We start from the raw sequence: 70,981 nt of genomic DNA on the forward strand, positions 1-70,981 counted from the left end.
CTTGTAATGGAGTAATTCAGCCATATATGTTGGAAAACACATTTTCTTTGTCCATTACTCTGTTGATTGTTTTCTCCATTAACTCATTTCTTGTTTTGGTTTATAAAATGTCAAGCCCAAATATATTCAGTTTACTGTCATAAAAAACAAAAAGATTTACATTCATGATGCAGAAATCAGGCAGTTTTTCACTTCTTATCTCAGTTTAGTCAGAAAGATAGTTGATAATGTGTGAATTGTTGCAGCTTGTGAGCCGTAAAAGGTTTTAACCTTTGGGGCCGAGCGTCAAAAAACATTTATAAACCAACATCAACAAAACACTCAACAAAGATTTGAACATCATTAAAGGGAAATCCAACTTTTGCATGACAATGTCTAATTAAAGGACATTTATTTCCAATGTAAATGTGTGATATTCATCCTCTGGAGCTTTCTCTTCACATCGTCTTCCTCCTGGACTGCTTTGGTCGGGAGCATGTGCAACAAACATTTGAAAAACTGCACTTTAACATCAATGAATGATACTGAAGTTTAATCTCTACATAAATGAGACTGAGTCTGGATGTGCTGCTCTGTCATTAACTCCTAAGTTTAGAGAAAGTTCAAACAAAAGAGGACAGTTTAGATAAGACTTGAGAATGAGCTAATTTTGAACAAACATCTCAGACTTTCTGAGCTTCAGCACCTCTAGCAATATATTTTAACAACAAGCAACTCAAGAGATCCAGAAGTTGCAGAGAGTTAGCTTTAGCTGAGCCAAAGAACATGTGGGACGCTAATCTAGCAAACGTTTCAGACTTTTCTCTGTGAATTCTGAGAAATAACTTCCTATTTAATGACAGAGCTACACATCTTAACTCAGTCTCATTAAAACAGACTCTAATTCAGTGTCATCCATCCATATTAAAGTGCACTTACACAAAATGTTTGTTGCATGAGCTCCAACAAAACCTGTCCAGGTAGAAGGTCACTTTGACAAACAGGAAGTGGATGATTCCAAGCAGATTTATAAAAGGGGGAACCGGACTGTACTAAGTGTGGTCGAGTATAGAGGGCTGATAATGATTATTAGTGAGACATTTGGAGTAGATTATCCTTTTGCAGTAAATGAAATTATTTAAAATCTTGGAGTTAAACTTAGAAGAACACAAACTCAAACTGAAAACTTTGTTGATGCATTTTTGTTTTGTTTACTGATGTTAAGTTAAAGGAGTTTTATTTGTGACGTATAGCCAATCAAATCACTCGAGAAGACAGAGCGACCACAGGTAGATAAAGGTTCAGAGCCAAAGTAGCGCCACTTTAAAATGTATTTATTACCATAAATCAGTACAAAATAAAATACTGATAATCAGTACATCAGTCAGCCCACAATTACTACAATTCTAAAATGTATGTCTCTTTCCTTTGACTTGTTATTTGTACAATCTACGATGTATATGATTGTGTTTTTTCATACCAAAGGCTATACTATGATATTTTCTAAGAGACATACGATGCTACTCTGGTTGTTCTGGCCCTGCACTCCTCCTCTGTTGTTTTCTGGATTGTACTCAGCTTCATGCCTTCGTCCACCAGGCCTCCGTTGACTCGTCCCGCCTGCCGTCTCTGGAGCTGAAGCTGGATTGGAACAGACCAAAGTACAGTCCAATCACGATGCCAGCTGCCTCTCAAAAGGCTCCTTCATCTGGCAGGTGGCACCACTTCTTCTGAGGGGAAGCTGAGCTGGCCCGGCAGAACTTTGGAGATGTGTTCCAGTGGTTGGTGGATGTGTAGGGAGATAGAGAGGGACCTTTGAATTGTTCAGAAAGGAAAACAGGGAACCCATTGGTAGCTTTAGTTTAGGGTGCTACTGCGGTGTGTTTTTGGGTTTTAAGAGGTGAACGGGAAGAGTTTTTTTTCGTATTGATGATCTTTTACTTTGTTCCTGGTTGGAATGCCCATCAATGTCAACAGGAAGTTCACTTTTAGTTCTGTTTATTTATTTTTATTTTACTAACACCCACTTGCTTTCAACCCCCTCACATGTTGTGTTGTTGTAAACTTACTCTTTCAAATAAATACTCGTCTAACACTCTGGAAACCAGCGTTTGCACTTCTGTGTTGCTCCTTTTTTTTTTCTTTTTTTTTAAATGACGTTTTTAGAGCGACATGCTAAACTATGACTTTTAAATAAATAAAAGCTGCTTTTCCTTCATAGACTTTTCAGGAAATTATTGTCTCAGGTTTTCTCTGCTATTTATATGTTTTCTTATCTGTGATTATTTCATTATTGTACAACAAAGTTGGGGCATAAAGACTCATTTAGCTATTTTATTCCTGAAATCTTTGACACAGCAGAACTAAACTTCCATTTTCCTTGTTGTACTTCTGATACTAGAACTAAACGTGTCTTCAACACGGATCATCTGGTTTTAATCAATCAGCAGCAACATCACAACAACAGAGGAGATAATTTTCAACAAATTAATGAAACTGATGTCATTTAAAACTATCAGTCTGTTTTAGTGTCAAATTAAAGCTGATTAATGACAACTAGAACATTAACGTTACTGTTTCAATCACATTTAAGTTTCCTGAATGTTACATTAACATCAACCAGCCACAGTTTCATGAACTTAATGAACCACATTACAGGAACACAACACACTTCAGCTGTTGACAGGAAACAACACACACATCATTAGCTTGATGCTACATTTAGCTGCTAATCAGGACTGGCCAGCTAGCTCGGGTAGCATCGCTAATTCACATTAAAGCTAATATTCACTGGATGCTAACTCTCTAGGCAACACACACAAATAAACTCCACCAACTCCTGGGGTTCACTGCTCACATTATATCTGACTCTGAAGTTGAACATAAAGTTCATAAAAACCAACACCGATCAGTAAATTATCATTTATTACCAACCAGCTGTCGGAGTCCTTCAGTGTCTGTTGGTCCAATCAGGTGAAGGACTGAATTACTGAACTGAAAACTGATTAAAACACGACAACGGACAGTAAAACTGTCTGTGGAAAATGTGGAAACGTTGCTTATCCATAGTTTCACTAACTTAAATTTAGCTGCACTTTAACCATTTTCTGATAGATTTTTATATTTTTTTTAATATTAAAAAAGCTGCACTTCCTTTGTATATTTGGTCGTTTCTTATGTTGCTGCTGTTTCATTGCAATTACATTTTAATAATATCACTTTAAATACCGATAATTGAAACTTAAATTAATTAAATTAAACTGAGTAAGAATTCTTAATAATATAAAATGTAACTGACTGAGCTGTATTAATTAAATCGAGATATTTCAAACTGAAAGAAACACAACATTGAAAGATTTCAGTCAATTACACCTTAAATTCATTTACCTAAGAAAACCATCCTTTAATGTCTTACCTTAAAACGACCTACTTTAAAAAAAAAATATATAGGTGCAAAGTAAAAGTTTCACACTAAAGATGCATCACTGATAAACATTTCATTGCTCAGCAGATATAACACAGAACCTCAACCTTAACGTTTTAATCCCATTTAGGTTTTCTAAACGTTACAAAAATGTGAACCAGCGTCTCCATAAACAGATCTATTAACTAAATGCACTACATTACAGTAACACAACACACTTCAGCTGTTTACATGAAACTCAACACAAACATCGTTGGCTTAATGCTACGTTAGCTTTAATCAGACTACGACGGAGCAGCTAGCTCGATTAGTATCGCTAACATTAAAACTAATATTTACCAGATGCTAACTCTCTTCTCTGGTCAACACACACTGAAATAAACTCCACCAACATCTGGATTACATTATATCTGACACTAAAGCTGCATATAAAGTGCATTAAAAGCGGCACCGATACGAAAATAAACATTGACTTACCAAACAATCAGAGTCCTTTCAGTGTCTGCTGGTAGAATCAGCCGAAGCCAGAAAACTGGTTAACACAAGCCAACGGGCAGGAAAACTGTCTGTGGAAAAGGTTCTGTTGCTGCACCGATAAATAAACCAACAGTTATATCAGAATTAAGTCTTTGTTGAACTCAGATACTTTGTAGGAAGCCATAAAACACTAAACGTCTGTTCCCATATCTCACAATCTAAGGACTGAATTATACTCAAATAGCATATAATATCCTCTTTATTCTCCATCTACAGATCAAATGCCTACATATCCTCTATATTGTCCCTCAGCGGAAATGAGTGATATACAGCCTGAACTGGTAATTAATCAGTGTAATTGGCCCATTTGTTCCAAAATAACTACTAATAAATACTTTTTGAGTGTTTTTCAATTTCTAGATTATTCATTAGACCACGGCTTTCTCTCTGATAAATAGGCTATTGGATAAATGGGTTGGTGGATGAATTAATGAATTAGAGTAGCAATAAATGCCTCATTAAAGAAATTATTAGAAATGTGTTTTTTATGAGGAGTAGAGATGGAGGAAGCACAATTAAGTTACAAAGTAAACACAGACAGAATTAATGTAAAGATACTTGGTTTACATCCACAGCAATCAGAATCAGTTCCATTGCCAAGCAGGTTTTTAGAAATGAGGAATTTGACTTGGTGTGGTGCATAATAGTAAACACTGACAAGAATAAAAAAGAAGGATGAAAGCACAAACAAAAAAAACATATGCTGCAAGTCAAACAAACAGTGAGCTAAGTCTTACAAGGCAATTAAGGAGGAAGAATAGTAAGTCAAAGCTATAATAAAAGTAATATAAATATTTACAATGTTATATAAGTGAGACAGCTGTATATTGTGCAGAAATGTGGAATTATTCGCCCAGGAATGTGCAAAACATCAGAGTATGCATTGTAAACAACGTGAAATATGCCAAAGGACAATGTTAATCACATTTAGAAGCTGTGCTTAATGTAACACATTGAGTCAGTGTCTATGGTGGGGGGTTGGGGAAAGAGGCAGTGTCACTGGGGGTCTCTGGCTTTGTTGATGAGACCAGCTGCTGCTGGGAAAAAGCCAAAAAAAATCCCTTTAATATCAGCAGATTAATTTTAAATCACAACGTAACCCATTTTCCGTATTAACAGAAACGATATTGGATATTGACTTCGATTTTCTAAGCAGAATAAAATAATAAAGCCACGCTAAACGTCAACACACGGCGATGTGGTGTGTGACGTCATCACCCGGCGACATGTTTTTCATTTTGTAAATATTTCAAAGCTGGAGAGAAATCAATGGATAATCTTGTGAAGGTAAATTACACGTGTTAAAGTCAAAAAGTGTTTCCATGCAAATAAGTCTGGGAGGATATTTAGCAGTTGATATCTTCGTTATTCGCCAGTGAGCAGCTAAATTAGCCGCAGTTACTTCTACCAGTAATACTTGCTAACGTTACTGCCTTGGTTCCTAACTGCTTTAGTAGTTACAGCTGCGTTTCAAAGAAAAAAGAAATACTGGAGTGGATAATACTTAGCTGCAAGTTTAGCTGTACACTTTAGCTATGAGTTTCTAACATTAGCAATAGCGAAATAAAATTATCATTCACTGACCCTTACGCCTCTTTTCAAAGTACTTACCACATATACAGCTATGTAAAGTATCAACAAGTGGTATCATCCACATGTTCCGGTTCCTGAAAGCTAACAGTGCGGGGTTTTAAGTTGAGAGTGTGTGTGGTTCTGTTCCGGTTTTCACAGTGGTTGACCTATTCTGTTGTATTTTATGTGCAACAAATGATAACGTCATTAAAAAAAAACTTGCTATGTCAAACGTTTTATACATATTCACTGTATTTCCAGTCTGTTTGCAGAGAAGAAAAATCTGAGACTGCTGAGAATACTGTGCGAACAGGTTACAACGCGTGTCTGTCTCTGATGTATGCGTGCAGATGCAGAAAAGCTTTTCTGAATGTGAATCATTCTGCAAGCTGATGTTTTTGTTGTGTGGATAAGTCCTGGGGCTGAACAATTAATCGATTTCAAATTAAAATTAGAGTTTAAAAATGCAATTAGCAAACTGCAAAGGCTGCACTATAGAATGTGCATTATGCACTGTCTGACCCAGGGTTTATTCTTTAGTTTTATGACTTTACTCAACTTTATTGCAGATTGTGCAATACTGAGATGCTGCTCCTGACTTATGACTTAATTTCCTGTTTCAGTGTCAGAGATTGTTCTCATTGTTGTCTTTTAAAAATGATTCAGTTTTTATTATTATTACTTTATTTATTTCCCGCAGTGTTTATTACATTAAAAATGTAATAAATACACGTTTGAATCTTCAAGCTTCAATCCTTGCAATAGAACATAAAGCAGTTACTGTTTTGATTGTGTCTCGTGGTAATGATCCACGCCGTGTTTTAAATCTACTACAAAATACATATTGAACCAAAGCTGAAAGGAATATATTACAAATCACAATATCCGTTGACAAATTTGCAATTAGGTATTATCCCCACATCGTTCAGCTCTAGTAAGTAAATCATATGGAATTAAATGTGATTCTACAAACACAAATAATTTCCTGTGTTTCTGCAGGTACATGGAGCTGGCGGCTATGACTCTGACTTCAGTGACGATGATGGACAGGGAGAATCCTCAGAGAGAGGACTTAAAAGGTAAATTTTGTGGAAATTCTACAGAAAGTAAGTTCACAAAGAGGTAGTGTCCATCAGAGTTTCTTATTACAACAAACCATGTGTATGAATACAGGACTCATGCCTTTCTCAGACAAAAGCCAAAGGTATAGATTCACACACCATTTTAAGGGGAAGCTTGACTCTCATACTCCTCCTATCTTAGGTAAAAAATGCTTCAACTGTCTAGTTATATTAATCTTTTAAACAATCTTGTAACATTTGTAGACACAAGTGGTTTTCAACAGCCTTTACTTTTATCTGGTTGCTGCGATCAGTAACACAAACTTCCGTATTTATTTGTACCTCTGACAGGAAACGCGAGGAGGACATTTTACAGAAACCATTCCACAAAGGTCGCCACTCCAAAGTGGCGCACAGCAGTTTCCACTCTAATGAACTGGACAGGTACGTTACAGTTGCAGTGAAATATTTAAATCACTTTGTATTTTAATAGCTCATTTAAATAAAGTTTCAATTTTTTTCTGGTCACATTGCAATTAATGTCAGTCCTGATAATAAGTAACACTTGCAGATAGAAAAATGAAGTAATTCAGTCAAACTGAAATTTAACTTGCAGTTTGTGTGCATGTGATGTATGACAAGATTACAATGAGAGACATCACATTTTAATTTTCAAAGAAAATTGATGTATATGCACCCAAACATTGTTCTTACAAATAAACTGTCTGCATCATCTAATCTTTTATAATCTTTTATATAAATATTCCGCCTTTTTGTGTATTTTTCAGAGAGGAAGCCAGGAACAGAAGAGCCCACCTGATATCAATGAATGCTGTATCCATCTTTAGCTTAACTTGTCCTTGAATTGATAAAACTATATGTATTACATTAATGTATGAATACTTAAAGACATAACAATCCCAGATGGTATATTAATTTCATGTTGGTGTTAGTGCTTTGTTGCTTTTATTTGAAGAAACTTAAACCTTAAGCACACGTCTCTAGTTTGAGCGGCATAAGAAGTTTGTCGGTGACTACATACTGTATTATGGAGGGCAGATGGCTGACTTCAAACGATCTGCGTAAGTGTTCTGTGTCACAGTCACTCTACAGTTGCTCTAAGCTAAATTTAATGAGGTAATATATATCCATATCAGGCCATCAGACCACTGGATACACATTGTTTTGATCCAGTTAAATATTCAATTACAGTTTATTGCAGCAGAAGTGTATCCATTTAAATTGATTTGTGAATGTTCTCATTTCACTTTTTGTTTCGTGCAGCGCTAAAGACAAAAGAGATCTGGACGTGCTGCGTGAAAATCATCGCTTCCTCTGGAGGGACGAGGACGAGGAAGACATGACATGGTGATGATCCGAAGTCATCTGTTCCTACAGTCGGCTTTAACATTCCATTTGTTTTTGATTATTGTGTTCTCTTCTGAAAATATGTATGTTGACACTCTGTGTCTCAAGTAGCTTGTGTCTGTTGAGAAAAATCAGGTAGTTTAAGATGTATTTGCTACTCTCTGTCTGCTTATTTGTGGATGTATTCTGTTCCAGGGAAAAAGAACTTGCCAAGAAGTACTATGACAAGCTCTTTAAAGAATACTGCATAGCTGACCTCAGCAGATACAAGGAAAACAAGGTGAGATAGATGGAGGAAAGGATTAGGATTGATTTATTTTCCATTTTAAACAACAGTAAAGCAGAAGGTGATTAATTTTAATATAGGTACAATAAACATTTTGAAGTTGTCACATCAGCATAAATGCTGATTCTAGAAGCAAGCTTCAGACAAGAAAGCATAGGGTGCTGTAGTTTATCTGTCGTGTTTTGGTTTGTGGTTGAGCCAATGTTGGAATATTCAGACACACTAATAACATTAAAGTACAATGCAAATATTCATGTATGTATGTATGCTCTGTTCTTCATTTGGGAGTTAAGATAGACATTTGATGTTTCAGGGGAGAAGACCTCTTGATAATAACAGCAGATAGTATTTATGTTCATGTATTTGTTAAGGACATTAAAGGAAGTTTTATTGATGTCCCTGATAAAATTTGGTTGTTGAGAAAAAAGCACAAGTGAAACACAAGTTCTCTAAAGTTAACCTTCAGAGCCCCAAAACCTGCTAGTGTGTTTTATAGGGATGTTGTTTTGAAAATAAATTGCCATAATTACACTAATTACCAGAGACACCAACTGTAAAAACTGTTAAAATCATCAGATTTTCAGCTTAAAAGTGGTCCCTGAACTCATCAGACCATCTGCAAAAATAACAAATTGTAAGACTAACTTTATTCTGCAAGTCTCAATTAAAAAATGCCAAAAATAATGCCTTTGTATCAGGTCTAGAAAAAACAATGATTCAACAGTTGTGTGACAAACATTTAAAGGTTTCATTTTAACTGCAGGCTGTGCTTCCACGGAATAGAGAAGGGACAAGTATGGAAACGAATTGGAGTGACTGAGAGGAAAATGAAACATACTCGATCAATAAAATCAAAAACAGCACAGAGGGGAACAAGGAAGGTGTCAGGAAGTTGTTGGAGGATACATCAAGGATGCTGAAAAGTCTTTCAAGAATTGATAGATGAGTTTGTAGGGGGTTGTAAAAATGTAAATTAAATACATGTTTAACTGTTTACAGGTATTTCAAGTGTTGATAACAGCTGTGGGAAAGATGTTATATTTCTGTAAAATAATCAAAAGAAATGTAGCTGTTGTTTTTTTCTTTTTTATAATTTGTAGTATTTTATCTGTCATACTACACAAGATACATTTTGAGTTGTCTCCACTTCTATCCACAATTGTGCTGTTTCTGTAGAGGTGCAGGACTTTCTATGACAGTGAAAAATGAACCTACAGTTCACAGCAAAAGCCCAGAAACCGCCAGGGTTAAGCATGAGTTACAACACATACAGAATGTAGACACCTCAGCCATCTCAGACACCACTGCCAGGACATGGCAGAATGAGCCCTTATTACACTGTGGTCCAATAATTACACTAATTGTTCCGGTGGTGTTGCCATGTGTAAAGGTTAATATTTTCTAACTTGTACCAATCTCCATCCTAACTGGCCCATTGTAGACCAGAGTTAGGGGTATAATGTACTTTGGCACTGTGCTCTGTCTCTGGTGGCCACTGGATTATTCTGGACAGTGGCCAAGCTTTAAAAGTGACAATATGTTAAACTGAAAGGCAGCGTGCATGTGGCCCTGCTCAGTGGCTCTGATGGTTGGGCTCATTCCTTTTCTATATTCAATTTCCTTGTGTGCGATATCTCAAAATTTGCACTGACATCTTAAGAACATGAAACAGAATATACCCTTACTGACCTACAGTTTGTCAGAGGCACTGTTAAAGTTCAAATATTCAAAATTGAATGCCTCGGGATTATAAATATAATGGTGATCAGTAGGATGTGACACCATTTACCGTACATGTGTGTAAACTGTGTATATTTGTACACAAAGTATCTACTGACAAGAAAACACGACTGAAGTAAAATCAATACAGTATATATACATACAATATTCACATAGATATGGGTTTTCACTGTTTATATTGTTAGAAAGGCTTATTTTTTGAGGTTGATTTTTATTTCTGCAACTTCTATTTTTAATTTAGTAAATAGGCATTTGCAACAGCGCACAGGCCCAGAAATACCGAATACTTCCACTGAGCCAAATGCAGTTGAAAACAATAAGTAATTACAGACCAGCTAAACACAGAGCTACGGTAGGATTCCTTAAATTAAGGTTTACAGGTTTTTTTTTCCTTTAAGGGGAAAACTGCAATTCATTCTGCATGTCTGAATTTTAATTATGAATGCTTTTGCTAAATTACATGGATCTTTTTCAATCTACCCAACAGTTTGGATTTCGTTGGCGGACTGAGAATGAAGTTGTATCTGGCAAAGGTAAGGCATACCTCTGTGTTATCCTATTTTAAGTTGTTATACAGTTTTATATGTTTCTGTGATTCTGCTTTTACATTTTATTGTGATTTTAGGTACAGAAACACTCAAAACATTCCTGTTAAGTAAACATTTTCTGTTGAAGGTATTTATATGTGGCTTCTTCCATATCCTTCAAAACGGAAAGGTGAAATAATGAAATCAAACCAAACAGTAGGCTTACTAAATTGTAACTGGCATATACTTATCTTTAAATGGAAGAGCTGCTAACAGGTGGAAACAGTGAAAATAATCTGCATTCAAAACATCTTCCAGAAAGATATTGGAAACAGAAAGATGTGAAAACGACATTTTGGTTCTATTTCTAAAGTTGTCTTGCAGGAACATTGCAAAGTCACATTTTGGTGGATGCCTGCCAGCTATAACTGTGCACTCTGTACAGTTTTTCATGACTCACAAATGCCTTTTTTGGGGGAGACTACGTACATCGAAAGCAATGAGCCTGTTTTACCTCAACTGAGAGAAATCTCTGCATTTGCATTTTAATTCTGACCAGTTAATAGACAAAATTACTTGAGTAAATGAAACTCCAACTTAAAAAAGCAGCTTAAATTGTAATCTTACCTCTAATTGCTTTGTCACTGGCTACATTTTTTTTTTTATGCTGCAAGCTGCATAGATTTACTGTGTAGTTGGGAACAGTTAAGGTTTCTCGCTCAGAGTTCCCAACATTCTCCACTAGATGGTGACAGAGATAAGACAATTTACACAGCAGTACATACCATGGTTCCCCCTATAAGATACAAAATCCCCAAACAAAATATGCTTATTTCAATTTAATCTCACTTATTGGTTTTCCAGAAGAGCAACCAAAACTATTCAAGTATTTGATATTTCATCTGAGTTTTTAGCCTATGACCTTTTGGACTGTTCATGCCAAGTATCAATTGATCTGTTGATTCATAAGTACAGTTTTGGTTTTCTATTACTGTCTTACATTCTCAGTTTACTTCTGTACAACTTTCATGATCACTGACTGTAAATTGTTCAGGATTAACACCACTTCTTTGTCTGCTGCTCCTTTGTGTGACCTAATTATATATTTACCATATTTACCACATTAACATGTTTAATAATTTGTTTTCGAAGGACAGTATCAGCAGCTCAGTGAGAGTACACCTGACTTGACAGCACATTGATATGCATTGCCCCTCACACACAGACGCACACAAACACATTTTACATTATGTTTACACCACCGTGACCTCACAAACATACACAGTGTCTGAGAAAGCTGACTAAGCCAATATATTGTTCCAGATTAAGACGGTGTAATCCTGGTCTCTGACAGTTCGCCCCCTGTAGCAATACTCGACAGGAAGTGGGATTAGATTAGGTCAGAGGCACTTCAGTTAAAGTGTCACGTCTGTGATTTGTGAGCATTAATAATTCCCTGAGAAAATACTTCTTAAGTACTGTGGGACGCTAAACTCTGTCCAGTGAAATCAATACGAATCTAATTCCGTTAGATGGACCCACTGTCCACGCTCAGAGCCAGAAAAAAATAAACACTGGAGTGCAGATTGAATCTTAATAATGTTGCAAATTAAAGGTGGAATAAGTTTTTCTCAAGGATTCGATGCAGCAGGAGATTCAGTTGATTTGCAGTCCTCGTATAGGATGTCAATAAAAACATCAGCTTGAATGCAGAATCGTGCAGACAATCCCGTAGGTGAGTTATCAACAAGAAGTATGGTACATTTAACAGGGCTTCCACCTGGTATAAATGTTGCTAGCCCAGGTGGTTGAATGCAGTGCCTGCCAAATAGCCAGACTGAACTTTCCCCAATTAAAATGATCTTACATCTCCATATAAGGGGCACTGCGCTTCCGCTCTGCCACAAATGCCCTGCTCAGGACGGCTGGTATTAGGTAATGCTAACTAGTCTCCACCCAATAAGGTGGATGACAAAGAAAACTGACCTTTCCTTTTGTGGTCACGGTGCTGCATGGGACCAAGAAATGAGCAGAAGTAAAAAGGTTTCCATCGTTCTCCCACAAGAGTCCCAATTTTTGCTACAATTGAAAGAACTCTTCAAGAATGACATGTTCTTCTACTTACTTCTGACGCCTTCCTTTTTCTAGCCTGGTATCATTCATACTTGTGAAATATTTCACATGAATTCCTCCAGTTGAATAAAAGGGAAAGCTATAGATGTCTCCTATTAACAGATCTTAGAAGGTACCTTTTGTACAGTGTTTTTCAAATGGTATCTTCTTCCATTTTTTGCGTGCATTCTTTGGGCATCACTGCCTCAAGTGGAATAGTACAAAACCAATGTCAAGAATGGGTGTAACATCATCTGCAGTCAGTATCGGTATACTTCTATGTGCAATACAAACAAACTGGGCAAATTGGGTTCATAAAAAAGTTGCTCAATAATGTTACTAGTGGTAAAAGAACCTCCACATTGACCCCTTTAAGTCATATAACTATATTTCTTGCACGCTACTCACATTAAATATCAGTCCCACATGGAATGAGCATTTAAAATTTTAAAAATATGTCCTGAAATTCTTTTACGGTGGAGCCAACTGAGACGGTAAAGCATGCAGGGTTTCATTCCGTGTCATGTTTTTTCTGGTGGTTTCCCCTTCTGGTATAAATTGAGCTTTAGTCTTGCTGTCAGGAGGAGGCCAAAGGACAAAGGTAGCTGAGGCTAGTCTAGTTTTAGGTGGGCCTCCTGGAGTCTGGTGTTGGCTTATATAACTTCTCTAGCTTTAAAAAATATATAATTTTAACATGCTCCATGCCACAGCCTTATTTACAGTGGAGGAATCAGGTTTGACCCATCTCTGCTGCCTCTGAGTAACTCACACTATAAGCATGAGTGTGAGATGACTTCCAGCCTGCACTGTGACATTATAGTTCTGATAGGTTGTTGATTTGCTCATCTTTGGGTTTTTATTTCATTTTTCGGTGTCACTTTTTGACATATTGAACACTTTTACCTATTTAAACTTCCTGAATTCCCTTTTGTCCGCCTCTCTACGTGTCTGATCCTATCTCTACTCCATCCTCAGATTTATTTATCAGGTTCCTATGAAGTCATTATCCAACAGTGAATAAAAGGTGACTGCATGCTGGCTCAGGTCTCTGACATTTGACTTTATCCAGTGAATGGTAATCATGCTGCCATCTGTCCTGTGGGATATATCCGTCTTGATCTCAGGCTGCTGGCTGGTGGCATTATCAACCATTGACGTAGGAGGACAGGAATTCCCTCTTCTAACAGATTTACTCACCCGCCCTGGTGTCAGCTTTTTTCACGGAGCACGTGTGGCTCACGTGAATACCCTCAACAAAATACAGAAGATAGCTTTTTATGTCCTTCAACACACACATGATCATTTCTATAAACTTATTTTGTGAAGCAGGGATGATCTTCAGGACCCTATTTTAACAATCTGGATTTAGAAAACAGCACCAGCGACCAAAGTTTTTCTTATTAGCTTTCATGTAGGAAATAGTTTTTGCCTCTGGGCGGAAAACTATCAGAAATAAGTGCAGAATTGTTTCCTGGCCTTGCTTATGTTCTGTTTTTGACATTCATTTTGTCAAAGAAATTGCCTAGAAACGGTTGCGGCTGTGCTTATCTGGAGAGTCGGATGCCTTCTCACTCTCCATGTTGTAACCTTCAAATATATCACATTCTGTTACATTTGACACTGAGCTGCTTCTCTGCAGGACCAAAGGGATTCAGTACCATGTTGAAGGCCGCTCTGCTTTGTATATGCAAAGCAATGGCTGTTACAATATTATTTTACACACAAAAGCTGTTGTGTGTGTGTATACATACTATAAGTGAAATAAAACAGATTTTTGTGCGTGTGTATACACAACACTGTTAGAAGTCATGGCAGATTTCCAATGTGATTGTAGTTGGCATCACTGATAAGGTGGGGAGACAGGATAGGATTCTCTCAGGTCTTTGCGTATCAGTCACCAATCATGGCGTCAAGTTGGCACTGAGAGGAGAAGCTGGGCCTTGACCCAAGTCACACCAAGTCACACCCATGGACAGTTAGAAAGGAACAGGATTTGCAGGTATTTTCATCTCCTTCGTATATAAACAAAAGCTTCTTCTTAAAATCCCATGTATGCATTGTAAAAAAAAAATCTGACAGTTGTTACACTTTTGCCGTGATAAAGAACTGATTCTAATAATGAGGCTGAAAGTGTGGTAGGGTTAGCTGGCTGATCTGTCTGATGCACTGGTATACAGACTGCATCTATTTTATTTCACCACATCTTTCTTTCTGCTGTCTTTCACTTATTTCAGTATAGATTCATGCCCTCAAATAAACGCCAAGTCAAGGCCATCACAACCCAAGACTGAAGCTTTTTTGCTTGCGTCATAGGGTCTTAATCTAGTACAGCACGTGAAGAGAAAGTGTGCCTTATGGCTTAAATGGAGTGAAGCCACGACGCCCAACGTCACCCCGCTTCAATGTTGACAAAGTCTCAGACCAAGGCAGGTGAGAGCAGGCATCACTTTCCTCTCTCAGAGTAAGGCCCTTTCTTGTTCCTCTGCCAAGAATGGACCGCTCTGACGCATTCGCTCCCTCTGCTACAATCTGGAGGAACCCCAGAGACCAGATCAATGCCTGCTTAAGCTCCTCTAGGGATAATAGGCAGGCTGTGCAGAGGCTAGAGGGTGGCCTGAGGGGATGAGGTGAGGTGAAGAAAGGGGGATGAGATGAAGAACTGGGGGATGTGGAGGAAGGGGAGTGGAGGTAGATGGAGGCAGTGAAACACGCGAGCAGCAGGGTTTGGAGGTTTCCTGACAGAATATGAAATTACCAGAGATTTTCAGTCTGAATTTCTCAATCCTAAAATAAACATGTCTTTTTTCCCCCAACTGCCATTCTGTTCTACATGCATCTTTTCTGCTGTGCTTTTTGAATTCTTTGTTTTTACACGATAAATCTTTTCACACAAGAATATTGGGGTCTTACTTGGTAATTGTCAACAAAATAATGCTGATGCAAGACAAACTATGAAAATATCATGTGAATGTAATCATCAGTGAAATATATGTGCACATTATATGGGCTCTCACATCTTCCAGGTCAGTTCCAATGTGGAAACAAACGTTGTGAGAAGGAGGAAGGCCTAAAAAGCTGGGAGGTCAATTTTGCATACGTTGAACAAGGGGAGAAGAGGAATGCATTGGTCAAACTCAGTAAGAAAAAACTAATTATCTCGTCATTTTTTTCTGGCTATTCTTTCTAAAAAGGTGTGGGGTGTCTATATGTATGTGACCGTGGCGTGGCTGATGCTCTCGTCTAGGACCCGGCTCATAATAATCCTCCTTCAGGTATCATATTGCAGAAAATCTTGTTGAAATAATTACACTAATTGGAGGACGTCAAGCAGGGAATGACAGGCTCCTTTAACAAGCTACTGCTGGGTCACTTTCAGACACATTGTTTCTCCTCAACTAACAGTGTCTTCCAATTTGTGCTAATTCAAAGTACAACGTTTTGACAGTCCCTTTCAGCAGTAATGAAAAATGACCTGGCAAACCTGGTGCTTGAACTTGGTCTTCTTTACTGGAGAAATGTAATAGATAAGGATGATGCTGAAGTAATTTTAACAGTTTAATGAATAAGTTTCTGAAAACACATTTACATTTTAGGAATTAAATCTTACTTCTGCCTACATGAGCAGTTTGTAAAACAGGAGTTCCACAGGGTACTTTCTTTGGTCCCCTTCTCTTAAGGTTGTACACAAATAATGTATTTATATCCTAGAGCAGGTTTGCAATTGTTTGCGGACAATACTGTTATATATGAATCGGGTTGAACGGTTACATTTCGGTCATGCTACTTTTAGATTCTATCGCAGGCAGCATGAGCTGAAAGCTAAACTTAAACTCTTGTAAAAGTCAATTTGTTTCCTTTTACTATGTTTACATGTCCATGTGGAGATTTTTTTTAATATACTGGAAGTCATTTCCCTCTGGGGATTAATAAAGTCTAAGTCTAAATCATATCATGAGTGAAATAAGCAGTCAACACCATAGAGGAGCATTTCCACATTGAAGCTGCAGCACACCAATAACAGTAAAAAAAAAACAAAAAAAACATGGATTCAGACTTTTGTAGTTTCACATTTAACACACCTAAGGAACCAATCCTGTACACATGATGGTTTGGGCTTTCCATAGAATTCGTTTTTAGATTTTTAGAAACAATTGTTTGGTTGAACGTGTATGGCAAAATAACTCCAATATTAAAACTTGCCATCATTTAGTGTAAAGTAGTTTTACAGTGTTTGAGCTGAGTTGTAGGTGAGCTGGTGTGCTCGAGGTGTAGCAAATAGCAAAGGAGTAGATGGAGAGGGAGGACAGACTACATAGATCTGCACATTCTAGAGGAAGCAACAATACAGAGTTACATCTAAGACATTTTAAGGCAGGAAGGAACTATTTCTGTGTAAAAAAAAAAAAAAACTACAAAATGTTTTACTTGGATACACGGAGATGAGGTTTTAGGGGCTTAATTTAGTGGCTGGAGAAAGACTTTAACATGGGACAGAAATAAATTGTGTTTTTCATTTGCAATAATTTAACAAAAGTTAACAAAACAGAACAGACAGGTTCTAAAGAGAACTGTCGATATCTGTTCATCTGTTCATACAGAAATACATACTAATAAAATAAATGGAAATAATACTGCTTTTGCAGGCTTGGCAAAGGCTTCATGATTAAAGAAATGCATTCGGCATGTTGTTTTTTTTTTTAAGAACTTAGATATTTATTAACCACTTGATACTGTACATTTAATGGTTGGTATACAGTGACTTACTTCATGTACCTGTTCAATGTCACAATGAAACTCTTAGAAGAAGTGCTAAAATTACCACTACAACACCCTCATAAGTACAGCTACTACTGTAGAATAGCTGTTACTGATAATGCTGTGTTGTTTCTGTTCTAGGACTATGCCCTGAATGCTCTTTCAAACTCAACTACCATCACAAGTAAGCCCACTTTCATTTTTATCTTTAACATTAAAAATGTAGATGTATTTACTCATGACGGCTTATTCTAAGATAGTGGAGAGTGTGCGCTTGTCTGCTAAAAGTAGGGCAGGTCACCATGGACAGTCAGCACGCATTGTTTTAAGTCTGGATGCATCCGTATGCAGTATTATACTTCAACTGGTAAGGATGAGAAAATGAACTGAGGGTATCACAGTTTGTGAGCAAAGTCGAGTGTTAGATGTATGATGCCACATTTTTTGATCGCTGTTTTGTGAGTCCAAGCACACTCCCAAATCATAATGTATAGAAACTGTTTGAAAGATGTGGTGCTCAAGCACATGTGAAAGTGCAGTGGGACATGACAGGTTGCATATTGTATTTGAAGTTGTGGCTGTTTATGTTGTGAATACAGTTTGGTCAACTTGTTATTCTTTTCAGGAGGAAGGAGGTGAAAGCAAAGACAAAGACTCGAAGGCTATCAGAGGAGAATCGGGAGCCACCAGAGAAGAAGAAAAAGAAGAGGAAGAGATCATCGTCACATTCTAAGAAACACAAACGCAAGAGGCGCAGAGGTACAATGTCTCCGAGCCAAATAAAATGTCCTTTGAGGCAGTAGTCTCAACAAAAGGGAAGGCCTTGTGGGAGGAACCCTGTGTACATTTTGTTCTGGGGAACGATATGATTACGTTTTTTTCTTTTGAGCTTGACATTAATATGTTGTAATGACTCCAGTTTGATCACAATTCATTGTTCCATCTGTGTCTCTACAGATCGCTCCACCTCTTCCAGCAGCTCAGAAGAGTCGCAAAACTCAGACAAAGGTAGCATTCAGAACTACCACACAAGCACTGTCTCCACTTAAACACACACACACACACACACACACACCCACACTGGACAGTTTACAGCCTCCTCCCCCGGACCTCCAGGCCCTAACACTCCTCCAAACTTCTGGATTGAAAACACCCTGACACTGCTTTTTGGACACATCCATTAGCTCTGTAATGGTAATAGACTGACAGCAGGTCTACTTTTTCTCAGCTGTCTTTTTGCCTCCTTTCCAGTAGTTTTTTTTTCCTTTTTCCTTTCACCATTAAGTGAAATATGTCTTTGCCCCTCGTGTCCCTGTTGTGTCGATTCCACGGTCTGGTCGGATAAATGGGTGGGTAGGTAGAGGTGCATTAATAAAAAAAAAAAAAAAAACAGTTTTTTTTTTTTTGTTCAGATATTATGTCATTGAGTTCATCACACAATGAGAACCCCAGTGACACATTTGAAGCCGTTTTTGAAGGCTGGAGTTTTTTATTGTTCGTCTATAGTGTAATTTGTGAGCGATGCATTCAGAGAGAGCAACGGAGTTTAAGATTATGAAAGCACTTTGTCTGCTAAAACATTATGAAATGCTACATCCTGGCAAGCTAGTGAGGCTAACCCATAATTTTTATTTACAGTCTGATCTCATTTGGCTATAGCTATTAAGAGGAAAAATATACTGCTCAACCCCCAATATAGCGCCATATGATTAGTGTTTTTGCTTGAATAGCATATTGGCCTTCATTCACCTTTCCTCACAAATTGCAAATTGAACGTTATTCTCTCCTTCAACAAACATCAAACAGACCCTTCCCCAATAAACTCAGTAAATGCACCACTCCCCAGGCTATCATTGGTGTTTGTCTACAACTCTTAAAAAATACATGACCGCTGCAAATTTGTCCTCTCCAAACAATCTACTGAAACTTGTCTCTGAATAAATCTGCAGAGAGAAATACCCAGGCTCTTGCAGAAGTTTCCTTTTTACAAAGTGTAAAGTTTGCTTCCTAAACATTAACTGATGGATCAGATGCATAACTGATGAAGGGGATTCAACCATCAGTTTGTGTTATCTAGGCAGATGAATTCCTGCCGTGCAAGGCTAACTGTTACCACCCTGAAGTTTAAACTGATCAACTGAGGGTTGTTCGTCGACCTACTTTTTCCTTCCTAGAAGCACAACTTACAGCTCTCTAACACTTTCTTACTAGGCTCTGAAGCCAAGGATGAGCCGGAGGACCAATCAGAAGCCGACCACTGGCGAGGACCCGCTCCCGCAGTGGAGGAAAAGTCAAGGTAAGGCTAACAGCTAACGTTCACATTAACCGTCACCCATTAAGCTCCGGTAAAACCATAATGGAGAGTCTTGGCTACTTAGTGTAGGTGGGTTACTGTCCTTGTATAGCCCTTTATGTAGACCCTCCACAAAGCTGTTCTTAACTGTCAGGACAGAAAGGTCACTAAGCCTGTTACTGTCATGCTACACCAGTATTTGACTTTCCGTTCTCGAAGAAGTATATCATTACTGGAACAAGAGCAAGTATTTATCCAAGCACATGCACTGGATGAGCAAAACTCAAGACAAAACACCTTTGTCTGGAAGAAAATGGCAGTGTTTCTGATGCATTGCACTACAAATTACAGGTTCTATGAATTGTGCTTCCATAATATATGTAATTGCAATATCATGTTCTGTATAAATGTAAAAATAGAGCCATCATGGAGAACACTAAGAAATGCTTTCTACAAACAATGCATTCATACATGCTCCTTTGTTCATGTTTTGCTTTCTTTTTTTCCTTCCTGCCCACCACTGTTTATTTGTTTGTGTTCCATATCAGTGTTCGTAGTCAGCATCATTTCATACTGTTTGAAGCACTGACAGACTTATTCAGGGTCCCCCATATGAAGCATTCGACTGTTTGTGTCAGCGCTCGCTGTGCATGACAGGAACTAACATTTCTGTGTTCTGTTTGTTTTATCTGCTTAGGGAGGAGGAGTTCGATGAGTACTTTGAAGACATGTTTCTTTGAATCTGCTGGTATCAACGGGAACCCTGCTGTGACTACACTTCTCTCTGTGTCCCGCTGACATTAAGCATGGTCTGTGTGTGTGCATGTAGGTTTATTTCACTGTATGTTCCATTACTACTGCAGAAATAAACACAATGTTTATCCTCCCCGTACCTGTCAGGACTCTCTTTGCACATCTGGCATTATCCCTGCTTCACTCCCACCATCATGGCAAGAATACTGTAATTGAGAATAGTTTTTGGCAGCATGGCTCTAGAGAGGGCCAAGTCCAGCTTACAGCACAGCTTTGATCCAGACTAAAGTGTCGCCATGAATTTTGGATGGATTGCTGTGAAATTTGTTCCATCCCTTTGGGACGTGAAACTTTTCATCTATTGCCAGCATCAAGCTTTTGATTAATGGCAAATATAGTATAACCAGTGACAATCCCATCAGCCTCAGCTACACTTTGTCTTTAATATGAATTACCAAGTGCTAGATAGTACAGATGTTTAACATGTTAAGGATTTTACTTGTTAAAATGTCAGCACATTAGCATGCTAATGTTGTCACTTGCACTGGCGTCTTTCAGAATTATCTAAACCTTAAGTTATCTATTATTAAGGGAGCAAAAATTCTATGAAAATGTAAAGTAATTAAATGATAAGTGACAGAAGAGAGTCAAACACTCAGCTCTCACAAAAAGACAACAAGGATTAGTTTGAGATGCCCCTCGGGCCAAGGGCAGATTGAAGCACTGCCTTGACTTCAACTTTCAGAAAAGGAAACTGCGTGAGGTTTCTAGGAGATTACAGGCTTTGACTTAAATAAAGACAGTTCCTTCACCTGTTACTGCACTGTGTCTCACTCTAACTTTCCACGCTGCTTTCAGCAGAAAAGCAGGAGAGCTTTTACAGTATGATTCATGACAATGAAAAGCTAACAGGTGGTTAAAGACAGTACACTGAGGACTAACTGCGTGTTGTTTTTGAGTGGAGATAAGATGTTCTGCCTTGAGCTGTACTTGTACATCTGGATGCATTTACAGGTTGATCAATTGTTTTATCAACATCTGTTGTTTTGCTTTGCTTTATTAGGGATAAAAATTCTACACAGGCTTTTACAAATATCCTTGCAGGAATTTATAAATCCCACATAGCAACAAGATTTTCAAATTAAGAGTTCAAATATAAAGATAAGAGAGATACAGATGTGGTTTTTCACCAAAAAACTAGACTTGTACGAAATTAAAAAAAGGTAAAAATTACATTCACTTTCTCTCCTTCACTGAAGAATCCAGAATCAGTAAGTATTCGTTTGTAAATAAGGTTAACTAGTAGTTTTTTCGTCACACTTCTGTAAGGTGCATTTTCGAACCAGCTCATACTTGCATGTCTTCAACTTAGACACTTAAAATTTTTGGAAACAACCTACATTCTTCACACTGAAGTTCAAACATCCAAGTGAAGCAATAATGAGAAAAACATTTTTGAGTAGAGGGGGTCTTCAACAGCAGAATTATGGGTCTTGTGAAGAGAACCGACTGAGGAGGGAGCCAGCTCTGCACTCACTGACCCCAAAATAGTTTGGGGAATGAACAGTCATGTCGATGCAGGGGTCGACAGCCTGAAGTGTCCCACTAAATGATAGATTATAGGGCTTGTTTTCTTCTTGTCAAGTATTCCTTCTTGTCAGGGGAGGTCTTAGCAACACCCTGAACTCTATACGCATATGTTGGATTGCACCATTGCAGCATTGTTATTCTTAATTTTTTCCTATTATTATGCTTGTTTGGATGATGAAACAGCGGCACACATCCTCCAGTCTTCTGCATGCAGAATCTGCAGACAACGGGCCATAGGAGCAGCATTGTATCGGGCAGGGATCAGAACCAATCCAATGATCCTCTTTCCCCAGAGGCTCATCCAGCTTTGGAGCCTCTAAGATCCCGCACGATATATGACTAAGAGCGAGCGCTGTTGCAGCTAAGCTCACGGATTCTTACGTTCATTCTCTGTTTAACCTTCATGGGCTTGAGTCAAGTGCAAACAAGAGATAAAGTTTCACCTTTGTGTGCTATTCCATTTTCCTATTTAGAAACTGTAATTGTCTTTGTTCTTACACCTCCATAAATTCCTTTATTTGCTTATACGATACATCTCATGACACATACATACAGTAGAGGTCATTTCATACATCACAGTTTAGATTTCTAATGTCTGAATGATGGTTTATGGGATAAGTAGAAAGTATACAGTGCATTATTTTGCATCTCACAAAGGATTCAGAGGAAAAAGAGAGGCCATTTTTATCACTGGAGACAGAACTGGTGGTGAAGACATTCATACAAAATGTGTGCAGAGAGAACAATGAGGTAAATCCCTGGTAAAATCCTGGAAACATATCACTCAGGGTTGGATTCAGTGGATTTTTTTTGTTTGTTTGTTTGTTTTGTTTTGTTTTGTTTTGTTTTTTTGGGGGGGGGCAGTTTTGGCTCTAGCGATTATAACAGGTCCTCACTTTGCCTCTCAAGCAGCAGACAAGGAGTTTCCAGGAAGTCCCAAAGCCATTCTGATAGGATTAAGTGCCTTTGATTGATGCCCCATTGATTAGAGGAGATACATTGCATAACAGGAAGCCGAGAGCCACAGCCTGCTTTTGCCCCAGAGGGACATTGCTAAAAGTGTTTCAGAAGGTGCACTGGGGGTTGCACTGTGAACTCAGATTCCTGACAAGATAAGTTCAATGTAGGTTTTACACGGAGAGGTTTAAAATGTTCAGATCAGTGAAGGGCGAAGCAAACAACTTTGGCCCGTACCATGACACAATCAAGGATGCTATAGTTGCATCTTTTCAAACACAAGTCATCTGTATGTACATATGATAAGGCTTTGGTAGCCTCATTTGTCTCCTTTGTAAGAAGGGTATTTAAAGTCTAAAGCTGTGTGGATCTCAAACACTGGCTGGCGATCAAATCCTATCAAATCTTCTTACAGGAGAGGTAGATCTACTGTACTGTTTGACTGTGACTCTTGGCTGCTTAGAAGAAGCAAACATTGCTTTTACAACCTTCAAATATTTTTTTTTTTTACACCTCAGTTATTAAGTTTATACAATTTACATTTTATCACTTCTATGTCATAAACTATATACAAGTGAAATCATGCATATTTAAAAGACATTTGGGAGATTTTTGCGTTTCTCCACGTCAAAAACACAGCTTAAAGGTGGTGATAAAAGCTGACAATAAATGTTTCCCACATTCAGTTCATCTTCACAATGCCTGAGTATGATTTCAGCGCAAGTTTGTCAACAGATTCTGAATGCCCTCTTTAAAAGCTCCTCTCAAACTCTCCATCAACTTCAAGTACAAAATACTCAAAGATGAATCAAAAATATACTTGTATAGTGATAAATTGCATATTAAAATAGATATATCCCTCACACATTTTGAGGTAAGAGAACATGAGCCCTTGTTGATTTTATCGCTGTGGTGTCTCTGTTACAGCATTAAAAGATCCTTCAAATTGCAGTTCTTGTGCTGAAGGAATTCATTTCACATTTCATTATATGTTACTTTAACTGTTAACATCCTAGGTTTTAACCCCTTCCTCTGGTTCCTGTAGTTATTATATAAAGTCAGGTAGTTATTTTTCCTGCCTGCTCTCCCTCCCTGTGTTCAGGCCTGCCACTGCTTAAACAGCAGCAGCTAAGTGCATTGTGCAACCTACAGTACTGTGTGTTAACAGACTGCCAATAGGAACACTGTCAGATTGCTACAGCTTTGGCATGTATACACCCCACATGAAGCTCATGCAGTAACCTACTTCAACTACAAACAGGAAGGACTTTCATCACACAACTTCCATGACTAGCTTATGAGTTTTTCCAATCATGGTTCCAAACCATGTCAGAAATCTTTGGATTCTCACTACGATAAATGTTTCGCTTTTCAAATGTTCATGGCTGTACGTTGTAGAAAGCAGAGGAAGCAGGAAGAATCAAACACATCTTCAGTCAAACATCTTCTCTTGCAGTCAGAGTCCAAACATTCCAATGAAGTTTCCGACTTTTTCTTCCCTCCTTGAAGAATAGTTAGGCTGGTCTGATCCAGACCAGCACTGCAGACCAGACCTGACTACACTTCACTAGTGGGCTATACTGAACCATTCCAGGCCAAATAGGGCTGGACTGGTCAGCACCGAAGTGGAAAGCAAGTAACCAAAGAACTACAATGGCGCAGATGAGACAAGACCAAGGATAAAATCCAACAAGAAGAATTGTCAGACCAGAACAGACTAGAGTTGTCTAGATTAGTCCTAAACAGACCACGTGAGTCCAGATCCAAACACCAGGTGAACTTAACAGATGGTGCAGGTTTTTGACTTCCCTCCTTCACCGCCACCAGCTAAATTAAAAAAAAAAAAAAAAAACGAAAACAAGATGTATTGATACAGGATCAACACTTGCTTGTCTCATACACAGATCAATGTGTTTTGTTTTGGTTTTTTTACCTTTCTTGGCTTCTTCTTCTTCTAGCTTCTTCTTCTCGTCCTCAATGGCCTTCATCTTTGCATTGTACACCTCGGCCAGCTCATTCCAGTGCGCCCTGTTGTTGTTCAGACCGTCAAACATGGGCTGGATCTCTTTGTGGAACCTCGAGAATTCCTGACAAATGAAGAAAAAAAAACACACTGAAGGTGAGTATGTGTTATTCATACGGTGGGATGCTTAGGAGAACAGCTGAGAAGAAGGATGTCTTCGCCTTACAATGATATGGTATGCCTCTTTCACCCCTAGTCCACTGGGACACAGACTCATGGTCATTGTTATGGATGGTACCTATATGTGTGTGTGTTTCTCCAAATACCATCCTGACTGACAAACAGTCAGCTGACATTCCTGCTGGGGCCAACAAGGTTCAACAGGTTCAAGTCTATACATTCTGTTATACAACCCAAGACAGTTGAAGCCAAGTCAACACCTCAGTAAAGCTCAGGATATGTGGGAAATGATTTGACTCTGTGGACTGTTTGTAGTCTGGAGGAATGTTTTTCAGAGCGGCATTATAGATAAGGTGTACACGCTGCTCTATACACATAGTAGTTATTTAGCTCCATCACCACCTTTCTGACATGGTCTTTTTATATTAAAAATTGAACACATACGCCAGGCTTCACAAGCTTCATGAGTTGAAAACAAATGTTATTGTCTTGAAAATAGAAGTCACACACACACTATAGGGCCTTGGAGTATAGTTAATGGCTCAGTTTAGTGATTTGCAGGGCTAATACAAAATCAAATCAAAGTAGCTCATGGGAAGAATATGTTTGCTTTTTAATGGAGCTTGGCTTTGCTTTTCTGAAAATAAAATCGCAGCTGGATTAAATCGTTACACTCCTGTTTGACTGCGAGTGTGTTTAAAGTCCAGCAAAGATGAACTGTTGCAACACAGAGCTAAACTCCCTGCTTTCTTTGGAACTTCAAGCTTTATCTCGCCTCTATCAACTCCTTTTCAGTGTATATAATAATCAGCTTTATTTGTTTATTTATTTTTTTTTAGTGCTCTTTGGAATAAGTAAGAGGCAGTGTATTACCTTGTATACAAATGAGCACACGAAGTCGATGAAACCACACTGCATCTTGGGTAGCTGCTCGGCACAGTTTCTGTCCATCATGGGCTGAGAGAGACAGAGGAGACGTTTTCAGGTGGAAAGTTTTTTTTTTGCTGTTTTTTTTCCCAACAATTCAGTCCAACTTCACAAAAAAAATGTGAATGGAAGTAAGAGAAGAGCACAGAGGAAGCTCTTACAATTGGTTGTTGATCCAAAACTGTTCTCTCCAAATCACCCTGTTCCCAGAATTCAGCTGCTACCATCAGAGCCACCTGGAGAGAAACAGACGGACAAAGAAAACATGGAGGGAGGACAGGATTGTGAATAAGTAGCGGAAAAATGAACATATTTCACATCAAAAGTCTTGTGAGGGTTATTGTCAGTCCTCAAAATAGGGTATTTACGTGCAGATATAACTTCACCTCTCCTTCTACCAGCTATATATACAGAACTTATTATCACTGACCTCCTGTAAAACACTACATCACAAGTGGCCTATTCAAAATTAGACTATTTTAGCTTTTGTTCTGGCTTGATACTTTTTATTTCTTTGCAACTGCTAGCCTGTATTATTTTGGGAAACCATGTGTATTTTTAGATGAGTATTAAAACCGCCTTGAACATTATTTGCTTTGTTTGCTCCTGTGCTTGCTGAGGGTTTTTTAGTTTCTTCTGAACTTCACTTCACTTCATATTTTTTTAAAAAATCAGCCCATGTGAAGGCTGTAAAGGCCACCCACCTTGCTCTGTACCTCCCAGGGCTTGGTGATGGCTGACAAGTCACAACCTGTCATCATCATGGCCCTGTAGGGGGAGAGGAGAGACAGGCTGTCAGTCAGGGAATGCGGGATGACACTCCGCTAGTGATGCTGATGATTTGCAAGGGCCTGCTGTTTCAGAAATCTGCTCACAAATAACACCTTCAAGTAAACTCGACAGATTTTTTTTTTTTTTTTTACTGAAAAGCAGCCTTGTCTTTTGTCTAAATCGGTTACGTACATGATAATTTCCTTCCTGATGGGGTTGTTGGAGATGTAAGAAATGGCCTCCTTTTCTTCTGGCATTGGCTCTGTGGCATTCACAATGTTTTGGAACATGGTTCTCTTTCTGCATGAGAAAAAACAGATGAGATAGCGAAAGGTTAGTCAGAACGATCGAGCTAAACAAGTAAGTGGACTGAGTCTAGGAAACTGAGAACACAGACGAGCACTGATTGGCTGCATCTAAACTCAGCTACAGTGAGCGATTCTTTTACTGGCATGATCTCATGTCTGTCACTTAGTGTTGCCGTTTTTCAGAACACCTACTTGAAGTAAAGAGCCAGATCCGTGGCAATGATGCAGACGTCAAACAAGTGCTGGACGGTCTCAAACTGGCGCTTCTGGAGGTTGCAGAAGATGTTCAAGCTCTGCAAGAGACAATGACGTGGTCAAAATGTTTGCGCCTTCTGTTCTTCTACCATTTGAATCTGACGTTTCGGTCAGATTTAATAATGGCTCATACCTCCTCTGCCATGAGCGTCTTGCTGTACTCCAAATGGTGCCTCTCCATGATGGAGGAGCCATGAAGTTTGGCCAACGGATGTGCACTCCTGCAGTAAAAAGACAGGTTTCAGTTTCTGTACGGGTTATACACATTCCCCTCCACACATTCAGAAAAGTATTCTTTTGACTTGCTTTGTCTGGTAGAGGTTGTTGGTCCCTCTGTGGTCGATATCGTGGCAGAAAGCAGCAGCCACCATGGCGAAGGCATCTAGATCGGAGTAGTACTTCCTCAGCCTCCCTGTCTGTAGGGGAAGAGTCAAACCATGGCTTAGTACAATACATGGCAGTATATTTGCATGCACATGGTGTCAATACGCTACCGGTTAAAAAAATTGTTACACAGGCATTACCTGAAGTAGGCAGAACATGGTGTGGCCTACATTGAAACCATGCCTCCAGTTGTGGTAGGTAATGGCACGGTAACCCTTCCTCACAGTGTACATCCACTTGGTCAGTGTCTGAGAAGGACAAAGGTGGTTATTACTTAAAGAAAAAGTCAGAGAAAAGAAGAGGCAAAGTGCTAAGGATGGAAAATGATATACTTTCACAGGACCAGTAGGAAATGATATAGTGATTTAAAAGTGCCCCAGGAAACCCACTCTGCCAGCTGCACTACAGAGTGTCACTCAGATGTGTCAGCAAAAGCATGACATGCTTCGGTAGTTTAATCACATCTCCTTCTCTGGGAGGTAATTAAATCAGTTCCATATGATTTCACATGATGATCACATGTATGTATGCAATTAAAAGTTAACTTCAAGGTCAGTTAATAGCTGTAACGGCATGTGGGGAAACTATTAAAGAACTGCACATCAGCAATTCAAAAATGGGGTTTTCATTGGGGTTTATTTTAACCGTTTTGATAAAATCCTAGATTTGTTAGGGACAAAGCATGAGACACAGTTCCATCCCAGATAACGGCACCATTAAGAACATCCTGTTAGATTCATAGAAATCTGACCTCTCTGACTGCATGACTCACCTCTGCAGGAACTTTAAACTTCTCGACAACTCCGAGCTCAAAGAACATGCGGATACCAGCTTTGATAAGGTCGAACTCTGAAACGGGGAAGTCACTGAAGGAGAACAGGTACAGATTCTCTCCGTTGACGTTGTCAGCTGGCGGGCAGGTTGCTCTCTGAACAAAACACAAAGCAGTTGAAGCAGAGGGCAGCCATGACTCATACTTTATTTACTGGATGCAGATGATTTTTAACTTTTTTTAAAAAAAATTAGATTTCGATTCAAAAGTGTGAAAAGTAAAGTAGAATAACTGAATGTGTTAAAACAAAAAAAAAACACATACCAATAGCTTGTACATCTCTTTCTGGTCACAGTCTTCAGGTTCTGCATCAAATTTCTCTTTGGTGTTCTGGTTATAAGAGACAACACACACGTCTAATGAATGGCTTCCTTGAACCGCAACAAAAAGCATATATACAAATATCTCCATTTCATGTTTTAGACACTTCAGACAAGTGCTCCAAGCAGTAACTTTGTAAACCTCTGTCATCCTCTCAAACGATAGTTGCCAAGTGGATGTAAGATCCATCAGCTCTTCTATAAGTCCTCTAATAGCTGCTAATGGAGGATTGCTACTTAAAAAGCTATTTATGGTGCATTACCCTTTGCCGACTTTGAAATTCTGTTTTAAATGCCCTTGAGCAAATGTCAAGAGATCAAAGGTGTGCTTCAGGAGAGAAAAAATGTGGAAGACAGTCAGGTAGGTACTGACCAGAATGGACTGCATCTCATCATTGGTGCATCTGGTCTGGTACATGAGCATCTCCTGGGCAATGTCTTTCCTGTACTCCATACGGTTGAGCTTGTCATAAGTATCACAGTTCAGCACTGACCACCCCAGGAACTGTGTCAGGGCCTGGAAAAAACAAAATCAGATCAAGAAAGTGTGAGACACAGAAACAATTCAAACAATAAGCAAGTAAGCTGTGACCATGCACACCCTGATTTATTTGTAATTGTTGTTACCATCTTGTTAATTAAGCTAGTGAATGCACTGAGTGGCAAGATACATTTTATTAGTTGACATGTTGATGGTTCAACAGCAAAGTCCACATCTCATAGCTATTTGAACCTCGTTTAAAGATTTTTTCATTGTTAACATGCAAATTTGTGCTGCAACACACTTAAATGTCAAAGTGCATTTCGATACGAATGCAGACGACCACATGAAATGTCACATCCTGTATGTTGGTGAGTAGAAAGAGGATGCCGACCTCAGTGATCTGTTCATCGTGCTCATCGAACGGTTTGCCATCTTTCCTGTTGAAGAAAGTTGCGATGCCCACAATTTCTTCCTTCTTGTTGACGATTGGCAGCGACAAGACGTTCTTGATGACAAAACCCGTCTCATCCACGGCCTCTTTCTGAAAGACGTAGACATGCGTGTCAAACCAGGGCTTCATTTTTCTTTCATCAGTACAAATCAAAGCATCAGATACTGATGTGTTTTCCACTTGAAATGTGGTCAAGCGTAGTTTTAATGTGTCATGTATGTGGTTATAAAGCAAAAGACAGAAAAAGTCTCCGCACCTGGAAAGTGAAGTAGTCATCTGCAGCCACGTTCATCATGTTGCAAATCTGCAGGGAGTCACATGAACACAGTTATAACATGTAATTTATGAAATAACAAACATTTATATATAGATAAAAATCTAGCTTTGATTGTTATGTGTTGATTTTCATATATAAATTGTCAGCTTTTCAGCAGGAAACTCATGAATAATTAATAATTTCAGAATTAAAACAAGACAGTAGATAAAGTAGACAGTAGAAAAATGCGAGACTATAAAGATTTTGTGTATATTTCTTGTAATAAACTGACACATACCTTCACCAGGTCACACATATTCTTTTGTAAAATGATATATTCTTTTACTGCATTCGTATGCTACTACATTAGCTGTCAGGAATTCCACAATTTAGCGGAATTGGTGCAGAAACCCTTTATTTTTAGTCTTTAATCATCCAAGTATTCCTGATAATGAAATGCTGCAGCTAGAAGACACTTACAAAGCCGTTCTCTGCAACGTAGGTTGGTAGTCCGCTAACCAGAGCCCAGTGATCTGCAGGTGGACCACTGAAGAAGCATGAAAGAAACAAACAAACAAACAGAGCTGTGTGAGCTGGAGCGACGAGCTCGTTAAAAGTGCTGGTTCTCATGTGGCTGTTGCCACCACAAAAACTCAGCTTTCAATACATATTTATGGAGTTTTGCTTTATTCATGCAAAAAACAACAAAAATAATCTATTGTACGAATAACAGATTGATGCAGAATTAATGCTAGGATGTGGAGAAGTATAGCTGTTTTGTGTATATATATATATAGGATATAAATCGGACATCTCCATCTTTGAATTTCACAGTTGGCCTTAAAATGTTAATCTGAGTGTCAAATCGGTCTAAAGTTGGGATTTTAATTTGAAAAAATGTGCACAGTGTTGTACAATTTCTTGATCTCAAGGCACCAACACAGTGTTGGTCTGTTTTTAAGCTGTATTTTAGAATGTATTGCTGTGTATGAGTGCATTTGTTGCATGTAGCTAGTGTTGCTCACGGTATGACTTTGATTTCTTCTTTGCCTTCCAGGAGGTAGTCAATGATCTTGTAAAAGTTGACTTCCTGTATAAAAAGAAGAAGGCAAAAACTACTCATTGTGAAACTACACCAGACAATAAAAAAGTCAGATTTAAGCATGCCACTTGTGAAAAAGCTGATTTAACAAAGAGAAAAATGAATTTGTTACCCTGCCGTCTGGTGTTTTCGGTCCTTTGTAAGGTTCCACATCTCCAAGTTTCACCGGCCATTCATCATAAAATTCCTGGAGAAACAAACAGAGAAAATTATTGCTTCCAGGTTGTCTGTAGCCACAAATGGAATGTAGTCATATCTGTCCTGCAAATCTATTCTGCAAAACCGACCTTCTCTTTGGTCATGTCCAGCAGGCCCACTGAGTATCGGTCACATTGTAGATAGGTCCTTACAGTGTAGAGCGCTTTGTGGAACTGTCTCTCAATGTCTGTCAACTCTTCAAACACTTTACTGGCTGACCAGAGCAGCACCTAAAGCCAAAGGAACCAAAGTGAATGCTGGGAGAGCATGCAGTGATTATGTTTATATGTACAGTATGAGGCTTGTTCTGTGCATTAGAAACAGGGAGTTAACAGGAGGACACTCACTGGACCTAAAGATGGGAGGTTCCAACTACACAACATCAAGTTTTGACATAAACTTGGGATTTTTTTGTGTTCAGTTCAGTTTACCTGACTCCTTCTGGACTCCACATTGAACATGTAGTTTGTGTAATGCTGCAGGGCGATGACTTGAGCAAAGTTCATGTACTTGTGGAAGAGCTAAGGACAAAATAAGGTTAGAAGTCTCATCAGAACAGCAGCTTCAAGACGGTGGCACATGTGAACCTTTCTTCCAGTACAGTACAGTTTGGTTACTGTGATTTATCATACAAAGGAAACAGTATAGGTGGATTACGATGGGTATATCAAGCATGTATCTTCAGTGTGTCACATACACATGATGATATTTTAAAGCACACTCTTCCTTGTTAGTCAATCTTCATAAAGTCTTTTAAAGATTACACATATTTTGTACATGGATTTATATAAATATGCAACACATATCATAGGCAGTGATAAAATTCCTTTCCACTTGGGATCACCAGACAGTTTCCATTTGATTTTCAAGTAAACAGGAGTGTGTTTTTCTTAAAAACTGAAATTTACATTTTTTAAAATGTAATATTTCCACCCAGTATAATTAATATGTAAAGAGAGAGTGAAGTGGGTTGACACAGTCTGTTCCTACATCAGATATTTCATTGCTTCTTAGTAGCTAAAGCCTTTGCCCTCCACCAACCATGTCCTTAGATCTCCTCATTCTCTTTTTCAGTTCCTTTGAATCACCACTATAACTGGGGACTAACTGCAGCAGACTGTAAAAAAAAACCCATCATTTCCATCTGACCCAGTTTATTCTTTCTGGAACTGGGTGTCAGTGTGAGTTTGTGGCTTCAGAGGCACTAGTGAATGTTCCCTAATCCAAACCCCAGAGATAACATATTCTGTCTTCAATCATTTTGCCTTTTTGCAAGTTTAATGCTCAAAAGCAACCGCACCAAGTCAGCCACTCAGGTCTGATTGGCTCCCACTGACATAATGGCAGTGTTTTGCACCCTACTGGCAAGAGACATAATTACAGCAATAATCTTGCACTGGCTTTTTTTGAAGTTGCAGTCAAGCAGCGACACATATGGCGAGCAGAACTTCTTTGTTGAGACGAAAAAGGTGCATTAAAGCAGTTAAAGTTCCTTCATGTTACACTCTCGTGAAAAAAAAACAACAACCAACCAATGTCAGCAATGTTCCCACCTCACTCTGGATAAGAATGTGCAATGTTTAAGTGTGAATTCTTACCGTCTCGTCCTCTTTAGTGAAGCTATCGGCTCCTATTTTGTTTAGTGCCATGACGACTCCAAGGCACTCTTTGTCGGCCAACAAGGGGAACGTGAGCATGCATTTGGTCTTGTACCCAGTCTGTTTGTCCACAAAGTCACAGAACTTTGGATTCTGGATCGAGAGGAAAAAGCAAACACTTACATCAGATCTTGTTAAATCCATAAGTGAATATAAAACAACATTCAAAAACATATTCACAGCTGCACTGGCCATTTCATTGAATGTACTTCAATGTTCTTTTCACAAGCTCATTGATCACTTAACATTATGAATTTGGAGGTAACGGACATTTTCAAACAGAACACACTGTGCTGTCTACAGTTTCAAATAATAAGTATATAAACTACAATATTTGCAGATCAGTGATCAGTATTCTATTACTGGCTCTAACTGGCAGCAGAAGACTTTCACTGCTGCATTCACATTAACCAATGGACAGGATGAGTCTGTTGCTATATCATGGTATACTTCAACTCACTATTTAGATGATCAAACTAATGCAGAGATTGTTAGAAGTTCCAGACATGGATACATGTCATATATTTTAGGTATCTTCTGAGTTGTGCCAAAACTTATAAAATGGTTTGGCAAAAGTAAAAAAATATAAATGAAAATACAGCGTACAGTAGTTAAAATACAGCACATCAACACTAAATGACATTATATAAAATATCCCTGTATTGTTGTTATTCAAGGCTCCCTGCTGTAGCAAACTCTTAGTGGAAACCTCATTATGTAAGTAAGGCTATAAATAAATAGCCTTTAGGTAGACCGAATAAATGTCAGATTTCTCAGGTCAGCAGAGAGTAAAAACAAGTGAGGCTATAAATTTATTATTCTAGCACATATTTGCAAACCTGATGCTTAGCACAGTTCTGAACTATCTACGGCTATGTTATGCCTTCTAGAAAGATATCCAGGAGATCAATTGCCACCAATTAATTAAAGTTAGTGTTGATAAAAGATTTTAAAAAAAATAAATAAATCTTATACACTGATTTAGATGAACCTTTTAATCTGCAAACATTATTTTGATGGGCTGGGTAGACAAAACAATGTTGGCTCAACTTAATATTGTGAGTTTTAAACTCAGTTTCCTGCATTACTTAATATGAAACTAAATGTATGTTCGGGCACCTTAGTAAAATTGGCCTCTTAAGAATTTTAGGTTTCCTCAATTTCAGACAGTTAAGACTGGTGATTAAAAATACTTTTGATTATAGTGGAAAAGTTAACTATCTCAGCTCAATATACCTTGTTGAGTGAACATAATTTTATTCGGAAAAATTAGACTGAGGCAAACTGCTTTTTTAAAAAGATGTCCAGACATTATTTTCTAGAGTTTGGATGCTGATTTGTGAAATCCAGAGTTCAGCTAAGGACCTTTAAGTAGCCTTTAACACTTGTTAGGAACTGTTTAGGAATATAAATTTAATTTTTCCCCAACGAGAGGTATTTTTCACTTACCCAATTCTCTGTAACAAATTCACATCTCTGCCATTTCTGACAGCCTTGGCTCTCAAAGCGCGCGTAAATGCGCAACTCTCAACAACTTCTCACCTTTGAGACGTCAGGAACATTTTGCGGCTTTTTGGACTGCGCAGTGTGACCAACAACCCCCATCTCGATTGGGAACACAATTTCAGCCTGCGGATCGACCAGGTTCCCTTCGTATTTGGATGTCGGAGTCACGTCGAAGAGACAAGTGGCGAGCTCAGGTGTTCCGTTCCTGGCTCGGCACCCGTAGTAGCTGACCCTGTCGGCCTGCAGGATGAGGGCGACCCTCTGCAACACTTTGTGAATGGACTTCTCCACGGAATCCTGCTTCTGCATCTCCTGCACCAGCTCGAAGATGATGGCGGCCTCTTGCACGGAGTTAACATCCTTGAACGAGGCCGTATCCTTGATGTCGAGGGTGGTGGAAAAGGCGGCGGACAGGGCTTCGGCGCGCACCTTCTTGTCGAAATACTCTTTGGCGAACTGCGGGTTGTTCTCCAGGTATTTCTCCACGCTATCCTTATCTGCCATTTTGACTTGAAAGTAGTGTTTAGACTCACAAAAGCATCACCCGTGGAATTGTTTTTTTGGGGAGGGGGGTTTGTGAAGATGGATACAGGTGGATCAGATGCCTCCGTCGGAGTGCATTCTCCTGCGCGGTTCCTGATGGAGTCACTGGCGCGTCCCGTGTCCAGGCGCACACAGAGGGAACAGGACGGGGTGCGGCTTAGAGACTGAAAGGATCAAAGTGGCCGCTAATTAATGTGACGTCATGACATTAAAACCCCTGCTTTAAGCGTCCTTAACCCGCAAATCCCAACGCTGATCATTTTATATCGGGCAGTCCTCCTCCTCCTCCATCTCCAGGACGCAGGAGAGAGACAGAGAGACTGTTGTCAGGTCAGATGTCAGGTTGGAGTCTCCATCAGACAGCAGAGGAGGGCATGAAATGATGGAAGGGTGAAGCAAAAGGAAGATTGAAGAGTGGAACCACATTTTTCACTGATTTCCTCCCATCTCCATCCATGCAGCTTATCACCATTAGAGATCCAACCCACTTGCTGCTTCACTGGGGCTGCTCTGGAAGCCCTAACAGCTTTTCCAGACCCAGGTCTCTTTCCTGTCTAACATTTACTGCACCAACATCCCTTAATTAACCACTAGGCACTGTGCTTTAGCAATTACCACTGTTCCCTCTCCATGTTGTTGCTACAGCAGAGGAAGCACAAAAATAGTGTCAGCAGCTGGCACCGATCATGTATGAGCAAACCCTACCTGTGCTCTAATGAAATCATCAGCATCAGTCCCAGAACTGGACATTGGCCAATTAGTGGGACTTGGATGTCTGAGAACAAGGCCCTAAACAAAGATGGCTTGCTATTATTAACTAAGAGCACTGTCTGGATAGCTGCTGGCAAGCTGGCAAGACAAGGAGTTCCCCCACTGTTTTGTGTGTGTGTGTGTGTGTGTGTGTGTGTGTGTGTGTGTGTGTGTGTGTGTGTGTGTTTGCTGTGAAGATTAAGACAAGCTTATCAAGGGAGAGCTACAAAAAGTGTATGTGTGGGTGTGTGTCTGCATGGATTCGAGGTGTTGAGGAAATAAATTGGAGCGGCCTATGTTGCAGTGGGAGAAAGTGGTTGGGTGTTGGTGTGCGAAACAGCAGAGACAGGCAGGCAGCTAAATGGAATAACAGGGATATTTCTGAAAGCTAATAGCAGGAGGTTGTTTTCTGACTCAATTGTGCGTTTTTCTCAGCTGAGTTGATTTTTACAGATTTTTTCTATTTTTGGTTGCTCATTAAAATTAATTCATGCCAAGCACCAGGGACACAAGCAACAATTATAAGCTGATGACATATTGGATTTCCCTCCTAATTTAGTTGATTTAAAGACTCCATCATTAGACATCCTGAGTGAAAGAGAGTGGACTGAGACCACTGACAAAAAACAGTCTGCAGACTCACTCAGACATGTCATTTACACAGAAATATCCAGGGTGAGTGTTGTTAAAACAGGACACTTTCTAAAAGAAATTGCACTCTGGAGCAATTTAGGGAATAATTGCAATGCAATTCTATAAACTTTAACACACAGGAGAGAAAATAAAAAAAAAAATCAAACACAATTGATGGCTCAATCTCAATATGCCCTTTAAACTGTCAAAATGAGTCACTTTCATTGTCAAAATGGGATGTATTATATATAAATATAAAAAAAACCTGAGAAACACAATAAAAATATGATTGCACAATTGATATATTTATATGAACCATTAAAACACTACATAGCACTTTAAAAAAATGTTTCTTTTGAGACTGCATGTATTTTGTGATCTTAAAAAATATTTTTTCCATCAAAATAACCAAGACAATGTCCCATTTCAACAATACGCAACTGGGAAAAGGGGACAACAGCAATTTTTCCATTTTTCAAAAGGGTGAAAGGAGCATAGAATTGATTCTTAGTAATTCTGATACAAAATTACATGCCATCATAAAATAAATTGCAATCAAACAGTAGATACTTTGTGTTTTTCGACTTTTATAAGGTTAACAATTTGAACGTGAGAACGCTATGTTATTTCAGTTTCTATTATGTCTGAAATATTGTGGAATCGCATGTCACTTTTATGGCAGCATATCAATGCGACCTGTTTTGTGTTTAAATGGGATGCCTGTTCAGAAACAAATAGGCATTGGTTGTGAGTTATCTTGAAAGAAAAGTAATTGCAAAGCTCAATTTGAATGGCGTCCTATTATAACAATACTCACTCTACACATTGACCAGCATAGGCCAGTGCATGCAGTATTCTGGTTATACAAGAGCCCCATAGGCTTTTAAATTCAACACACCATTTGTCCGGATAAAATAATGCATCTCCAGAGACAATGGGTAAAAGTGACCCATAGTTAACCTCATTTTCAGTTAATCTGTCTTCTAGTGTAGACCCACAATTAAATCCACAAACCAGTTAGCAGGAAAAAGGCCTCAGGTGATAATCAACATGATGTCGTCAAAATTCAACACAACTGCCGAGCAAATAAAACTGTCTTTGTCAAACTTGTTGACAATGTTGATTCAAGTGTTTGGTGCTTTGGATAGTGCTGGTGTTGGATTGGATCATATTATCTTTGGACGTAACTCTCAGCTTACTCAAAACTGAGGTAAATACACTAGTTCCATGTTGTGCCATTGCCTTCGTCCAAGCTGCACCGTTCAGATGGCAGCTGTGCATTTACACATGAGGCAGTTTGTTGAATCCGCCAAGTTTATACAGGATTTTAAGTAACTTCTCATCCGACCAAACCAAGAAACTGACTCCTGCTTTAAGCACGACTTCACCATTTACCAACGCATGGCTCCAAATGTTAAACATGCACAAACCTGGCAGTGAAACGTATAGCGCTTCTTGGCCAATTTCCACGATTATGAAATGTTGCTCTATAGCCTCTGGCAAATTCCAGCTGCTGCTGTTCCTTCTACTCAAGAGTGATCACGATGTTTTTTGGGGTTTTTTTTTCAACTGGCCAGGGCTTTGGTTATGCAAGCTGCAGATGTTTGGCCGCGCTGAGCTCCTTTATTCAACCGAGTCCTCAGAGGACTTGTTATATGATCTCAGTGAAAAATAACAGCATCAATTTATAAAAAACCTGCCACAGCGGATTCAAGTCAGATGAAAAACAGACCTGTGTTAAAGCGTAGAGTAGATATTACTCTTAGCTTGCTCATGCCGATGTACATTTTAATCGTGCAAACCTGGAACAGCAGAATAAAACAAATGAGAAAAATTACACAAGCTAGTCCACCCTGTTCTTGGGAAACAATAGAGGTTCTTGAATATATATTACATCAATAATATCCTTCAAAATGAGCCATTTGCTTTGGCACAGGAATCAGTAATTAACTTTCTGTAGGAACTTTTTCACAAACATGCACAATTCAGATGTGATTGATCCCTTAAAGAGGTTCAAACTGACAAAAAAAAAGAACATTCATGGTAGACACAAGTTACTATAAATGTGTCAGTGCACGGACAATTCCAACTAACTTGCATATCTCCTATCATTATCAAAAGGTGTTCGAAACTTCAGACTTTGTGCTTAGAAAATAAGTAATTCACCCTTTTCTCACATTGATTATTTTGTCACAGTGGACTCTGACTACCATTTATACAAACAGTTCAGGGAGATAAAGCAACACCAGCTGATGCAACAACACTGATGCCGGTAAGGCATACATCAACTACTGTAAGATTTCTTTGGAAAATAACAAAGGCGAAAGGGCCGAATTTAGAGTCGCTTTTCGACCCAAAAAAAGAGCTATCAGCCCATGTACACGAATGCATTTCACATTAAAGTTTAGATAACGTTTTGTGCCTATACATGTGAGCACGCACGCTGAGGAAACATCTCTAAGTCTTTCAAACGTCAATCAGCCCCTGTACCACAGGCTAAAACTCACTTTGTTTTCTCACAATGGGTGCCTGTGTATACCTTGACAAATGTATGCTGATATGTACATATAGCTTATTCCAGATGCTGCTCTTGGCTGTGTGAGCAGTTGCTTTCATAAGACCAAGAAAGCCCCAACAGTAAGAGGAAAACACATTTTTGGGGGGGATTTGGAGGGGTGGTCGACCAAATGTGCAGAACACACAAATCAATAGGTCTGGGGCCTGCAGTTATGTAAATGTTTGTCCAATGGAAGGCAGGCTAGCTGTGGGGAGAGCAGGGGGGGTTCAGGCCTCCAGAAGTTATTATGCAATACCAGCCAGCTGTATATAAGGCCAGACCCAGACTGAAAACCAGAGGATTTCTCTGAGCTTCCCACTTCTTTCTGGTAACAAGGTAACAACACTGATAGTGGATTGTTTCTTTTTTTCTCTCAGATTTTGAACTAAATATTTAACGTAAATGATAATTTGTGGAAAAAGGTACTTTTCTTAGACGCTGAAAAAATTGTAAATATTTAATGGAATTTGATTACACACGACTTGAGGACTTGAATTGGAACAAACTGGCAATGTGGATGACAAATTTGTCTGTCTTCTCTGCTCCTGTTCCCTGTTGTGCCGCCTTTTCTAAAACTGCCTGCACCCGACCTCTTTCTTACTTTATTCTAACTTTTTCCCCCCCCTCTGAGGTAGAATGCTGCGGTACGTTGTGGCCCTCTGCCTTCTGGCAATGTCCTGGGCACAGGACTGCCAGGTAGCCAACATCCAGGTCATGCAGAACTTTGACAGAACCAGGGTGAGTTGGAACTATAAAGAGATTTATTACGCTCTATGAAATATTCATCCTTTTTTGATGTAGTTTTATATTCAGTTTTGTGGTTAAAAATGGATGGGAATATCACTTGCATTTTAAAGGACTTTATATAATACTAATTAGACTGTAGATCAGAGATTTGTTACATCTTATATCCAAAAACAGAGTCTGTATCTCTGTTTTCCTTATCACTTTTGAATATTTTGTTCTTAAGTGTTTGATTAAAAACACTGAAATCTATCTTTTAGTATGCAGGGACATGGTATGCTGTGGGAAAGAAGGATCCAGAAGGTTTGTTCCTTCTGGACAACATCGTGGCCAATCTCAACATTGGAGAAGATGGCAAAATGACTGCAACTGCTGAGGGCAGAGTCATCATCCTCAAGTAGGTTCTGTTCTGTCCTGTCCTGTGGTGGCTTTGGAAGCTCACCTTTCCTCCACTTTAAGCAACTGTCAACTGAATCTGTGCAATTTACTACATAACTATGCTCCATGCAGAAATGTTTTTGTCTCATGTCTTTCCTGGTTTTCGTCCTTTCTTTTTAATGTCTAGCAACTGGGAAATGTGTGCCCACATGTTGGCCACCTTTGAGGACACCCTGGACCCTGCCAAGTTCAAGATGAAGTACTGGGGAGCTGCAGCCTACCTGCAGACTGGAAGTAAGTTGAAAATCATTTACATCTTTGATTTGGATAGGATCCAACTTGAATTAGCTCATTTCTGGTCTTGATGACAAAACCATCTAATAATATATAACCAGTATTTGTCAGATGAGTCATTAATATCTCACTGCCGAGTGGATTGTTGACATTAGGCCAAATGTTGATCTAACTTGCCATCAACTACAGCTCTTAAGTCCAATCCCAAATCCCTCCCCCTTGGCCCTACCCCTCCATTTTTCATGGTAGGGTAGGGTGTCCTGTCTCTTTTGGTGACTGAGTTGCAGTGGTCATCTAGTCCTTCAAACAGAGCCCAGAGGGCCATTTGAAGGGCTAGATGACCACTACCCCTCCCCCAAACAGAATGAGACACCATACCCAACATGGAAATCAAACCAAATGTTTACTTGTAAAGTTTTAACATGTCCTTCAGGAAAAAAAAGTCTGCTGATCACAATTTTGACATCACATTAGGACTAAGTATATGTGTAATTTATTGCACAATTTTAGACATGACATGCTGTCTCCATGATATGAACCAAAACTGGACCTAACTGCATATTTGCTGACATCTTTTTATTTTTAAAAGGAAATTTATAGATAGATACACATCAAAACACCTCTGATAAGCTCAGTAAATGTTGAATTTAAACGATTTATATCTGCTTCTTTGGCCTTGAGTTTCATCTCAGTGTCTCAGTTAAGAAGTGTTTCACAAACTGCCAAAGGACAATGTGGCAATGATCTAAACTCTGCCTCCCACTCACTCTCAGATGATGACCACTGGGTTATCGACACCGACTATGACAACTATGCAGTCCACTACTCCTGCAGACTTGTAGACTCCGACGGCACTTGCTTAGACAGCTACTCCTTCATCTTCTCCCGTCACCCGACTGGCCTGAGGCCAGAGGACCAGGCTATCGTCACCCAGAGGAAGACAGAGCTCTGTTTACTGGGCAAATACAGACGCGTTCCACACTCTGGTGGGTTGAGTTCAACTAAGCGCTGCTTCATTTATGCTGGGATTTATTGATTCATGTCTTTTGTCAGTTAGTGTCACTCAATAAGGTGAAAGACCAAGTGAATGATTGACTGAAGTTGTGTAAAGCCTCGTGGTCACTGGCTGAGTTGATTTACTGAAAAGATAGGCATCATTCAGTAATCAGCAAACTGTTTCTCTTCTTTGTATTGCAGGCTTCTGTCTGAACAGCGGATCTGTTGACCAACCACAGTAACCTTCTGGGACTTCATACCCATCTTCTGGTCTTGGACTGAACCCCACCTCTTAGTCGCCTCTACTGTCTCTAGCCATAGAGAGAAAAGCAGACCAATCTTCCTTAAAAATAAACTAAAAAAGATACAACTAGAAGCTGTCAAATTTAATTGACTATACTGTAAAAAGAAAGAAAGGAAAGATGTCTGTTGTTACTAGTTAACTGTTAGTTTCTCTAAATTTCCCCATTAAAAGAGGAGTTAACATTAGTCTATCCTCGAAATCTGTTGCATGTTTCTCTTTTTTTTGTATAGGAACCGCAGAATTGTTTAAGACAGTCTTGCTTATGGAAACCAGTGAAACTTTTCCAGACAATGTGAGAAACAATCGGTTGTGAAAATTTCTTTTAAAGTGAACCTGAACTGTCAGCAGTACCGCAGCTATGGATTGTGACTACCATGTTTACTACAAAAACAGGTTCATAAATCACTGGCTTTGCTTTTACACTGAAGGACGCACAGTAGTAGCACAAAAGTACATATTGTTAATAAACCTTAATAGATGCACATGTGCTTTTTAATGTGCTATAAATATACACATAGAGTAGCAGTTTGGTTGTTTCTTAATTATATGATGTGTACTTCTTGCTCCAGTTTTTGAAATAAAACATTCATACCGTGCTGGCTCGTCAATTTTTGATTGCCCTTCAAATATTTATCCGGATTCCTGGATTGCAAATAACAAATTCATGTTGTTGCTTTCGGATTCAGTCACTCAAAAGACATAAAAATCCAAGTACATGCAGAATTTTACGTTTATCTTTTATTCCTGTGCTACATTAAACAAATACAAGGGTGTGAAATGAGCTTCAGACAACAGCTTCCTGTACCACAAACAGCTGGGTTTAATTCTTGGCAGCAGGGCCTCCCACTTGGCCAACTGCTTTTGCAAACATGTGAGATGGATCAGATTCTGTGACTTTTGTTTCTGTATTTGACAAGGTCTAGTAATGTTTTTTTCTGTAAATGTTAACTGGTTTCACAGGGCTACTTTTTACTCATTTTTATTGATGTCTGAAAATACTTTTCATGTATAGTTTGACAAACTAACGTCTCACTTGTCAATTTTAGATTAACACTTTATTTTTTATTGAGACACGTTGACACTACCATCCATAGAGCGATGTCGCACATCTCTATGGATGAGGACGTCGGTCCGTCTCTCAGTCAGTTGTTCCTTCACTTTTGGCTGAAATATATCCACAAGGTGTACCTCTAGTGTCCCCTATAGGTTGACGTTTGATTTGACAGCTATTGGACATACTGCCAATAAATTTAGTACAATCATCCACGGCACCTAATGAATCAATCCTAATAACTTTTATGATCGTTTTTGTTAAGTGTTCACTTGCACAAAAACTATATTTTCACATGCTGGATGGATTAGCATACATTTAAAAACAAAACAAAAAAAAAAAAAAACAGCTTGTTGCCAAATCATACATCCGGAAGATTTTGGCAACCCTTGAATTTTCGTCCAGTCCAACCATGAGGTTGAGATTTAAGGTTTTGGATGCATGAAAAACCATTAAATGGACTGCTCTGAAATTTGATCCAAAGTTCATGTCAACATCAAGGTGAACTGTAATGAGTCACTTGTACTTTTCGTGCAGCACAAGTGCCACGTTGAAATTTAAATTCAGGGTTTTCTCTGCATACAGGAATTTTTGGAGCTCCCCAGAGGCTATAGGTAAATCACCAACACCAAAAATGATAATATTATAACCATTTTTGGGAACTGGGGCTTAACAGGAAAATGTATTGATTTCTGTCATATAAGGTCACAGCCTCATAGCCTTTATAGTACACGTCACGTTGTGCGCACTCCCTCCCCAAAAGCACATTATGAGCCAGGAAACACTCTGGAATATGTCCAATACATTATAAATACGTTCCAAACCATCGGCATTCCTATCAGCCTCAATTGCACTCTGTTCTTTGGCGTCATTAGCAAATGTTTGCATTTGAGCCAAGACGATAAACACCGTAAACATTACCCCTACTAATGAACAGCATGTTAGTATGCTAAGATTAGCATTAAGATCAAAGTTCCACTGCCTTTACATGGATCACTGACATGATCAAACATCCAAAAAGTGCTGATGTGTTGGAGGGAGAGTTACATCTTTATTGCACTTTTGTGTACAGTACAGAGCATGGCAAAACAGCTTCAGAGCACATGATTACAATGGAGGAAGTAACTTCAAAAAATAGCAAACTAGATAAACGTTGGTGAAGCAATATGATTCTCAGACAGCACTGTTCAAAAAGATACTTAGCCCAAGTTAAAACAACTACTGATAAGATGAAACAGCAATGGTCTGTCTGTCCGTCTTACTGTAAGTCAATCCAGTCACATTGCCAGGGCTGCAGGAATAAAGACACCTTAACCCCTTTTCCCCTACCAAGAGGACCTTCAGTAATCCCTGCCTTAAATAGTTTAGTACAAGGAATTAACTCGTGCAATCTCATTGCAGCCTTACAGGGCTGCAGGCTTGAAAAGTCAAGGTGGAAATGGAAGTGAGCTTCACTTGAACAGAAAGAATACACGGAAAAGCTGCCAAATGTGACCAGTTAAGCTCTGCACTGTATTATCTTTCAGGTCTGGTTAAGTTTAGGCGAACAAAACTATGTGGTTAAGGGGTAAATAAATATTGGCCATGGTTACAGTGACATGGTTCAGCAAGGTTTATCCAACTGCTTGCATCATGATAGGCAGAGAAACACTTCGAGACATTGTAATCAGGTACAACCACCAAGGGTATAAATAGAGAATACATGGCAGGCAGATTGTAATTATCTTTACACATAGCTGAAAACACAAAAAAGCAAAACATTTTCCCTGTTATTTTGCTCTTCACATCAGTACTGCCAAATGGCAAATGAGCACTGCTGATTTTCTAAGATCAATGCAAATATGGTGAAGAAAAAAGCCAAAGGTGCTGTTACTGAAACTAGGAGTAGATAATTGGTGTGTTTTAGCTGATTTACCAATGGAAGATTTTGGGCAGGTTTGTAAACTTTAATGGACAATAAAATAAGGAACATCCCTATAAAGAAACAAAAAAAGACAGTAGATCACCCAAGAATAAATACTTAAATCAAATACACACAACCATAAAAACAACCAGAATTCATTAAGAGCTTCACAAACATTGTAAAATACAAATAGTGGAGGACCTCAAAAATAATCATATGAAAGGATCTTTTTTCTGTAAATGATTTCATCTTAGGCCTCATGATAGTCTAATGGCAAAAAGAACTGGAGCATATAGATGGCATGAATATGTAAATACTTTTAGCCAGTTTCTAAATAACTCTAAGGTGATGGGGATATGAAATATGCATTTTTAAATTGTCATTGGAGTCCCTTTTATATAAACATAACATTTTATGAAGTGAAGTATTTGGGTCTTGTGTAAGACATCCCTTGGAGTGAAACAAAGAGCCTAAGGCAGTAATAATGAGATTTTTCATGATTTATGGAAACTACATACACAATCCTTCTTGGAAAATAACATGTCTCATTATTTGCATTACTGAAAGCATAAGTTTCCTTCAACTGATTATTATGACACCACAAGGCATATTTCAAACTTATCTTACATGAGCCACATTGCAGTATATTCAGTTTATGGAAATCAAAACAAAATAGCACAAAGGTATGCAAGTAGCTTTCTGTCTTAGCTTTCACCTTTGTTGCTCACAACAGTGCTGTGTTTATGGAAATCAGTGTCTAAAACTGCCTGTTCGAGGTTTTCAAATTTTCCCCCAGACAGCTGTTTACAATACATTTTGAGGGGGTTACATCTTCTGAATGGATCTAATGATCTAGCACAGTGGTTCCCAACCCCATTGGTTTGTGATCTATGCAATATTGCTGCCCTCTTGGGTGAAGGCAGCTCCTGACACCCAGACTGGGAAACACTGGTCTAGAATCTGTGCTAGCTTAGGCGAGGCAGTAGTCAATGTGAGCCAGCAGCTCTCTGTGGCGACTGGTGGGATATGGGGTGCGACACTTTGGGCACTCCAAGAAACTCTCATCCAGGAGGTTGGTGACTTTAGATGGGGATGTGGGGCCAAGAGGGTCATCAATAGTAAGACGCTCAAACTCGAGCCTGTTGTATGAGCTTGGCTCTGAAAAGCGTGCATTTGGCTGCTTCTGAAATGGAGGAACATAAATCTACATTAATTTAGCAGAAGCTTTGGAGCAAAGAGACACTAATAGACTAAAGTTAGACTTTAAAAAAGTAACAAATATATGGTTGCGACACCTTAAAACACTTACAGCAGACTCCAGTTTAGCAATCTGATCACGGGCCTTACGAAGCTCCTTCAGCACCTTATGTAACTGATGCTGCATGCTCTGACGATCAATTTTCTCATTCTCAAAGTCCTTGGCAGAGAGTTGGATCTTAGGAGGGGCAGAAGTATATGAGAAGTAGAGGACACAAGTGGGAACAGTTTGGACTGCACTACTCACTTAAAACTGTTGCAATTCTGTGCTGACAGATTTTCCACTCATAACTGGGTGGTGAACATTCAGATTGTGTTACCAGTAAGGGCTAGTCGAAATGTTGATTTGGAACTCTCACGAACACAATGCATAATATAGCATCAAAGTTTCATTGGATTTATTGAGAGGGTAAAAATGTCTGTATGTTTGCCAAGTCTTACCTGTTGTTCCAGTACTGCAATTCTCCTCTGTTCTTCATTTTGGCTCAGAAGAGACTTCTGCAGCATATTTACCTGTGAAAGCGAAATTTTCAAGGCATGGTAAATATATTCATATAGCACCTTTCAAAAGCAAAGCGCAATGCCATTTTTCAATCCTTTTTAATACAGATAAACCTGGAATTAGATTATATTTTAATATGCACAGATATCTATTGTGCTCTTGTAAAGTAAATTATAACTGGTGATGGATGAGGTCTTCCTATTCTCTGTTTACAATCCTATAAAAGCAGACTCCTGCTTATGCATCACGAGTGCTTTAATATATTGAGTGAATAACTTTGACAACATTAGGAAAGTGTGACTACAGGTAATAAAACAGAGTTTGGGAATGTTACCTGCAGTAGAAGCTCAGCGGATCTCTTCCGTTCCTCTTCCAGTCGAATTTCCATGTTGTCCAGTTCCGCTCTCATTCTGTCTGCCCGCTCAGACGATACGTGTCTCTCCTCATTCACTGCATGTCTGGATGCGATATTTGTGTAATCCACCAAAATAAATATTGGTATGTGTCTTGTTCACCCTCTATCCTGTCTATAGTGTTTAAATGGTCAAATAACACTAGTTTCAAGCCTATATACAGTATTTCAACTTTGTATTCAACAACCTAGAATCCAAGGTCAGTAAAATATAACACTATTTTTGGCACGACAAACTGAGAATTCAACCAAGTAAAATGGTTAATGAATGGTTTTGAAAAGTACACATCGAACTTAACCTGTAGTTTGGCCTTTTCTAACCACAGGCCTATGAGGTTTTAATGCACTAGTCATATTTGCAGTGACACTGTGAGACTATGACTGTGTGACAGCCACCTCTGTTTGATACCTACAACCACAGCAGACTTGCTTTACCTGTTGCTCAGTCGTTCTGCCTGCAGCTGCATCTTGGCTTCCTCCAGCTCTTTGCGTTTCACATCGTACTTCATCAGAAAGGATGACAACTCGCTGCACTTGCCCTCGTACTTCCTCTGCAGCGCTGACATCTCCTCCTGGACCCTGGTGACCTGCTCCCTCTGAGACTGCATTGCAACCTGAGCTTTCATGGTCTGCAGAGTGAGGAAAACAAACGTTGCAGGATGGTGTATGTTTTCTGTCAGCTCATTTATTCTAACAGAGTTCAACAGAACACTAACAAAGATGTCCAAACATAGAAGTAATGGACGTTGGGGGTTAGTCCAGTTACATCCTGATTTGGTGCTAAATCCACGATAGAGAGACTGCAAGAATAGTCACTAACATGAGCAGTCACAAGATTCAGAATATAGTCATTAATCAGGCAGTAAATCTGTGCTAGACAGGAACTCCTGGAAGAAGAATTTAGTCAAAATGACTAAATGGTGATTAAATGAAATCTTTTCAGCATTTACCTGCTCCCTCTGCACACTGAGCTCCTGTTGGGTTCTGGAAACTTGATCTTTTTGGTTCTCCAGGTCTTTTTGCAACCCTAACATCAGCTGGTCATAGTGGCTTTTCAGCTGAGATTCCTTTTCTGGACCTGCTGAGTTGTCAGAAGCTGAGACAAGAAGTGTTAGCAAGCAAATTAAAAAGCTAATCAAAAATATTAATGGCAGTCGTTATGTAAAATAACTGGAATTCAGCATTGTCTATGTAAATATTTATGCAATTCCTGATATTTTGTATTCTAGCATTATTACCTATCTAATCTTTTGTCACTCATAGCTGGTTGCGGTTTAATTTTTTTATGTTGTTGCTAAAGAATAATTTTAGTCAAGCAGCTAACGGCTCCTAACTTCCCTTTTTTGCATTATATACGACATGCAGCAAAGCACAAAATTCCATGTTTGTTAATTTCATTTTAAGACTTCACCAGAAAATGTTAATGTACTGTATGAGCGTGTTAAACAATGTGAGCATGACAGATATTGTTACCCTCTGAACTGGACTCCTGCTTGGGTTGCTCCTGCTTTGCCTGAGCCAGCTGCTGCTCCAGCTCCATTGTACGGGTGAGGACAGACTGCACGTAAGCTTCTCTCTGCTGGTCATATACCAGCCACTGCTGATTCTTCTCCAGAGCCTGGTGGTGAGATGCACAAGCCCTATAATGCTACACTCTTTTCTGTATATGTGGACATTACAATTGTTAAAATTTAAGGACACTCAAAGGAAAAGAACACCGTGTCTCCATTGTATTTTCCTCTTTGCAGATGACAGTGACAGGAGCTTGGCTATGTGCCCAAACTGAACTACCTAAGTAATAAAAAATTAATCCTAAATATATTGGAAATATTAAATGATGAATTTCAGAGATTTTACTCCCTTAGCCCTGAACAGAAGGTAATGCAACTATGAGAGTCAAATATAGTAATTGGCAAGAAGATTTTAGTATCCAAAAAAAAAAAAGTATTTAATAGAAGAAATGTACTTACTCGAAATACTAACAGGCATGCATAAGCACACAAATTAAACAACTGACTGTACTCACATCTCTCAGCTGATCTTGTACCAGTGCCAAGTCTGCAGGAGGTACCTGTCCATTCTGAGGAGAGAAAAACATTCTTTAAAGTAAACCCAAGTCTCATACACGTGGTATTTGGCATCAACACTTGTATACTATTTAGTTCTCAGAAAGATCTTCTATGTTTAGTTGTACTCATTTCTAAATTAAAATTCATTTGAATCGAATTTGTAAGTTCTCATTATAAAAACATCAGTGCATCAAACCACATTGTGCAGCTGCTGTGCGTATCTCATCCTCCTTGTTATCGTTATTCTAGACATAGTGCTGTTGTGAAGGAACATTCAAAAATAACTTTTGACGTTGATCCAAGACAAGTGAAGATGTTCTAATAGCAAATCTTCAAACTTGTCATTCTGAAGAACTTCATGTTTTTTTGTTTGTGTCTGCTGTTCAGTTTATTCCGTTTTCAGGGGAAAGTCTCAACAGACACTAAATACTGCAGGTCTGCCACAGGCTTAAAAAAATAAAAACCACACAGCATCTTGCTGGTTTAAATTATTCATCTTCTTAATTTTTAATAATGCAAGAAAAGAAAACTCAAGAGCAAGTGATCAATCTAGGCATTACTTTTTCAGAGACTTGGCCACAGGACCTGAGGCGTCAACCCAGAGGGCAAATTCCTCGACGTCCATCTCTGGAGGATCGTCGCTCATCTCATAATTCTACCACCTTGACCCTGTGGTGTACATGTCTGAGCCCGTCCAACACCCAAGCTGTCGCAAACCCTTTCACAACAATGTTACAGTAAGCATCTAAACAATCATCTATGTGCTAAGGCTCCGTGAGCTCTTTCTTTACCAGACAAGCTTGTCAACTTTTCCAGATGGATTTAAACGTATGTCCCATAAGCTAAGCCTACTAACAGCTTTTGAGAATCCAGGAAAGCTGAAGGGAAAGGGTAGGGGTGAGGGGCTTCTGGGTCAGATTATTTCTAGGAATGCAAAACAAGATAAACCAAGAGCTTTGAAAGTGGACAGTTTTCCTGGAAGTTTACCATCATAACATAAACACAAGGGAATCAAACATTTGGAACTGAAACACGGTGACATCAAAAAATACGCTGTCTTCAAAGCTATGTTTTTTTTTGTTTGTTTTGTTTTTAACATTCATTTCTGTTCTTACTTTCCATTCTAATGCTTCAAATCCTTGGGCTGAAAACTCTACTTGAAATGTTAAGAAAACAGCCTAAGAACATTTAAGGATTCTGGTGACCTTTCTAGCTTCAAAAAAAATAATCTGTATCCTTCTGGTAAAAGTCTTCACTTTACTTTCTCCAAACTCCATTTTTTTCAGGCTCTAGCCTCAACTGATGCAATAATGTAACCACAGTGGGAGCAGGGAGATATAAAAAGAAAAACCTTTTCGATAACACTGTTTGGAGCATCAGTGAATAATGGGCTTATTGTTCTCTGTAACCGCTTATGATTAGAATATCAAGAAATCAGAATAAACTGTGCAGAAGGACGACTCCAGGACAAAGTGTTCTGACAATTAAAAAAGTAAGTTGTTTTCCCTTATACTACCTTGAACTGAGCACAACTACGGGCCCTAACAGATCTATTTTTTCCCCCAACAGAAGAAGGTATGTGATGAGCCTTCAGCCATACAAATTCCTCAAGTCCCTACTTGTGATTCTTTCACCTAAGTTTCTGCAGAAGCCATAAAGAACTGTGATAACCTCTCGAGTGACCACAGCAGGAGCAGTTGTACTAAAAGAATCAAAGGGATCCTTTTGAAATAGGATAATATCCTACAGTTGTGAGTGAAGGGGCAACTACAGATTCACCAAAAGCTCTTGCACTGATGATTTTGACAATAACATGACTTATACAATCCTGGAAGTGGACAAAGATGCTATTTTATCTTTCATGAAGCTACTGTAAAGTTGCGTGTTGTTGCATGTGTATACATATTTACAGTACTTCCTTTTGAACCACATACTATCTGGAAATGTAACTTTCATTACAGCAAATTAACAAAGCTGCTCCAGAGAGAAGGAAATGCCAGCAAATGAGGAAAACAATCAGAGGTCACACATTGCCACCTAGTGGACAAAGGATCAGCTACACATGCATTTCCAAACAAATCTCCTTTCATGTAGCAGAACCACAGAAAAAAAATCACTTGAGGCATACAATGAATCTGCAAAAATGAGAATGACAAAAAATAAACCTTATGCATGCTAACTACTGATCAAAACAGAACCTACAACTATTCAAAAACCTGACAAGAGGCAAATATCACACCAATTATGAATAAGGCATACATAATAAGACCTTAGCGTTCCTGGATCGTGAGTCAAATAATAACTACAGTGGATTTATATTTGTGAAAACTACTACAATGCGATAGAAAACATGTCCTGTAGATACAGAAGAAAAATCTTAGAAGAGGATATTACAAAGGGAGGCAGAGGACAGAAAGCTGTTGCAGGATTTAATCCTAGGCCATGGGGAAAATATGTTGTCAGAGGGAGGGATGTAACTACTCAACCAACCCTGTTTCTTAGTGAGTTGACAAAAAAGGGGAGTGACTTTTTCCCCGGGTTTTCCAACAATTGTTGCTCATTGTTTTTATCCATGGCTTCACATTTTGAAATAAAATAATTGCAATCTCCTATTCCTGCATAACTACGGTAGGTTACTGATTAAGCACTCATTATACTATTAATATTTCTTATTATGTACCAGCACAAATAGTAGGTCAGACACATGTTAAAGCCAATGATTATCAGGAGAGATTCCTAATAAGGCAACTGGTCATGTGGAAGAGGAGATTTTTTTTTCTTCTGACTAATTAGAACATCTAGACAGATATAGAGGCTACAAGGTCAACCTACCACCACCTGGGCTTCGTTGGACTGACATCGGGCAGAAACAGTGGCCAGCTTGTTTTTCAGATTCTCCGTCTCCTGTGACAAGTTCTGGAACAACACGTCCCTCTGCTCTGCCTCTCTCCTCCGCTGCTCCAGCTGGGCTTGCAGCGATGCCACCACCTGAAATACACAACAGTACGAAATAAAGATCAATCTGACTAGGCTCTACAACATACATGTCAGCTGGATTTCCTTTTTAAACCTTTGTTTAAGCAGAGACAGCCTGTGAAGATTGTTTTGTTTTCCAGGCAATTATCTTCTTCATACAACTTGCATTACATGGCTGGCAGTCTAGTGGCACTGCACATTCAGGATCTTTGGTTTTCTCACTTTTGTTGATGGGCGTTAACGACGAAGAGGGAAGCATAATTAATGTCTGGGCAAAACAAAATGCTGATACTCCATTAACTAGTGTGTCATCTTCAAGTTTGGTTGATTTCATTCTGTCTGGCCAAAATTGGAAAACAAGTTCTGCAACAATAGAACTGAGATTTCACAAGGATAAGCAACGACCGCAAATAAATACCTCGAATTTATACAGCACTGGCATAAATAGTCACAAGTCGTGAATACCAATACATACACACATCCATTACAGAGGAAGACAGTTAGTTTATAAATGTCAAGTCAACGGCACAAAACACTGTGGGTGAGTATGCAGTTTCTGCTGGTTGTCTAAACTTCACTGTGCTGAGCTGCTGTCAAGATTGGATAGAAGCTATTTCCCCCCCAACTCTTTTTGTGGCAGTTCATTGAAATTCGAGCATGATTTCCTCCCCCCCATTCTGACAGTTGTCTGCAGCCAACAATACATATGCCACCAATACAATGCCAAAAGTGCAAAAATTCCTCACAAGTAGAGTAGTACTCTCAAAGACGCAGCTGTAGGAAAATCTCCTCATTCTGAGCACAAAAGTGCTGCCTCAGGGTGTCTGAATGTGTCTATCTGTATCCATGTTTACAGATGATTTCTTGATGGATATATCTATACCAGTCAGCTATGCATGTGATTTTTAACCATATATTTCTGCACAGAGCTGTCACGTCATACCTCTCCTCCTCTAGCTGACAGCTGCTGTCTCAGAGTTTCAAGCTCCTGCTCTTTAACCAGCAGCTGCTGATTGTTCCTCTCTCGCAGCGTCTCAAGGGAGAGAATCCTCTGAAATTATAAGAATTTCATACAAGATAAGGCCAAAAGGAGCTAAATGACAGACAGGCATGCAAGTTAACCCCCAAACTCCTTGATATGACTGTGAAACCAAACACTTTATTTACCTCCAGCAGCTTGCTTTTGTCTGATTCAGGTGGTTTGACATGTCGTTTGGCCAGTTCATCAATCTTCCTTCTCAGGTGAGCGTTCTCCTTCCTGACTTTCTCCAGCTCTGCTTCAGTCTTGGAGGCAGAGCTGCTGGATTTGAAACCCAACTTGGTGACGATGGTCTCTTTGGCTCCTTTAGATGTCATGGATGCTTAGCTTGTATTGAGAACCAGAGCAGTCTAGGGAGACAAGTAATTTTACAAAGTGACTGTTTTGATGTGAAATTCACCAGAAGGTATTTTATTTTAATTTGAATTAAACAATTTGCACAAATGCTCAAACTGAAGAGGAGCTTGAAACACAGCATTAGCTATAAAACAGCCCACAGGAGAACGAAATGAAAAACGGTGGTAGACGTAGTACTGAATATTAACAATAAACTGTGCAAAGGTCTTACAGTTTGTAACAGAGATAACTACAAAGAACAAATTAGCCTGTGCTTTTAATGTTTATAGGCCGAGTAAATTAACCTTTGTTACTCACACCTTACGCTGATACGCATTCTAAAAATGTGTCTTTTAACAGAACCGCTTAAACAGATAGTTTAGTTTTAAAAAGCCAAGAAAGAAAAAGACAGAAACTGACAGCTAACGTTACACTAGGTATGTCTTTGCACCTGTCTTTAGTCGCTACCTAACATAAAATACCAAAATACTGTATAATTTACCAGCTCCCCATGTTTTAATACAGAACAAGCTTACTCTCAAAGATAAATACGAAATATTTTAGACTTACAGACGAAGCAGGCTGAAGAAATCCTGACAGTAAACAGTCTGTGTGTGAGGTGACCGTTTTTTAAACACTTTCGTTTCCTGAAGTTTGAATTGCAGCGCGTTTACGTCATGTCCGTGACGCGGTACGTCGAGAGGCGTCTGCTCATGTATTCCGGAGTGTGCCGAAATATAGCACGTTGGGCGGTGCAGTGAAGGAAAATATGACGATTTCTCAAAATCTCTGCAGAAATAATTTAAAATACTGCAACTTAACACTCTTTCACTTTACATACTAAACATTTTACATTGAAATCAATTGGGGAATAGCTTTTTGGGGTCTTTCACGACGGATTCATTTCTACACCGGGCTGTCCGTTACACTGAATGAAGCGAGCAGACAGATGAAAGCTAGTTTGGCCACCTAAACGTGTTTGTCGTGTCTACGCTGTAACTGCAGCTTCCCCAAAGCAATCCACCTTTCCATCAAATGGAAATGACACTTTATGGAAATCAACTACGAAACTGCTTCAATTCATGTGCACTTCCAGTGTGGTTTCTGATTACAGCAATTACTGGAATCCATCATCAAGGATCATCAAATACTGAAGTCTGAAACTGTATAAAGGACATGTTCAAATGAACAAACTGAACTAACTACACTAAACAAAAAATATAAATTCAGGATGCAAATGGTGTTAATTTCTGATTCAGAGAAAATGTTAAAGATCTCATTTCTATGTTTATGGTTACAAAATGGTTCAATTAAAGTAATTGTGCACAAAAAGTTTTTGAGCTGTTCACCTTGTGAAATTGTTTCTACCATGAGTTAATCCACATGCTGGTGTGGCTGTGCTCATATACCATGACCAGTACAAAGACACTACTTTGACCAGTGACTATAAAAGGTCACCTCAAAATGCAGCTTTATACAAATGACACGATGCCACAGACGACGAGGAAAACAAGAACAGGCTGTTGGAACACTGGATGCTTTCGTGTCATTTAGGACCGTAGCCAAGCACTTGAGCGTCAGTAACACCCACTCATTTGTCGTCTAAGAAATCATTTCAGACAGCACAGTATGACAGACAATCTGCCACAGGATGCTCTGGCTGGACGTGTCCAGCAACATGATCCTCTCGACCAACTTTGCCAAGCCCTTCTGGAAGAGTGGGACTACATTCCCCAAGCAGCATTTACAACATCATTAACTCTATGCATCACAGATGTGTGACTGACTTTTGATTTCTGCTCTATGACCCCACTCTCCATCTGCTCATTATCATTTCCAGTGTAGTGTGGTTTCATGCCGTTCCTTCTGTTTTTGAGATGCCACGTGTTGAAACTACAAATACTTACTTCCCTATGTTAAAAAGAATGGATCGAATTGAATAAAACATCACATGCTGCTAATTTATTTTTATTCAACGTGTGTTTTAGCAGAGGCTTGAAATGTGGAAACCCACCAAGCATGAACAGTAAACTACTAATAGAGCATTATGCACAAGAGACCAGCAGTATGTGCAGACTACATTAATCACAAGTTTTCTTCCAAGGCTTAGAGTGGAAAACAGCAGGGGTGAAGACATGGGAGGAGCAGTGAAGCAGGGGTGAGTTTTTTTTTTTAACCTTTAGGCTAATTATGATGGAATTTAGAGTGTAAATACTGCATAAAAGCCACCTACAATAATAATAAATAATGCTGAGTTCAGGCTTGAGAATTGTATGCATTCATTGCTTTGAATTTCTTACTGTTAATCAGCCCACGGCCTTTCACGTCTAAAGTCAATCTTTATATGAGAAAGGCTAGACAGACACAAGCTTGTGGATGTACTGACAGCAACTTTGATAATCGCAAAGATGTGTTTATCATGGTGTAGTAATTAGCGGTTTCCTATGGGATATGGGCTATATTTGTGCTGCTGGTATGATATTTCATCCTCTAATTGCATGTGCTCATTGTATGTTTTCAAATAAACCCAGCCACATTTTAGCAGCAATGACACTGAAATAGCACTCAGTGTTTCAGCTCATGCCTTCATTGGGGTAAGCAGATGCAGTGAGTCAAAGTCTAGGTACAGTAATTCCAACATAAATGAATCATACTTGTCACTCCTATTCTGCACCAGTTCTTGCAGTCTGTCTCATGCACATGCTTACTGATTCTTCATGCATTTCATGTAAGAGCAGAGTGGAAGAAAAAAAATATGTTCATTAAATCAGCAGTATCTCTAAAGTGGCTGCAGAAGATATTCTCCTGACCTCTTTCAGGCTTTGTTGGAAGCACAATCAGCCCATTGTGCCGAGGTAACCCCTCGTTGGGAACTTGTTTTTAAGGTCTTCTGACCTTGCATCAAAACCCAAAACACATACTTTGAATCTGCGAGAATGGCTAAGAGGCAACTTGTTTGATATTCCTCAGATGAAAGCTGCTTGCAGTCAATAGAGTGTTCCTATCAGTGGTCTGGTGTAAATAGTGGTTGACAATTGTGAACTGTGTATACTGATTATAGTCAACACTGAAAGGCATACAAAAAGTCAAAGTTGGGCCAAAGTTTTTCAGATAAACATTGAATTCTTTTTTCCCCATTAATGACCAGCAGTCTTAATTGATGTATTCACCATTCTTTCTAATAAAAATAAGTAAATTGGGGACTGTTTGTGTAAACCATGTAAAGCTGCTTTGTACCCATCACCTGTAAAAGATTTGACTGATTGACTGATTTTATGGGTGTCCAGTGTGCCCCATAACTGCAGCTACAGACATCAATTACCTAACTAGTCATGAAGGTAAACAGTGGTTTCACACCATTTATTGGATTTTAGAAGTGAGTTAACTGAGTGCATTTATTAAATTATACAACATTTTCATTTAATTATCGCCAGTTCTGGTTGTTTGCTTTCTCTTGCAGTAAATCCCAGCTTAGGAGCAAAAACGTGGATAAGCGTGAGATCTTCTCACTGCTCAGCCAATATGCCCTGCATGCACAAAGAGAACCTTAAGATATATTGCGTTCTATACCATCAAAGTAAGGTGGCTATAGCTCTGCTCCTCGGAGATAAGACGGCGACATGGAGAGTACTCCTCAATATGAAGTGCCAAACCTCCGGGCCGGATCTGACAGGCTCATGCTGGGAAACTCTTCCCTCCAGGTTTGTTCAGCTAACTAATTAAAGACCGCAGGGAGACAGCAGCATGACAAGGAACATATCTCCAAATCGAGGAATTAGAGTGAACTCTGCAAAAGGACTTTTGTCCAGATAGTACAATGTTAAAAAAAAATGTTGCTTCATTTTTCACCATCTCTCAGTTGATTCACAGAGCTGTCAGACTCTCAATCTGTCCCTCGGTTTCCTCATCAGGTTCCAGGGAGGAGCTTGGCTCATGGATCAGTCTCCTGGTGAGCCATATCCGCATCATCAGCAGAGCACAGGCAGCTCTACCATTTTGCAGCAGACCTCCTGCCGCCCTGCATCAGTGGCTGGCCTTGCTCCTGTCGTCTGGAGCCGGGTCGCCGACCTGCGAGAGGCTGCCTTCTGCCTCGCCATCCACCAGTATCTGCACAGCACTGGCAAAGCACACGGTCTTAAAGTGGAGGAGATTTTGTTCCCCGCAGAGAGCCATTATGCTCGAGCCAAATCATCTTGATTAGATCAGATCAGATGAAACAAATGAAACTGGGCTGCAGCAGGTAAACAGTATTCCAATGATACATTTGACTCCTGTTTTCAAAACACATATGGGTCAAAGGGGTTGGGGATTTTCAGCTGTGCATAGATACGAATGTGGGTATCGAGAGTAAACAGGTGGTCCGTGCAGGATGTTCCCGAGTCTTGCATCCATTTAATGCTGGGAGAGGTTGATGCACTCTCTGACCCTGAAGAGGATTAAGCTAGGTAATCGAAAATGTGCATCCTTCAACCACAAAATCAGAAAAAAAAAAAAAACTCAGGTACAAAATACAGAGATTTTTTAGTATGAAAATTTTGTGCAAACCTGCAGGAGTAGCAGGCTACAACACACAGAGATTCATAATATTTCACCAACTTTGACAGCATGTTGTGGCAAACCAACTAGTGCTCAGAATAAATTCACAGTAACAGCACGACATGCGTGGGTGTGTCTGAGTTAAAAACAATCTTTTATTTTCTTACACTTAAATGGGAAAAAAAAGAATGAGATGGCAGACACTGGGCCAGTGTTCTGGAAATAAAGACTTAACCGACTATTGACTGTGACATCAACACAACTGTGAAAGACTGTGACGAATTTCAAGTTCATTCTGCCACTGAAACCCACCTACAGATCAGCAGGCTGCCTTTCCAGGCTGAAAATGAAAACCATGATACATTTCGCGGCAGGAACATTCAAGTAAATCACTGACATTTCCTGTCGGCAAGACCGAGCATTTTTAACATCTCTCAATTTATTCTTTTTTATTTTTTATTTATAATATGTGTTTATTTTTTGCTGTTTGAGAGGGAACCCATATTTATAGTTCTTTTTTGGGGGGCTCCTGACATACTGGCTGCTTATCACTGCCTAAAAGAAAGAAACAAAGTGATCTGGGTGGATTCATGGATTGTAAGATTGACATAATTGTGTCTTATACCTTAGAGGTTTGAAACTATGAAGTTCTATGAAGACACTTTCTTTTCTTTGTTTTCTCATTTGTGCTCAATTGGCAAAAAATGATTCCATGTGCCTTTCTGTAAGACTGATGACAGCCATGGGTTTGTTTCCTTCTATTTACCAGGTCAATTTAATCTAATGAAGCCACACAGCTGTATGACCTAAATATACATTTTTACAAACTTTCAGTCTGAGTGTTGTTTATATGGCCTTGTGAATTAAGGATTACAGAAACATACTTTGAAAACTATTCAACTTTCAAAGCCCATTTTAAGGCCCTCGAGATTAATCCAATTCTCGGGCAAAAAAGTGCAATATGTTTCCCCAACAGTGAGCCTTAACGTAAAATTGATTCAAGTAAAAAGTATTACATCGTTAAAGTCACACACAGTCTGATCTACACTTTTTATCACTGCAGTGCATAAAGCCTCTTATTTAAGTGTGAGAACTACTTAGCTGCACATTTAAAAGGCAAAGCATAAACATCCCCACAGACGAATACGATCATATTCTAACATGTATATTCTGCCTTTTTGTTTTGCAAGTTGTGTCTGTGGCTGATTTATGCAATCGTCGTATTGCCACTAATAACTTTTTACTCTTAAAACTGGTAGAAGACGAGATATTGGCTGCTCTCACGCTATGCATCTGCACAAATGAATAGTAGTCTTACATGCTTAGGTGCAGTGTCAAATCTGCCATTGAAAATCAGCTGGAACTCCAATGTTCCAAATTCTTAATTAGTGTGGATGCGGAACTGGATGGATTATGTTTTTTCTATAAAAAGGAAAATATTACCAAATAATTACAATTCAGAGCAGTAAACACTGAACGCATAAGCTTGGCCTTTAGATATACCTCCAGGCCTTACTGAGCATCAGACCTACTATAAATGCAATACAAAAGCAATTACAACTCAATTGCATATGCAACAATTAACTCAACGCTCAAACAAATTCAATAAATAATAACCAGATTAGGTTTATTTATATTTGAAAAGGCTGGAATTTGCATTGGTTATACCTATGTTTACTGTTAATTTCAAAGGAAAAAGCTGACAGATTTTAAGGGTTTTTGAAACTTCATGGGAGATCCTCATAATATTCTATGTTGTGTGTGGTGGAAAGGTGTGACTAATACAATAAATAATAGGTTTTCATTCTTATCACTTCCTCTCCCTTCACTTCTTATTTCAGTCCAGCTTTCCTCCCCTCATCTCTGCCCCCATCACTCTTCCTCCCATCATCACACACTCTGTAATTGCATTTGCTCTCTTTCCTTTCCTTCCATCTCTCACTCTCATGATGCCTGAGTGACTTTTCAGTGACTAATCACAAAAATGCTCACTGAGCAACATCTCCTGAAAATGCAACGTTAACTGAACCTGTTTCATATAGATATTCTGCAGTCCTTATGGCGGGGATGGAGACCAGTGCTTTTCCCAGCTGACACTGGAAAAGAGACAGATGACCAAAGCACCAGTCAGTCACAGGAGGACTATCATTCATGCACACATTCACAGCTATGGCCAGTTTAGAGCTAACATGCATGTCTTTGGACTGTGGATGAAGCCAGAGCTCATGTAAACTCCTCACAGAAATGCTTCATGTTTGCACCCAACAACTGTGCAAACTGCTGCACCATTGTTCTGCCTGTTATTGAATTAAACATTTAAATTCCATTTCGCCGTTACTATGTTAGACATTTGCTTATCCTTCTCTAAGAAACATTAGCATCCAAACCTCACTTTGTGTGCGTCCTTTTGACCGCGGTTCCCATTTCAAACCTTCTTGGTCGAATGATTAAATCATTGCTCTTCACCCTTCACGAATTCAGCCACAGCCTTGCTATGCTATGGCTGACTGTACAACACCAACTAGCCAGCGTGGAAGGAAGCAGATTGATGAAAAAGCTGGAAAGATTGAGATGTGACTCAGACCATGAGTTTGCAATCAATTAAGGGTCTAATAGATATTCCCAGGGCCTTTATGTTACAAGGAGAAAGAAAACTTATTTTCAAAACCCTGACAGCTTGATTAAACGTTCCACCCGGTGACATTAGGAAAGGACTGGGATGGATATTTTTGTGTTGCCATAAAATAAGCAGCCATTATCCCTGCAATGTCGTAATAATGTTCAACAGAAATACTCATTACAAAGCATAATTAATGAACAACCCAATCCTGCCAAGCCCAACTCCAACGGATTCCAGGCTTGATTTCCCCACGCTGTTCCATGGTGGGCAAATTTAACTGAGATAAGGCTAATGAACTGCTCTGCTTTCTACCACAGAAAAACAGAGCACACACTGTTTGAGACTTTATTATACTTTCGACAGCTGGTGAATGAATTCAAGTGAGTTATACTGTGTCCCTGTGTGTGCGCATTTGTGCTGTGTGCATCCTTGAAACAAGTCCCAGTCTGTATATGCCTAGAAGTAAGTCACAAAATCTCTGTCCAAAATTTTAATCTGAGTGACACATCTTGAAGATATCCTTGATGGAACAAATTAAAAAACACAACAGAGAATGGCATATTTGCACATAATGAGGCCCAAAGTCTGAGGCAGATATCTCTATTATGTATTTGTTTGCTTTTCTAACCCCAAATGTTTCAATACAAATAATTAGTGTCAAAAAAGTTGAATCTCTGGAAAATGTCTGAAAATGAATTTCAGAACATCTTGGTTTTTGATATGCTACACATTTTGCTTCAATGACAGCAGGCCCTCGACCTGACATGGACTTCTCATAACCCATGTAACCTAGCATGATCTGACAATGTTCCAAAAAGCTTTTTGTGATGTCAAGAATACTTGGCTTTCTGAATTTTCAATTACCTCAGTAAATGTTCAGTTGGGTTGAGGTGAATGTGAAGAAAAAGCTCATGACGGTAAACACTCCTTGACCTTCTTCAAGTAGATCTTTCAAAGCTTTGATGTGTTTTTGTGCTCATTATTACAGTGACGTAAAAATGCCGTAGTTGCTTGACAGCCAAATGTATTATTCTGCTCTCCCTGAATGTGAAAAGATCCAGAGTTTGTTTAACTTCCATTTGTGTCTCATATGTCGGTCTAGAGTCAGTCACAGGTAAAATCCAGTAGATCCAACATGCCACAGCCACAATATTGATAGGAAAAAAGATCATATTTTTTCCCATATTAGCTCCTATTCATTGGCTTCTTGTAATATATAGAATACAATTTAAATTCCTTCTCCTCACACACAAAGCCTTGAAGGACCACGCTCCATCTTACATTAAAGACCTTATAGTACCATATTATCCCAACAGAGCACTTCCAAAAGTAGAATGGGCAGCAGATGCTTCACCTATCAGAATGCTCTCCTGTGGAGCGAGCTCCCAGTTTGGGTACAGGAAGTAGACATCATCTCTACTCTAAGATCAGCCTTAAAACTTTCCTTTTTGATAAAGCATGTAGTTAGGGCTTGCTCAGATGACTCTGAAAAGCCCCATAGTTATGCTGCTATAGGGCTAGACTGCTGTGGGACTCCCCATGATATACTCAGCACCTTCATTCTACTCTACTCTCCTCTCTTGCTCTTGCTATACATTTATATGCCACCACTGCACGTCATTAACTTTGTGGAGCAACACCAAACCAATCTCCCCAGGATTTATTGCTCTCCTATGCATTGTCTGATTTCTATCTATGACCCTACCCCAACCCGTTAAACAGACGGCTGCCCTCCCTGAGCCTGGTTCTGCTGCAGGTTTCTCTCTGTTAAAAAGAGGTTTTGTCTTCCCACTGTCGCCAAAAAGCTTTCTCGAAGGGAATCTTTGGATTTCCTGGGTTTCTTTATATAATATATTGCTGTAAGCTTCTCATCTTACTATGTCAAACACATTGAATGACTGATGTCTATGAATTGGTGCTATTTAAATAAAGCTAAACAGAACAGAATAGAATTATCCTGCTGCAGTTTAAATGGAGCTGGAGAGCTATTTCTCCGTTGTCAGGGTGAAGTCAGTACACTGCAGACTTGATACATTATGGTGTCGTTCTTTCTCCCGTTGGTCTCCTTACATACAGCTTTTTGCGACTGTCATAAATCTCAAATTTGGATGCATCATTAACAGAACTTTTTTTGCTGTCATCCCTTGTGAAATGCCTGATGTCTTATCACCACAAGCGCTTGGCCTTCTTTCAAAAGTGATGTAGAGATGCTCCTCGTCCTCAGAGACCATGACTAGACAGCTTTCTTTTCATAAGGCCTCTGCTGATTGGAGTCGTTTGTTTGTTATTGAGTGAATTCTGTATCTGTGATGAAGTTGCTTTTCTATCTGTCAATGAACAAAGTTTGACGCATTTATCTTTTGAGGATGTGCTCGCTTTTTGTCTGACCGATTATGCTTTGGATACAGCTGATTCAGTTTTAGAGTCCATGCACTGCTCACTTAATGAAACCTTCAGTCTGGCCATGGTTTGATGCTGAGAATTTGCTTTGAATAACAATTTGACTTCTGAGACTTAGTTCTGATGCTACGTTTCCCATTATCACAATCCTGATTAGTAAGCAGTGTTCTGGAAACTTGAGGCAGAGCCTTATTAATAAAGAGGAACAAAAAGGTGATTTACTTGAATGAGCCTCTGATGAGTCGATCATCTGAAAGCAAATAATGCAGAATCTGAAACATTTCATCTTCATTTTCAGATGTATTTTTTGATGTTTGTAAATTCTCAAACTTTCTGGGTTTACTTGAAAATATGACACGATCTCATTCCCTCTGTATACAATGCTCACATTATATTTAAGATTTAAGTGTCAGGCTGGCAGCTGCCAGGCCTAGATAGTGGCCTCTCCCTCTTTTCTCCGCCTCTTTTTCCTTTTTAGGTTTGTCAGCAGTGCAGTTGCAGCGGCAGGTGTCTCTCATTGACAATCATCATCAGCTGGTGCAGGAGCAGGTGGAGATTTGCCAATCAAGCTCACACGGCCAGTACTGAGTTCTGAATGTTACTCCAGCCACAGTTCTGTCTTCTCGTTCTCCTGGTAAGTCTGTTTGTCCTCTTTTGTTTCAGTCCCGGTTCCACCTGCTCCTGCTTCAATTCATCCTGGTTTCTTTGTCACCTCCAGTATCCTGTTCTGTTCAGCCTTCTGGAAATACTCTCCTGTGCCGTTTTCCTCCATCCTGGTGTCCCTCCACATTCACCTGTCGCTGCAACTCGCCATTCATCATCCAGACTCAAACCCATCCGTCTAGATCCACCTGCCGCTTACAGTCATGAGCCCAGTCCGAGCATCTTGGTTTGTATTTGTGAGGTTTTTGTCATAGAAAACTGAATTTAGCTTAGTTTATTAGAGTAGCTCTTCTTGAATTTTGAGCTGAGTCTTGTAATAATCTTGTATCCTAAATCAAGTTTAGTATTCTTGAGTTTCTGATTTTGTACCTAGTATCTAGTGTATTTGTGAATTGTAGATTATGAATCTTTTTTTTGTTCCTAGAGTTAGTTTTATGTTAGAAACTATCTTCCAAGAAGTCTCGGTTATTTTTGACTTTCGTTCAGGCTTCCTAGTTGTAGCCTCGCCTTAAGTTGAGCCTATTTGTATTTTCGTTCTTCATATTAGTGACGCTTTCTTGCCTGGGTGTTACCCAATATGAGTCAGTGCATTTGAGTTTTGGTATTTAGTCCTCCCTGCCTCTAGTAGTCGCCAGGAGATTATCAGAAGGTTTTCGCTTATTTCTGATTTGTAGTATCTCTTGTAGAAGATATTAGTTTTCGTCTTGTAACTCTTTTTGAGATTCTGTAAATAAAACTTCCTTTTGGCATTAAAACCTGCCTGTTCATTTCCTGCGCCTGAGCCTCCTGGACAATCGTAACATTAAGTTGTTTGATATGTTTTCACAGATCCTAAAATATACAGTTTAGTTTATTTTTTATGTTGTTTATGAACCAGCTTATCAGATGCGACATTAAGAAAATCTTAAAACAACGATCAGTCACTGCTGAAACAGGAGTCAGACTTGGTGAAAGCCCTCGCAAAGCCTCTTATAAAATGTTTTATCTTAATTTTTAAAAAAAATGTATATAGCTAACATTGAAGTTTAATAAGTGGGGAGAAAGTGCAGAGATTTTGCCTGCAAAAATGCACCTGATTAAGACTGGCTGCCATCTCCTTTTGAAGTAGTCTCCCTGTGCAGGGCGCAGTAATACACTGCTCCCAGTGCAGCTGCCACACCATGGAAGCCCTATTTTGCAAGTGCATCAGGCACTGGATCTCCTCCACTGTGTCAGAACTGGGTCTCTGATTTAATTTAGGGTTGAACAAAAAATATCAGGGAGTAAAAACTGGCAGGTAGAGTGGGTGGAGAATGCAGATTACCAAAAAGCATGAGTTTTCAATGTGTTGCGAGTTGGTTCACTGTGGCATGATTGCACATGCTACAGTTTAGGCCGTTTTTCACCAAATGTTCTCTCTCAGATGGTTCAGGACATCATAGCAGAAGTTAGCATTGATAGTCTGGCAATTTCACGGTGTACACCCCTGTGAATGTGGAACAAAACAGCAAGCTTGCTCTTGGCTGTACTGCTGATCTGATGCACCTTCTTCAGCCTTAGAAACCACAATCTCTTCCACTGAAGACAGCTGTTTGGTTCCTAGGAAATATCTCTACACCCAATTCTCAACATCCCAGACATAAAGGTTAGGTAAGTTTGACAGAGAATCTGATGTTTGCTCTCAACGCAAATTTGAACTGCAAGGTGAAATCCCGGTATTTGCTTTTTATAGGTACACTGCCTGTCCAAATCAAAAGTTGCCACTTGGATTTAACTAAGCAAATAGGTAAGAGCCTTCCACTGGATATTTACTGCAGTGATGAATATGTTTCAGCAGGCAACAACTTATTTAACCCTAGCTGATGCAGTAAGTAGCTTCTCATTTCTTAAACAACTGTATCAGAAGACGTATCCTGTGGTTGTGAAAAGGATGTTAATCTGTCTTAGAAGGTTCAAATTATTGGCCTGCATCAAGCAGAGAAATCTAAGGAGATTGTTAAAACTACTAAAATCAAGTTAAGAACGATCCAACGCATTAGTAAAACCTGAAGGATAGTGGTGAACCATCATCTTCAAGGAAGAAATGTGGTTGGAGCAAACTCTTAGATGATCATAGGAAATCAACACTAGAACTCACGGTTATGTTTAATAGTGAAAGTAAGAGCATTTCCACACGCACAATACGAAGGTAACTCAAAGGACTAGGACTAAACAGCTGTGTAGCCTTAAGAAAACCACTGATCAGCAAGGCTAATCACAAAAAAAAAAAAAAAAAGGCTTCAGCTTGCTATGTAGCATAAGATTGGACTCTGGAGCAATGGAAGAAGGTCATGTGGTCAGATGAGTCCAGATTTACCCTCTTCCAAAGTGATGGGTGCATCAGGGTAAGAATAGAGGTGGATGAAGTGATGCACTCACCATGCATAGTGCTTTCCAGCCTGTGGGGGTTAGGGTTATGATCTGGGGTTGGTCAGGTTCAGCAACATTGTGTTCCCAAAGAATGAGGTCAGCTGACTACCTGAAGATACTGAATGACCAGGTCTTTCCATCAATGGAGTTTTTCATCCCTGATGGCATGGGCACATTGAAAGATGACGATGCCAGGATTCATGGGGCTCATATTGTGAATGAACAGTTCAGGGAGCATTAGACATCATTTTCACACATGGATTGTCCTCCACAGAGTCCAGACCTCAGCCCCACTGAGAATCTTTGGGATGTGCTGGAGAAAACTTTGCGCCGCGGTCCAACTCTCCCATCATCAGTACGAGATCTTGGTAGAAAATTAATGGAACTCTGGGCAGAAATAAATGCTGTGACATTCAGAAGCTTATTGAAATGATGCCACGGCAAATGTGTGTCATTCTCAGAGCTAAAGGCACTCCAACAAAACATTAGAGTGTGCAACTTTTTTTTGGATGAACAGTGTACATTTTCAGAACCTCTTGATCGCACCTCGTAAACTAATACTGCTGTCTGTAGAAATAGTCTGACCTTCTCGTGTATACACTCTACATTCGTACAGGGCTCAGATTTATGTGCTACGCCACTGAGTGGAAGCCTATGAGGAAAACATCTAGTACATTTTTTTTCAGTCCAATACAGCATGAAAATCAATTCTTCAGCGTTGGTGCTTCTTTAGCTACAGGTTATTCATCAGTGAATGCATATATTGTCATATGTTGTCATTCATTTTGAATGACTGGAAAGAAATTCAAGATGATCTCAGGTGCTGTTTAGAAGCATTGACAATGCAATGCTTCTAAAGCTTCATGGCCCAACTTAGTTATAGAAGCATAATTTCTAAGAGACAGGGTCAGAGGGCCCAAGCAGCGTTGCATTGATGAGACTGTCAGCACAAAATGACATTAACAAGAAATTAATGTTATTGGAGTAACTTCCAGCAACTTCTTTCCTTCCTGACCTTGCATATAGGTAAGTTCATAATTACACCCTGAGCTGTGCGCACTTCTAGTACAAGGTTGAGGACAAGGAGCTCATTGTATTTTGAAGGCTTCACCGGTAGCACCTGGGAAACTGTGAAAGATGTATGGGACAAAAGAATCACAGTAATTACAAATCAGGAAAGTAAGCTGCCATGAACACCAGCAAGACCAAAGATATGTAAGTATTGGAAAAATTAATTAGTACTGGAACAGTAAAGCTGGATTAAAAAAAACAACTTAATCCATAGACAAGCTGTCAAGTTGCATAGAAATCACAATAATTTTGTAGTCTGCAAAAATACTGTAAAATACATTACAATTAGACCAACACTAAAGAGACAGTTATTTATATAGTTGTATGAGCAACACAACACATTGACAGTATAGGATAGTTGCTAGTAAACTGGTCGCTGAAAAAAATCTGTCAATAATCAACAATCACAAATGGCTCAATTACTTTTGAGATTTGAGGTACCTCCAGATAAAGTGACATTAAAGGCAACTGTAGAATAGAAAATGCTATATTTAACTGTGGTTATTTGTCACAGCAGTCTCAGTTCATGAAGGTATAATTTCAGATCCAAATTTGTACAAAGACAGCTAAATACAATTCAATAAGGTGAGATAATTTGGAAGTAAATAACAACATTTACTGCAGAAATAAAAGCATACTGGTGGTTAGACTCTGGTGAGAATTATAGAACAGAGCACCAGATGAATGTATTAGAAAGACAAGACCCCTGGAGCCTCGATGTTGGTGGTGATGGAGCAAAGTTAGCAGATGGCTGATGGAGACTGATTGAGACGCCCTGAGCAACCTGGATGATGGAGAAGGAGAGATGCATGATTGATTTTATGGAAGAGAGACTGACAGAATTGGAATGAGCTTCAAGAATGGGGTTTGGGGGCTGACTGGTTCAGAGATCGCGGACCGATACATCATTGGACAAGTTCTATGACGCTGAAATGGAGAATGAAGTGGTTGTGACAGCGTGGGAAAAGAGAAGTGATAAATAGAACAGAACAGGAATAACCCATAGTCAAGATGAATGAATTAAAGCATTAGCTTCATTGAATAAACAATTGTATTGCTAAGCTAAAATATTAGGCAAGTGGGGGGAAAAAAGCTAAAAGTAATAGTTAAATGCTCAAAATAGAAAGGTAAATGCTAAAAGAGTTAAATAATAAACTTAAAATAATGACTGGTTAAAAAACCAACTTCTTAATAATTGAGATTGAAATATTGGAACAAAAGCTGACAGGACAACAAACAAAAATGCGGCTGGAGATCCAGGAACTGAAGTCCATAACTGAAGAAATCAAATCCAAAGAAACACCATCTGAAAAAAGACGCAAGGGGCTCAACAGACGCAGGAAACACTGGTGGGAAACAAGCAGGTAAACAGGAGGTAGACAGGGAGATGAACTGGTGGGTAACAGGAGGTAAGCAGGTAGGCAGGTATACAGAAAAACTGGGACCTAAAACAAAGGAACAATATATATATATATATATATATATATATATATATATATATATATATATATATATATATATATATATATATATATATAAAAAAACATATATTTTTATGGATACTGTATGTATACACAGAGAGGCTGAAAAAAGTTAAATAGGTAAGGAATTCACTAAAAGGGATGGATAAATGTTGAAAAAACACCATTTAAAAGAACTTAAGTGCATTAATGGTTGAAATAGAGACTGAAAAGCAATGAATGGTTAAGTATGAATAAAAGTTTGCCCAACCTGATTGACACTTTAATTGCAAGAAAAAAAGTGCATTAGTCTATAGTTGATTAATAGTTTAAAATCAGTTCATATGCAAACATCTGAAACAGGAAGAAGTCCATCTGACAGGACTTTGGAAGTATATTCCTCAAAAAAAGAGATTGAAAACAGTATCAACTACAGTGGTAAATTACATGTGTTGGACTTCAAAACTTTGGTGTGTGTTCTGGATCAGCCAATCAAAAGCGAGCCCTCATCTTTGCTGTCTATAAATTAATAAGGCTCCGGCTACTCTATAGTTGCTCCTCAACAATTTTTCTGAATTCTTAATGAGTGGCACGCTGAGAAACAAGTGAATGGCATTATGAGATCAGTGCTGTCAGCAGCCAGAAAAGAAGGGTTTACATTGGCACAATTGGCTCACACTCACCACAGAGAAATGAGCTCTTACTGCTGTAGCCTTGCAAAGACAATCACACTCGCTGACACAAATTGCAGTTAAATACCTTGAAATGTGACAAAAGACCAAAGATAAAATATAAGGAAAAGCTTTTTGCTACAGAGATTACACTCATGAGATTTTCCATCACCTCCATATTTTCTTTGATGCACTTTTTCTTTGTGTGAGGTGACTTCTAAGGTGAAATAAGAACCTCTGTGGCGCCTTCCAGCCCCCCCCCCCTTCTTTTTTTAACAACTTGCCCTAGAATCTTTCCTTTTTAGAACTTTGCAAAGTCATGGTGGATAAACTCATCTCTTATAAATGGTGATCTATCTTGGGAACTTTCTCAGGCAAAGTTTTGGCTCACCTAAGAGGATGAAAGATTATTGAAGAAATCTTCCCGTAGTGAAGAGAGAGCTTAAGCAGCCAACATCATTAGTATAAAGAATGAACGGCATCTACATCAGAATGTCACATCTGGTGAGCCGTTGCCTTATCGACAATCACTGAGGTTTCTAAGCCCCTTTTCCCCACCAATCCTCTCCCTCTGTAAGGAAAAAACGCTGGTTGCTGTTTTGACCATAACTGTAATGGCAAGAAACTCCAAAGTTTCGTATGTACTGACGAAGGTACGAGCTGTTGTGATAATGCACACATAGCACTGTACCCAATTACCAACACTTGTCATGCAAATGAAGTTGTTGCAATTTTGATGCTCTCTGAGGCTGGATTGTGGCTCAAAACACCTCATTAAAAGGAAGAACAAAGACCGATCGTCACGGAAGGTCTGAAAACACCCAAAGAAATGTATAGTTCATTATGTCAAGGGTGGACATCTTAATGGTAATTTGTTCATGCAAATGTGCTTTCCCCAAAGTAGTGGGTAACTTCATTTTACTCAACATGTTACATATTGTCATCAGTCATTTCAAATTAAGGCTCAACTTAAAGTCCATGCCATGTTAGCTGGTGTGTGACGATTAAAAACAGATCATTAATCAGAAACTGAAATAACAAAGGTACCAATCAAAGAGATTCACCTCAGCCTCTGCAGGTTTTAATGTTTACTCCTTATCTGATTTAACCCGAGGAACAGGCACCTGGTGTCTCATCCACTCCTTATTATGGAAATCAGTGTGTAGTTATGAATTCATCTCTGGTCCGTGTATATTTTTGCAATTGGATTTTCCGTTCTGAAACGGGTAATGAAAAACAAAAAACGAGTGGTTATTTGAATTTTGTTTTAGAATACAAAAAATAAAATTGAAATACAAGGCGTTTTTCCTTTTCATGATCAAAAAGGGATGTATGTAATTTTAAAAATGAAGAATGGAAATGAAGTTTAAACACATTTATTTTAGAAACAAATCTAGTTTGAGTCCTAATCTATGCCTGTGTGTTTGCTTCTTTACACCGCTGTTAACAGTTTAGGCTGTTAGAGTGTTCCAGATAAGACAAGTACAAGATTCTTCAGAGCCGTTCTACCACGAGCCTGACAGGAAGAACTCCAACAGCTACTGAATGTTCCTGTGGTTCCCTCAAGGCTACAGGAGGAGCCCTACGAGGACGAGCCGGTCCACCTGATAGCGGCCAGTCACTGCGGTTCAAAGCCAACACCGACTACGTGGACTTCTACTGGACCACATAGAGGCCTTCAAACCGGACCAACAAGTTCAGCGACTCCCCGACTCGTGGGTCTGAGGACGCCGCCGAGCCTCGGTCCAGCCGGCCTCCTGTCTGTGGGTGTTTGAGTGCTGAGAGGTTTGTGGATGCATGTGAACGTTCTGTGTTGAAACAGCAGCTTTGGACTCAGTAACGCCAGGAAAAAAACGAGAGCTCCTTTATTTGTGACTTC

At 39.1% G+C, this 70,981-nt stretch overlaps 4 protein-coding genes and 1 long non-coding RNA gene across 5 annotated transcripts; 2 read left to right on the forward strand and 3 right to left on the reverse strand.

Moving 5' to 3' along the window:
• Positions 1–1,296: 1,296 nt before the first annotated feature.
• LOC129347406 (uncharacterized) lies at positions 1,297–5,033 on the reverse strand. Its single transcript, XR_008599503.1, has 2 exons — positions 3,881–5,033; positions 1,297–1,792 (listed from the first exon to the last, which is right to left on the reverse strand). It is a non-coding gene; the product is annotated as an uncharacterized LOC129347406 (long non-coding RNA).
• Positions 5,034–5,102: 69 nt separating this feature from the next.
• Positions 5,103–20,546, forward strand: fra10ac1 (FRA10A associated CGG repeat 1). The gene is made up of 14 exons (XM_023276991.3): positions 5,103–5,227; positions 6,512–6,591; positions 6,925–7,017; positions 7,362–7,407; positions 7,579–7,655; positions 7,858–7,941; positions 8,137–8,221; positions 10,455–10,500; positions 15,630–15,743; positions 17,503–17,545; positions 17,987–18,120; positions 18,319–18,369; positions 19,573–19,657; positions 20,352–20,546. Exons 1-14 carry the CDS (start codon positions 5,210–5,212, stop codon positions 20,392–20,394), a joined length of 999 nt encoding a protein of 332 aa, XP_023132759.1. The 5' UTR covers positions 5,103–5,209; the 3' UTR covers positions 20,395–20,546.
• Positions 20,547–21,446: 900 nt separating this feature from the next.
• pde6c (phosphodiesterase 6C, cGMP-specific, cone, alpha prime) lies at positions 21,447–35,239 on the reverse strand. The gene is made up of 22 exons (XM_023276996.3): positions 34,586–35,239; positions 32,984–33,136; positions 31,817–31,906; positions 31,475–31,615; positions 31,300–31,374; positions 31,111–31,175; positions 30,566–30,632; positions 30,086–30,133; positions 29,770–29,919; positions 29,268–29,411; positions 28,839–28,904; positions 28,515–28,670; positions 27,883–27,990; positions 27,665–27,774; positions 27,492–27,579; positions 27,296–27,396; positions 26,988–27,095; positions 26,729–26,792; positions 26,186–26,260; positions 25,971–26,054; positions 24,888–25,041; positions 21,447–24,781 (listed from the first exon to the last, which is right to left on the reverse strand). The coding sequence occupies exons 1-22, from the start codon at positions 35,051–35,053 to the stop codon at positions 24,735–24,737; spliced, it is 2,562 nt and encodes an 853-aa protein (XP_023132764.2). The 5' UTR covers positions 35,054–35,239; the 3' UTR covers positions 21,447–24,734.
• Positions 35,240–39,317: 4,078 nt separating this feature from the next.
• Positions 39,318–42,344, forward strand: rbp4 (retinol binding protein 4, plasma). The gene is made up of 6 exons (XM_023276994.3): positions 39,318–39,368; positions 39,668–39,770; positions 40,037–40,173; positions 40,342–40,448; positions 41,222–41,434; positions 41,646–42,344. The coding sequence occupies exons 2-6, from the start codon at positions 39,669–39,671 to the stop codon at positions 41,684–41,686; spliced, it is 600 nt and encodes a 199-aa protein (XP_023132762.1). The 5' UTR covers positions 39,318–39,368; position 39,668; the 3' UTR covers positions 41,687–42,344.
• On the reverse strand, positions 41,959–53,949 carry cep55l (centrosomal protein 55 like). Its single transcript, XM_023276988.3, has 12 exons — positions 53,864–53,949; positions 53,086–53,307; positions 52,862–52,969; positions 51,775–51,930; positions 48,900–48,953; positions 48,347–48,491; positions 47,824–47,969; positions 47,309–47,502; positions 46,796–46,919; positions 46,401–46,472; positions 46,012–46,137; positions 41,959–45,885 (listed from the first exon to the last, which is right to left on the reverse strand). The coding sequence occupies exons 2-12, from the start codon at positions 53,272–53,274 to the stop codon at positions 45,673–45,675; spliced, it is 1,527 nt and encodes a 508-aa protein (XP_023132756.1). The 5' UTR covers positions 53,275–53,307; positions 53,864–53,949; the 3' UTR covers positions 41,959–45,672.
• Positions 53,950–70,981: the final 17,032 nt, after the last annotated feature.

Source organism: Amphiprion ocellaris, chromosome 18 (assembly GCF_022539595.1).
Source record: "Amphiprion ocellaris isolate individual 3 ecotype Okinawa chromosome 18, ASM2253959v1, whole genome shotgun sequence".
Taxonomy (NCBI): domain Eukaryota; kingdom Metazoa; phylum Chordata; class Actinopteri; family Pomacentridae; genus Amphiprion; species Amphiprion ocellaris.

Excerpts from the sequence above, each read along its gene's own strand:
- pde6c (XM_023276996.3), bottom strand. The coding sequence starts at position 35,053 with ATGGCAGATAAGGATAGCGTGGAGAAATACCTGGAGAACAACCCGCAG. Across the intron at positions 31,907-32,983 it reads TCACTAAAGAGGACGAGACG|CTCTTCCACAAGTACATGAA; the intron begins GTAAGAATTCAC and ends TTTTGTCCTTAG. Across the intron at positions 31,176-31,299 it reads CGAAAACACCAGACGGCAGG|GAAGTCAACTTTTACAAGAT; the intron begins GTAACAAATTCA and ends CTTTTTATACAG.
- cep55l (XM_023276988.3), bottom strand. The coding sequence starts at position 53,274 with ATGACATCTAAAGGAGCCAAAGAGACCATCGTCACCAAGTTGGGTTTC. Across the intron at positions 52,970-53,085 it reads ACAAAAGCAAGCTGCTGGAG|AGGATTCTCTCCCTTGAGAC; the intron begins GTAAATAAAGTG and ends TTATAATTTCAG. Across the intron at positions 46,473-46,795 it reads CCGCTGAGCTTCTACTGCAG|GTAAATATGCTGCAGAAGTC; the intron begins GTAACATTCCCA and ends TCGCTTTCACAG.
- rbp4 (XM_023276994.3), top strand. The coding sequence starts at position 39,669 with ATGCTGCGGTACGTTGTGGCCCTCTGCCTTCTGGCAATGTCCTGGGCA. Across the intron at positions 39,771-40,036 it reads AGAACTTTGACAGAACCAGG|TATGCAGGGACATGGTATGC; the intron begins GTGAGTTGGAAC and ends TCTATCTTTTAG. Across the intron at positions 40,449-41,221 it reads AGCCTACCTGCAGACTGGAA|ATGATGACCACTGGGTTATC; the intron begins GTAAGTTGAAAA and ends ACTCACTCTCAG.
- fra10ac1 (XM_023276991.3), top strand. Across the intron at positions 10,501-15,629 it reads TGAAGTTGTATCTGGCAAAG|GTCAGTTCCAATGTGGAAAC; the intron begins GTAAGGCATACC and ends CACATCTTCCAG. Across the intron at positions 18,370-19,572 it reads GTCGCAAAACTCAGACAAAG|GCTCTGAAGCCAAGGATGAG; the intron begins GTAGCATTCAGA and ends CTTTCTTACTAG.